Source organism: Hibiscus syriacus, unplaced genomic scaffold (assembly GCF_006381635.1).
Source record: "Hibiscus syriacus cultivar Baekdansim isolate YM2019G1 unplaced genomic scaffold, ASM638163v2 tig00110065_pilon, whole genome shotgun sequence".
Taxonomy (NCBI): domain Eukaryota; kingdom Viridiplantae; phylum Streptophyta; class Magnoliopsida; order Malvales; family Malvaceae; genus Hibiscus; species Hibiscus syriacus.
Window position 1 is genome coordinate 961,236 of NW_024062585.1, and position 72,089 is coordinate 1,033,324.

The 72,089-nt window shown below is 33.9% G+C and overlaps 1 protein-coding gene and 1 pseudogene across 2 annotated transcripts; one reads left to right on the plus strand and one right to left on the minus strand.

The window, feature by feature from the left end:
* The first annotated feature begins 30,676 nt into the window (after positions 1–30,676).
* LOC120214504 (ACT domain-containing protein ACR10-like) lies at positions 30,677–33,606 on the plus strand. Of its 2 annotated transcripts, XM_039212390.1 has the most exons (6): positions 30,683–31,050; positions 31,146–31,367; positions 31,521–31,626; positions 31,927–32,263; positions 32,643–32,927; positions 33,205–33,601. In XM_039212390.1, the coding sequence occupies exons 1-6, from the start codon at positions 30,897–30,899 to the stop codon at positions 33,340–33,342; spliced, it is 1,242 nt and encodes a 413-aa protein (XP_039068321.1). In that variant the 5' UTR covers positions 30,683–30,896; the 3' UTR covers positions 33,343–33,601. The 2 variants fall into 2 exon arrangements, with proteins under 2 accessions (XP_039068322.1, XP_039068321.1); XM_039212391.1 differs by lacking the exon at positions 31,146–31,367 and having other exon boundaries at positions 30,677–31,050; positions 33,205–33,606.
* A 16,279-nt stretch (positions 33,607–49,885) lies between these two features.
* On the minus strand, positions 49,886–54,346 carry LOC120214557 (annotated as a pseudogene).
* Between the last annotated feature and the right edge of the window lie 17,743 nt (positions 54,347–72,089).

Sequence of the window (72,089 nt, forward strand, 5' to 3'; positions counted from 1 at the left end):
ATCTCTCGAATGAGTTGAAAGCGCCTAAGAATATGTTTGGATCGTTGATGAGATATGGTTTTCTTTGCTTGTGCAATGGCTCCATTATTGTTACAATAGAGTTCTATAGCATCTGATATGCTGGGAACAACCCCTAATTCTGATATGAACTTCTTGATCCAAACAACCTCTTTTGCTACTTCACTGGCTGCAATGTATTCAACCTCTGTTGTAGAATCAGCTACTGTCACTTTCTTCAAATTTTTCCAGCTCCCAACACCTCTATTAAGATAAAACACAAAACCCGATTGCGATCGTGAGTCATCCTTATCAGTTTGGAAACTATCATCAGTATAAGATTTTATACTAAGCTCTTCCTCCCCTCCATATACAAGAAATTTATCCTTAGTTCTTTTTAAGTACTTAAGGATATTTTTAATCGAAACCCAGTGATTTTCACTAGGGTTTGCTTGACACCGACTCATCATGCTTAGAGTAAACGATATATCTGGTCGAGTACATATCATGGCATATATTATAGAAACAATAGCCAAATCATATCAAATCTTATTCATCTGTTCTCTTTCTAGTGGAGTTGAAGGACACATTTCTTTAGAAAGAGAAATGCCATGTATCATAGGCAAAAATCCTTTCTTGGATTCTTCCATACTGAAGCTTTTCAGCACTTTGTCTATATATGTACTTTAACTCAGACCAAGAAGTCGTCTTGATCTATCTATATAGATCTTAACTCCTAAGATATACACTGCTTCACCAAAATCTTTCATAGAAAAACAACTACTTAACCAAGTGTTAACAGACTGTAAAGTAGGTATATCATTTTCAATGATGAGTATGTCGTCTACATACAATATTAGGAAAGAAACAATGCTCCTACTAGCCTTCTTATAAACACAAGGCTCATCTTCATTTTTGATAAAACCAAACTCTTTGATTGAATCATTGAAGCAAAGATTCCAGTTTCGAGAAGCTTGCTTTAGTCCATAAATAGACCTCTGCAGCTTACAAACCTTTCCAGTATTTCCTGGAAAGACAAAACCTTCTGGTTGTGTGATATACACATCCTCTTTAAGTTTTCCATTAAGGAAGGTGGTTTTGACGTCCATTTTTCAGATTTCATAATCATGGAATGCAGCTATTGCGAGCAAGATCCAGATGGACTTAAACATAGCTACAGAGGAGAATGTTTCATCATAGTCTACACCATGAACTTGTCGAAAACCTTTAGCGACTAGTCATCCTTTGTATGTTTGTACATTACCATCTATGTCATTTTTCTTCTTGACAACCCATTTACACCCTATAGGTTTGACCCCTTCAGGTGGTTCACCCAAAGTCCATACTTGGTTTACTGACATGTAATCCATCTCAGATCTCATGGCTTCAAGCCATTTCTCAGAGTCTGGGCTAAACACTGCCTCTTGATAAGTCCTGGGCTTATCTTAATCCATAAGAAGAACATCTACATGTGTCGTAATGAGAAATCCTAATCTCTCAGGTGCACGATGTTCTCTTGTGGATCTACGCAGTGGTTGTGTTTCTAAATTTGTTGAATTCTCCTCAATAACTTGTGAAACATGCTCAACTTCAAGTTCATTTATCTGTTGCTCTTGAACTTCTCAAAGTTCAATATTTCTGTCATTCCCTTTCTTTGATAGAAATTCTCTTTCGAGAAAAACTTTTGTTCGAGCAATAAATACTTTGTTCTCTTTAGGGTTGAAGAAATAATATCCCTTAGTTTTTTTAGGATATCCAACAAATATACACTTATGAGATTTAGGTTCGAGCTTTGTAGACATCTGATGTTTTACATAAGCTTCATAACCCTAAATCTTCATAAAAGACATATTGGGACGTTTCCCAATCCATATCTCGTATGGTGTCTTTTGAACCGATTTAGATGGAACACAATTTAGTGTGAAAGCGGTTGTTTCAAGTGCATGTCCCAAAAAAAAGTCGAAAGATCACTATGACTCATCATCGATCGAACCATATCTAACAGTGTTCAATTCCTTCTTTCAGAAACTCCATTCTACTGTGGTGTACCAGGTGGTGTAAGCTGTGAGATAATCCCACATTCTTTTAGGAGTTCATCAAACTCTATGCTTAACTATTCTCCACCTCGATCTGATCGAAGTGGCTTAATGCTCTTGCCTAGTTGATTTTGTACTTCATTTTTAAATTCCTTAAACTTTTGAAGGGCTTCAGATTTATGGCGCATAAGATAAATATACCCATACCGACTGAAGTCATCAGTAAAGTAATGAAGTAATGGAATCCACCTCTGGCTTGTGTATTCATTGGTCCACATACATCACTATGTATCAACCCCAATAAATCACTTGCTCGCTCACTTTTACTATTAAAAGAAGCTTTAGTCATTTTTCCCAACAAGCAAGATTCGCATACATCATATTGTTCAAAAACAAATGAATCTAAGAATTCATCTTTATGGAGTTTTGATATGCGTTTCTCACTTATATGGCCTAAACAACAATGCCAAAGATAAGTTTGATTCGAGTCATTTGTTTTCGATCTCTTAGTTTTTATGTTATAAATTGTGTTTTCTTGATCCAAAAATATAGAGACCATTAACCAATTATGCCGAACCATAAAAATACTATTGAGATAAAAAGAACAACAATTATTCTTAATAATAATCTCAAAACCAATCTTGTCCAAACAAGAAATAGAAATAATGTTCTTAGTCAAACTAGGCACATAATAACAATCCTCTAAATTTAAATCAAGTCCACTAGGCAAAGATAAAACATATGTCCCTATAGATAATGCAGCAACTCTTGCTCCATTTCCCACTCGTAGGTTCACGTCTCCTTTAGCCAGATTTCTTCTCTTTTACAGTCCCTGTACAGAAGTACAAATATGAGAACTATAACCGGTATCTAATACCCAATAAGTAGATGTTGACAAATTAACATCAATAACATAAATACCTGAAACAAACGTTCCGTTTGCTTTTGCCTTCTTGACCTCTTCAAGGTAAACAAGACAGTTTCTCTTCCAGTGTCCGGTCTTATCGCAATCGAACATTTTCCTTCTTTACGAACTCCTCCTTTGGGTTTCAATGTATTTTTCCCTTTTGGTTTGGTCTTACCATTGCCCTTAGACTTTTCCACTACCTTTTTCTTTCACTTTCCTTTGTCCATGTGGACCATCAGAATGGGCTTAGGTCTAACCTTTTTCATGTTACTTTCAGCAGTTTATAACATGCCAAGTAACTGTGGCAAAGTCTTGTTAATTTCATTCATGTTGAAATTAAGGACAAATTGGCTAAAGCTATTTGGCAACTATTGCAGGATAACATCGGTAGCCAATTCATCTTTGAGAGGAAATTCCAGCTTTTCCAACGTTTGGATGTAGCCCATCATCTTGATAACATGAGCTCCTACAGGAGTTCCCTATGCCATTTTGTATTGAAATAAAGCTTTAGAGGTCTCATATCTCTCTTGACATGCTTGCCCTTCATATATTTCTTTGAGATTTTGAATCATCTCATATGCAACCATGTCCTCATGTTGCTTCTGAAGCTCAGGAGTCATGGTGGCAAGCATTAGACATCCAATATCTAACATATCATCCATATGTTTCTTGAATTTGTCTTTGTCAGCTTTTGAAGCATTAGCTGCCGGTTTATCAGGAACATGTTCCTTAATTACATATTCCTTCCTTTCCTGTTTAAGAATAATTCTCAAATTACATAACCAATCAAGGAAGTTTATGCCATTAAGTTTATCATTCTCAAGGAGTGATCACAGTGTTGTTTTCCATTAAATCAACAACAATGGAAATATTAAAGTAAGTAAATTTACCGAATTAAAATTTATACAAAGTACTTTATTTACAAATTACTCCCACTATTTTATTCAAAATTAAAAACCCTCTTTATTTTAATTTCGGAAAAATTCAACGAAAATTTTTCTAGTAAGTGAGGATCCATAATACATCAATTTCCTAAATCAGCTTTGGCTTTTCTTTTAGGATAATGATTATTTAGGTAAGTAACACTTGACTAGTTACATGTCATGTAACTCCTCATTTTGGTGAACAACTTTTGTTTAAGTCATCTCATGACTTATCCAAATATTTAACCTCTAGGTTTCTAATCCTATTAGAATAACCTAGCTAAGTTTTTACCAATATTTCAACCAGTGAATATCACTTGCTTATTCTTCGCGTTTAACCAAAATAGATTTATGTGTCAATGCTTTGGCAAAGCCCACACAATATCAGTCAAAGGTTTAACGAGGGTAAATATTGGACGGTTAAGTTAACTTAGACTATAAAGAGGGATTTGCGTAATTATCTCATCATTGTTCGTTTTAATATTAGGCCCATATTAATCTCATCAATATTTATTCTTATTTTATCATTTGATGCATTGCATACATAACAAATATAGCAATAAATAAGATGCAATGGTTATAACCCAAAATAATGACTAAGGTGGCCCATCTCAAGCCAATGGGAGAACCAAGAACCATAAAGCCTAAGACTGCTCTTTAGGCATCTTATCGCCATTCTTATGCTCCTTGTAAATCTTCATAGGTTTACAATTTTAAAAGAAACTCGTTTTACATACGAGGGAGTAAGATGGAAAGAGAAATACAAAAGAGATATAGAAAGGCACGGCTCGCAGACCGTATTTCAAATTAAACCATTATAAAGTGAACAAGGGCTATAACCATGCATGTCAAACACCATGCAAAACAAACATATCATATATATATACACGTTCTTACGCCTTTGTTCAAAAAATTTAATATTGGCCTACAATTTGTACTTCTGATGAGGGTCAAGGGGCGAAGGTTTGATAACAATTATCAGTAGAATCGTGCTTTTGGGATTTTCAATCCCGAAGGTTTTCTTCATCGAAACAACCATTGTTCCCCTTCCAAACGCGATCTGCTATCGCACTCCCACAAATCATCCAACAACAAATCGATTGAAAAACATATTAAAAAATTAACATATTAATCGTTGCGTTTATCGATTCGAACAATGATATCAACATATTTACCGAAATCGATAAAACTAGAACATGCATCTCATACATATTGCATCAAGCAAAAAATTTAACCCAAATCCAAATCGTACAAGTGGCTCTGATGCCACTATTGGGATTGTCGATGCACCCTATAGCGCAGCGGAAACAAAACTCGACGGTCTCACCAGTGATCCAAGTACAAAATCTAAAATCGGGAGGAAGAGATGCAAATACTTAGAGCGGGTTCCTTGAAAAACAGCAAGGACAACAGTGAATAATGGTAGTGTAGATCGGTTTGAATCGTAAGCCTCCATGAAATCACGTCTCGGCCTCTACTCAGTTCACCCGATTGAGAGCAATTTTGTTTTCCCCCAAAACCATTTTGAGAGAAAATGACTGAAGGTTTTTGTGTGTTTTTCTAAAAAACAACTGCTAGACCTAACACACACTTTTATAGCTAAGTTACCCTAATCATATTAGGGTTTTATTATTTCAAACTAATTAAATCTATATTTAATAATCCTTTTATACCCATGTTACCCTAATCATATTTGGGATTATATTATTTCAAATTAATTAAATCTATATTTAATTAATTAAAATTAAATATTCGGGATGATTAAAACATATATTTAATTAACTCTAGATATATATTTTAGTTACGTACAACAAATTGTACATCTTTGTTCGTTTCAATCCTAGGGTGTGACCCTGTAGGTTCTTGTAACGTTAGCAGTAATTATTAGAAACATTCTAATATTACATACAATGAGTGACATCTAGCAATATATCATTGTCACCTAAGTTACAAGAAAATATGATTCGACATATCATCTTGGTGATTTAGTCTTTTATGTATTACATCATTGTGTCCTTTATATCTATAATAGGCAAAAGTCTTGGAATAGTCACACTTGTATAGCCCATCTATTGTTTCTTGATACCTAGAGTAGAATTTAATTAACGAATAGTTTATGATATCTCATATCAACTTATTCGAGCATGGCCATGTGTTTATAGTCTTACTCAATCAAGTGGCCTGTGATATATTTCCTATTATGTAGGAAGGACAAATCATATCTTAATCATACACACGCACTACATATATTGAGATATATTCAATAACAGTCTTTATAGTGCAACCAGTTACGGAGCTTGTTTAGCTGCATCAAAACATAAAACAATATATGTTGGGATAGTATTGATCTCAAGTCTGAGGATTATACATATAGTCATCACCATGAGCAATGTTATGACTGTCACATAATAATCCAAGACATATGCTCATGGTGGGTCAATCCAATACATTGTTCTCTAATAATATAATCATGTGTCAATTCTGACATCTCTATGTCAATGACAACTCGTTGTCATCAATCAATAACATGTTAGTCTTAAGCGTATTATTATTTTCCATGCCCATAATAATACTTGACTATGGATCTTTTACTAATAACAATTATGTCATTATATGAACTTTATTATCTTGTAGTTTATGTTAAACACATATATATAACTGAAAATAATAGCGGTAATGCCTTTATTCAATAAAATCGGTAAATAAAAGTATTATTATAATCATCATATGATTAGTCTTTTGGCATACTCTAACAATCTCCCTCTAGCACTAAGACCAATAACTCACATATCTAATACCGAGTGACTCAGTGTGACGATCATGCCTCTCCTGTGTAAGAGGCTTCATCAAGGGATCAACAATGTTGTCATCCGTGTGTACCCTACATATTTCCACATCTCCTCGATCAATGATCTCTCGAATGAGTTGAAAGCGCCTAAGAATATGTTTGGATCGTTGATGAGATATGGTTTTCTTTGCTTGTGCAATGGCTCCATTATTGTTACAATGGAGTTCTATAGCATCTGATATGCTGGGAACAACCCCTAATTCTGATATGAACTTCTTGATCCAAACAACCTCTTTTGCTGCTTCACTGGCTCTAATGTATTCAGCCTCTGTTGTAGAATCAGCTACTGTCTCTTGCTTCAAATTTTTCCAGCTCCCAGCACCTCTATTAAGACAAAACACAAAACCTGATTATGATAGTGAGTCATCCTTGTCAGATTGGAAGCTGACATCAGTATAACCTTTTATACTAAGCTCTTCCTCCCCTCCATATACAAGAAATTTATCCTTAGTTCTTCTTAAGTACTTAAGGATATTTTTAACCGCAAGCCAATGATTTTCACCAGGGTTTGCTTGACACCGACTCGTCATGCTTAGAGCATACTATACATCTGGTCGAGTACATATCATGGCATACATTATAGAACCAATAGTCGAAGCATATCAAATCTTATTCATCTGTTCTCTTTCTCGTGGAGTTGAAGGAAACATTTCTTTAGAAAGAGAAATGGCATGTCTCATAGGCAAAAATCCTTTCTTGGATTCTTCTATAGTGAAGCTTTTCAGCACTTTGTCTATATATGTACTTTGACTCAGACCAAGAAGTCATCTTGATCTATCTCTATAGATCTTAACTCCTAAGATATACACTGCTTCACCGAAATCTTTCATAGAAAAATAACTACTTAACCAAGTGTTAACAGACTGTAAAGTAGGTATATCATTTTCACTGATGAGTATGTCGTCTACATACATGATTAGGAAAGAAATAATGCTCCTACTATCCTTCTTATAAACACAAGGCTAGTAGGAGATTTAGTACTTCATTTTTAAATTCTTTAAACTTTTCAAGGGCTTCAGATTTATGGCGCATAAGATAAATATACCTATACTGACTGAAGTCATCAGTAAAGTAATGAAGTAATGGAATCCACCTCTGGCTTGTGTATTCATTGGTCCACATACATCAGTATGTTACAATCCCAATAAATCACTTGCTCGCTCACCTTTACTATTAAAAGGAGATTTAGTAATTTTTCCCAACAAGCAAGATTTGCATACATCATATTGTTCAAAAACAAATGAATCTAAGAATCCATATTTATGGAGTTTTGATATGTGTTTCTCACTTATATGGCCTAAACAACAATGCCAAAGATAAGTTTGATTCGAGTCATTTGTTTTTGATCTCTTAGTATTTATGTTATAAATGGTGTTTTCTTGATCCAAAAATATAGAGACCATTAACCAATTGTGCCGAACCATAAAAAATACTATTGAGATAAAAAGAACAACAATTATTCTTAATAATAATCTCAAAACCAATCTTGCCCAAACAAAAAATAGAAAAAAGTTCTTAGTCAAACTAGGCACATAATAACAATCCTCTAAATTTAAATCAAGTCCTCTAGGCAAAGATAAAACATATGTCCCGATAGATAATGCAACAACTCTTGCTCTATTTTACACTCGTAGGTCCACGTGTCCTTTAGCCATATTCCTTCTCTTTTGCAGTCCCTGTACAGAAGTACAAATATGAGAACCATAAACTGTATCTAATACCCAAGAAGTAGATGTTGACAAATTAACATCAATAACATAAATACCTGAAACAAACATTCCGTTTGCTTTTTCCTTCTTGACCTCTTCAAGGTAAACAGGACAGTTTCTCTTCCAGTGTCCGGTCTTATCGCAATGGAAACATTTTCCTTCTTTGCAAACTCCCCCTTTGGGTTTCAATGCATTTTTCCCTTTTGGTTTGGTCTTACCATTGCCCATAGACTTTGCCACTACCTTTTTCTTTCCCTTTCCTTTGTCCTTGTGGACCATCAGAATGGGCTTAGGTCCAACCTTTTTCATGTTACTTTTAGCAGTTTGTAACATGCCAAGTAACTGTGGCAAAGTCTTGTTAATTTCATTCATGTTGAAATTAAGGACAAATTAGCTAAATCTATTTGGCAACGATTGCAGGATAACATCGGTAGCCAATTCATCTTTGAAAGGAAATCCCAGCTTTTCCAACGTTTGGATGTAGCCCATCATCTTGATAACATGAGCTCCTACAGGAGTTCCCTATGCCATTTTTTTTATTGAAATAAAGCTTTAGAGGTCTCATATTTCTCTTGACATTCTTGCCCTTCATATATTTCTTTGAGATTTTGAATCATCTCATATGCAACCATGTCCTCATGTTGCTCCTGAAGCTCATGAGTCATGGTGGCAAGCATTAGACATCCAATATCTAATATATCATCCATATGTTTCTTGAATTTGTCTTTGTCAGCTTTTGAAGCATTATTTGTCGGTTCATCAGGAACAGGTTCCTCAATTACATATTCCTTCCTTTCATGTTTGAGAACAATTCTCAAATTACGTAACCAGTCAAAGAAGTTTATGCCATTAAGTTTATCCTTCTCAAGGAGTGATCGCAGCGTTGTTTGCCATTAAATCTACAACAATGGAAATATTAAAGTAAGTAAATTTACTGAATTAAAATTTATAAAAAGGGCTTTATTTACAAATTACTCCCACTCTTTTATTCAAAATTAAAAACCCTCTTTATTTTAATTTCAAAAAAATTCAACGAAATTTTTTCTAGTAGGTGAGGATCCATAATACATCAATTTCCTAAATCAACTTTGGCTTTTCTTTTAGCATAATGATTATTTAGGTAAGTAACACTTGACTAGTTACATGTCATGTAACTCCTCATTTTGGTGAACAACTTTTGTTTAAGTCATCTCATGAGTTATCCAAATATTTAACCTCTAGGTTTCTAATTCTATTAGAATAACCTAGCTAAGTTATTACTAATACTTCAACCAGTGAATATCACTTGCTTATTCTTCGCATTTAACCAAGATAGATTTATGTGCCAATGCTTTGGCAAAGCCCACACAATATCGATCAAAGGTTTAACGAGGGTAAATATTGGACGGTTAAGTTAACTTAGACTATAAATAGGGATTTGCGTAATTATCTCATCATTGTTCATTTTAATATTAGGCCCATATTGATCTCATCAATATTTATTCTTATTTTATCATTTGATGCATTGTATACATAACAAATATAGCAATAAATAAGTTGTAATGGTTATAGCCCAAAATAATGACAAAGGTGTCCCATCCCAAGCTAATTGGAGAACCAAGAACCCTAAAGCCGAAGACTACTCTTTAGGCATCTTCTCGCCATTCTTCTGCTCCTTGTAAATCTTCATAGGTTTACAATTTTAAAAGAAACTCGTTTTACATACGAGGGAGTAAGATGGAAAGAGAAATATAAAAGAGATATAGAAAGGCATGGCTCGCAGACCGTATTTCAAATTAAACCATTATAAAGTGAACAAGGGCTATAACCATGCATGTCAAACACCGTGCAAAACAAACATATCATATATATATATACACGTTCTTACGCCTTTGTTCAGAAAATTTAATATTGGCCTTCAATTTGTACTGCTGATGAGGGTCAACGGGCGAAGGTTTGATAACAATTATCAGCAGAATCGTGCTTTTGGGATTTTCAATCTCGAAGGTTTTCTGCATCGGAACAACCATTGTTCCACTTCTAAACGCGATCTGCTATCGCACTCCCAAAGATCATCCAGCAACAAATCGATTGAAAAACACATTAACAAATTAACATATTAATCGTTGTGGTTATCGATTCGAATAATGATATCAACATATTTATCGAAATCGATAAAACTAGAACATGCATCTCATACATATTGCATCAAGAAAAAATTTAACGCAAATCCAAATCGTACAAGTGGCTCTGATGCCACTGTTTGGATCATCGACGCACCCCATGGCATAGCGAAAACAAAACTCGACGGTCTCACCAGAGATCCAAGTACAAAATCTGAAATCAGGAGGAAGAGATGCAAATACTTACAGTGGGTTCCTTGAAAAACAGCAAGGACAATAGTGAATACTAGTAGTGTAGATCTGTTCGAATCGTAAGACTCCACAAAATCACATCTCGGCCTCTACTCAGTTCACCCGATTGAGAGCAATTTTATTTTCCCCCAAAACCGTTTTGAGAAAAAATGGCTGAAGGTTTTTGTATGTTTTTCTAAAAAAACGTCTGCTAGACCTAACATACCCTTTTATAGCTAAGTTACCCTAATCATATTAGGGTTTTATAATTTCAAATTAATTAAATCTATATTTAATTAATTAGAATTTAATAATCCTTTTATATCCATATTACCCTAATCATATTAGGGATTTTATTATTTCAAATTAATTAAATCTATATTTAATTAATTGAAATTAAATATTCGGGATTATTAAAACATATATTTAATTAACTCTAGATATATATTTTAGTAACGTACAACAAATTGTACATCTTTGCTCGTTTCAATCCTAGGGTGTGACCCTGTAAGTTCTTGTAACGTTAGCAGTAGTTATTAGAAATATTCTAATATTACATACAATGAGTGACATCTAGCAATATATCATTGTCACCTAAGTTACAAGAAAATATGATTCGACATATCTTCTTGGTGATTAAGTCTTTTATGTATTACATCCTTATGTCCTTTATATCTAGAATAGGCAAAAGTTTTAGAATAGTCACACTTGTATAGCCCATCTATTATTTCTTGATACCTAGAGTAGACTTTAATTAACGAATAGTTTATGATATCTCATATCAACTTATTCGAGCATGGCCATGCGTTTCTAGTCTTACTCAATCAAGTGGTCTGTGATATATTTCCTATTATGTAGGAAAGACAAATCCAATCTTAATCATACACACCCTCTACATATATTGAGATATATTCAATAACAGTCTTTATAGAGAAACCAGTTACAGAGCTTGTTTAGCTGCATCAAAACATACAACAATATATGTTGGGATAGTATTGATCTAAAGTCTGAGGATCATACATATAGTCATCACCATGGGCAATGTTATGACTGTCACATAATAATCCAAGACATATGCTCATGGTGGGTCAATCCAATACATTGTTCTCTAACAATATAATCATGTATCAATTCTGACATCTCTACGTCAATGACAACTCGTTGTCATCAATCAATAACATGTTAGCCTTAAGCGTATTATTATTGTCCCTGCCCATAATAATACTTGACTAGGGATCTTTTAATAATAATAATTATGTCATTATATGAACTTTATTATCTTCCAGTTTATGTTAAACACATATCTATAACTGAAAATAATAGCGGAAATGCCTTTATTCAATAAAATCGGTAAATAAAAGTATTATTATAATCATAATATGATTGGTCTTTGTGCATACTCTAACACCGATACCCTATAGTGGGTATCGATACCTCTTCAAAGGGAAATTTAAAATAGACTTTTCTTTTAGCTTAAAAAATTAAGGATTGAATTATAATAATTGGAATATATGATTATGTAGATACTGAGCACAAAAAAGTTTCTGAACGACCGAACGGTTAGAATTGAGCAATAAGAGAAATTAAGCCATAGGAGTAATAGATAGAAAGTGAGGCTCGGGTGAGTGCATCTTATAGGTTTAATTCAATATAAATAAGACTTGTGATAAGTCTATTTCCTACGTTTGTTTTCATGATTTACTAGTTATGAACATGCATAAGTTATTATCATTCTAGACCTATGCATGAGTTATACATGTTTATATGATTCAATATATGCTATTTGATTCCTGTGAATAACATATGTTATATGATATGAGATAGATGTTTAGACATGCATGTGGTATGTGATAGAAGGAAGAAATATATGATTATAAGAGAAATTATATGAATTTATGAATATATGTAACATAATGATAGTGCCCATGGTATGTGACATGAGAACTATAAGTATTGTTGGCATGCCAAGAGTCTAGGGTTACCTATGTCCTTCGGGACATAGGGACAGTTACCTATGTTCTTCAAAACATATGGATAGTTCCTTCGGGACATAGATTTCATATGCCACTTAGTGTATTTTATACAAGCTATAGTGACAGCATATGTGTGCACAACCTCAAAGCACTCATATACCTTGAGTTCTCAATAATGTACATGGGCTTATAAAGGACATAAAGAGTATGTGCAAGATTGTATCTTAATAAGGTATTATCATTCACATTGATTCATGTTTGGTATGATTAATTTATGATATGATGAGCATAATTACATTTGGATAGTAGATTCCATGTTCAAATTTATAGAAATTCGTTATTATATGTTTATGCCTGACTAAGTTTATGACTTAGCGTGTAAGTGGTTTACACGTAGGTACAGGAAAACAGGAAGATCAGCTTTACAAACAGTAGAGCAGCATATCTCCGCGTGATGATCAGATCAGATGTACCTTACATAGTATGTTTGTTTATGTCATAAATGTCTTTGCATGCAAATAGAGTCGTATAATATACACGCTCTGATCAATTTTGTAATGTTTTGAACTTAATGATGTAAATATAACTTTTGTGTTAATAAAAATTTAAATTTACTACAGTTTTTATAAATGTACATGCTTTGAAAAGTCAATGTAACACCTCGGATTCGTATTCGGGTCAGGTACAGGTTGGGGGTGTTACACTCCTAGACAATCAATAACTTAAGTGAAAAAGCCCTAAATATGGTTTTTTACAGAGTTATCACACCCCCAAACTTAAGCTATTGCTTGTCCTCAAGCAATGGATAGTATTAAGCAAAATAAAAATACCATGGCAAGTTTAGAAGCAGAATAGTTATATGGGATAAAATTTCAGCCCTCGGAACATTTGGCTTCAACATGCTAGACTAGTTTGAGAAATCAAGTATTGTCCCCTAGGGCAAGATCCTTTGTGTGCGTGTGTGCGTGTGATTGTATCAAGTTCATGCTTAACAGATCTATTTTTTTAAGCAGACTCTCTTTTTTTGCCACGATATTTACAAGTTTTACTCCCATATTATTTTCTTTTCTTTCATTAACACTGCTACGAGGGGAGTCAGCCCATCCTACCTACCATCCCACATTCTAGGTGAAAGGGAGCATACCTTCCACTGCTGAGCTAGTCAGGTAGAGTCATCCAAGGACTACTTTCATTCACTCATATATCGTGACTACCATTTATTTAAATGTAGTTTCCAGGCAATGTCGTGGCATATCGGAGTGTCCCTCTATAGATATACCGAAGCATTTACTCGTAATTTTTTTTTATCATTTTCATTTTTTCATTCATTTTTTTAACATGTGGGGTTTTCATCATTTAAGGACATTATCGAAGTTTTATGCCAAGACATGCAAGAGTTCTCCTATAAAAAATTTCTAAGTTCCTTAAACATGGAAAACATACAATCGTGTATCCAAAGGTTTCAAAGAAGCAATTCATAGAGTTGGTTATATTATCCTCAATAGTCATGTACTTTCAATTCTAGCCATAAAGAGTTCATCATCATCGGGCATCATTAATTTATTCAAAAAACTATCTCGAACACTTACTAATGTCATGGCATATTCATTCTACTAATACTATCATGCAATGACTTGGGAACCCTACCTCCCCCAAACTTGAGAGATGCATTGTCCTCAATGCTAAATAAAAACTAAGATAAAACTAGACTACATGCTATGCAATGCAATGTACTTTGACTATTTATGGTGGTGGTGCTATGGATGTTGTGCGATGCAGGCGCTTACACAATGGGGGTAGGGATAGAGTGTTCAGAATTTGATGGTGGTGCAGTAAGGGGTCCTAAGGTCTTCCAGGATCGAGGTGAATTAAGGTTCCTCACGTTCAGACACATTCTTCAAACGGCATCGACTCCTGTATAAAGGGAATTACTGTGGTATTTCTGATTGTGTTGCAACGTGTGGCTTCGTGAGCTGCGGCGGTGCTGTCAGAGTTGGTAGTTAGGGCTCAATCTCTTATCAATCGATTGTAGGCACTGTATGGATTGGGTCAACATCTCCTGGCTCATCCTCATTATTTAGTTGTTGAGCATATGTTGATGTCGTGGCATTCATAGATGTTCATAAAAGTGTATCAGTAAAGACTGAAAGATCAAGAGCTACATGTGGAAGGAGCTCCATGAAGATTGTTGCCACATCCTTATTCCATTGCTTGATATAGCCAGAGAAGGTCATCAGGTTACTGGTCAGATTTGCCACTTGGTCTTGGGTCTACTTGGCCAAAAGTGTTGTAATTTGCTGTGGCATTTTTGCAGATGGTTGGACATCATCAGTAATGTCAATATTTGTGCCAACACTAATTGAGTATTCTTTCTAAGTGGGTCCAGCTATTGTAGGGGCTTTACCCTTGTCTATATGTTTGGGAGTCTATTCTTTCCGAAAGATCTTAAATTGTTATGGCATTTTTGTCGCGTTCGATCGGAGCACCAGTGTAGACCATAATGCTCAATACATATAACAGTTCCACCTTCAAAATATTTTTCTATGGCATTTCATTTTTTTCACATCTGAATCGTAGGACCTTTGTAGTAGTCCTCTATTCTTCAAAGTGCTCTCTGCATGAAGCTGAATGGTAGTGGAATGAGATCTCTTTTCGCTCCTTTTTGCTATGAAAACTTGTAATCATTTGGGCAACAAATTATTTGAAGAGGTCGGGGTCATCCATATGACAGTAGCCATCATCGTGTATGACCTTGTTCTTTCCTAGGCTATTCAAGTAAGGAAACAAAACAACACTAACGAGAAAATTGACAATGTCAGCATACCACAAAATTACCGTTGCAAATAATAATTTCTCATTAGGAAAATTTTTCTTAATCTCCATTTCATTCCTTAATTCTTTTATAATTTCTAATCTAGACAGATAGACAGTTACTTGGAGTTTAAGATGAGTAAATTCAATAGAATCCAAATGTTCAAATTTTATACCTGGTTTAGCTATGGGTAAGCTAGAGTGACTCATCTCCTTTGGAATATCCTCGAGCTCTTCTTTGTCTTCTTCATTAAGCTTCAAGTGATTATCAGTGCATAAAAATTTGTTGTGGCAAAATTCTATAGTTTTCTTTTAGTCATCAACTCCTATTGATGGGGCTTTTCTTTTGCCATAAGAAAAATTTTCTAGTCTTTATTGGCCTCACTCTTCGAACCCTCATCCTTGTTTTCCAGAGAATACGAATCTTCTTTCACCTTTAGATCTTCGTGCACAATCTCATGATTGGGCTCTCCGAGTGTCTCCCCCTCAAACTTATCATCTTTGTAGATTTTAGTGCCACTCCCTAAGGTGAATGTACCATAATTCTCTATGTCTTGAGCCTTAGTGACTTCAGTATAATTAGGTAGGCTGCCATGTGCACAAGAATTTAATGTTGTGGCAATTTGGCCAACCTGACCCTCCAAGGCCCTCAAAGACGAGTTATGGCTTTGAAGCAAAACTTCTTGGCTTTTTATAGAGGTCGCATGGTCATGAAGCATGGTCTTCGTGGTTGTTATAAAATCTTGCATTGTGGCCTCCAAAGAACTTGTGTTAGATGACGATGACACTCCCTTGTTAGAATTATGCCATGGCATATTCGTTTGAAAACCTTAGGAGTCATTGAAATTTTACTGCCTAGAGAGCTGACTATCATTGTTGGTTCCTTGATCTCCCCAATAGAAGTTTGGAGGCTAACAACATCCAGGATTGTAGGTATTAGAATAGGGGTTGTTATTGCCTCGATTGTAGTTCTCTACATAGTTTATGGACTCCTGCTTGGTCGGACATTCACTCTCATTGTGATTGCCATGCATAATAGACATATTGAGTTGGTTACCTTCACTTCTTTCACCTCAATTAATTGTTGCAAATTCTTCAACATATTGGTGATGGCAGAAAGTTTGATGGACATGGAATCCGTAGTATCCAACTCAAATGTACCAGGCGCTTTTCGCCCGGCTCTAAGCCTTGAAGATGAAAATTGATAATCATTGTTGGCAATCCTATCCAGAGTGTCGAATGCCTCTATAGGTTATTTATCAAGCAATGTCCCATTTGTCAATGTATCTAGCATCATCCTCGTGGGTGCATTGACTCCATTATAGAACATCACAACTTGAGTCTAGTCGCGGAATCCATGATTGGTGCACTTGCGAAGCAAACTTTTGTATCGGTCCCAACACTCGTACATAGACTCTTTATCGCCTTGGTGAAAAGATACTATGACATTCCTAAGATGGTTGTTCATATTCGGTGGATTATGCCATAGCAAAATTGTTTTACATAAGTCTACCCATGACCTTATCGAGCCAGAAGGTACTCCATTAAGCCATGCCCTGGCAGATCTTTCAAAGAATATGGAAATAACTTCAATTTCAACATATCTTCATGCACACCTTGTTGTCTAAAGGAGTCACAGACTTCCAAAAATGCTCGAACATGTTGCCTTGCATCCTCATGAGGAGCACCACCAAACTGTCCAATCAAGTCCAACATATCGAACATAACCGGTTTGAGCTCGAAGTGGGCTGCTTGAATCTTGGGTGCCACAATTCTAGGATTTAGGTCATCCATGATAGGGTTTAAATGATCTGAATAGTACGAGGCCTAGCTACATTCCTAACATTAGGAATTGCCTCGGCATTCTGATCTTCATTTTGACCAATTCCTTGATTTTCGATTTGATACATGTTTGCTTGAGCACGTTGAGTACGTAAAATAAAAACCTAAAAAAGAAAAGGAAAATAACAAGTAAAACTATACAAAAAAATTAACAAGTAAAATAAAAGTGCTATGACAAAGCTAATTAGCTTTCAATTGTAAATCCCCTGTAACAGCGCCAAAAAATTGTCCGCGAATTGTGGCTACTATATATGGTCGCGAAAATATGTGCTAGTATACACAATCGAACAAGTAATACAGTGATAAGTGAGTATCGTATCCATAGGGATTAGAGGAAATTTTTAAGTTCAATCACGGCAATTTACTATTTCACCTAAGTATAGTTAGTAATATCATTTACAAATGAGAATGTCGTGGAAAGTTGAAATGGATGTTGGTGGGAATGTAATGATGGTGTAATGGAATATGGTAGCAAATGGAAATGTCTTGGAAAAATTAAATTGATTTTAGTGAATCAAATGAAAACGTAAAGGCAAAACAAAATGTAAATACTGGACTTGAATAAAATGACTTGACAATCCTCACACAACAAGCTACTATGGGAATGAATTATATGAGTCACTTAGGAAACCTAAGTCTACTGCTTATGATGGTCTTACTTCTATGCCTTATTTTCCCGACAGAGTTTACTAATGGTGCCCTATGCTATCTCTAGTCAAGGGACTCGACAGGTCTAGGATGCCATGGCAAAACCTATTGGCGTTAGCAAGTGCAGGGATCCTATTGGTTCAAATAACATAATATGTCACGGTAATACCACTTAGCGGCAACACTAACATCTAACCTCTCGAACGAACACTACTCCTTTTAGTCGATTGAAATCCTAGCCTTATGTCTAAGGTTTGATTAGGCCTAGTTACTATCTAGAACCCCTTACTTATATAGATCCTCCCTAGTTTCTCTCGAACACTAAGGATATGCTACTTAGTCATTCTCTCGAACACTAAGCAATCTCCTAAGGAATGGCTACTCTCATAGCTCATACAACATTAAGGCATTAAACATCATAAGCATAAAAAAATATCAGCATACAAAAACAACCATCCATTAAAATAAAAACTTAAATATTCATAAGGAACTCCCACCAAATAAGACTAGTTCATGGTGGGGTTCGAATATTCCAAGCAACAAGGCAAGAAATTAATCCATTTCATGCAACCCAAATGAGATAAATGAAAGCAAACAATAAAGGGATGGAGGAAAAACCTTCGATGCGCGATGTCGGAGCTCCCCTCGGCCACCACGAACTACCTTAGCTCGCTAGCTCCTCTTGGAAGCCTAGCTCGCCACTTCCTCAAGCTTGCTATTGGAGGAATGCCATAGTAAATATGATTGGCGGAAAAAAGAGATACCTTTTTCTCTCTGAATATATAGGTCAAGGCGGCGTGTGTAAAGTCCCTTTCTCATTATGGCTTCATCTCCTTTTTATAGGGGAGAATAAACCTAGGAATTTGTGTTAAAATTCCTAGGATACCCCAAACATGTCTTCTTCACATGAGAGAATGAACAGTTGTGGCAGTGGTCCCTCCAGGTAACCGGGCGTGGACCAGACATGAGCAACCTACAATAGGACGTGGTCCCCTCCAGGCAGCTGGGCGTGCCAGATGGCATATGTCTCCTCTCGGGTGACTGGTGGTAGAGGGCACATGAAGAAAAGGACAACTGGCTTTGAAAATATCTTCTTTCGTCTTGTTCGCTTTTGAAATGCCAACCGATTCGGCATTTGCATTCTGCTCACCAGTCTCATCATGTCACGACACTTCCTTTTTTTTCTTATCCTTGCTCTCAAATCCTGCGCATCACTAAATAAGCACCTTTCCCATAATGCAACATTGTTTACAAAATAAAATGTTGCGACAAACATATTTCCAAAACATGCAACCATATGCTCTTAAATGCATCTATATGGGCTCCTAGACATTCAATAGTGAAAAGGCCCTAAATATGGTCTTTTTACGGAGTTATCAGGTATTCAACCTCTTGCCTAGCTAAATCTTGACTTAGAATCTCAGACTTCACAATAGAGCCATTAAAATAAATTTTCACATTCTTTCACAAAAATTATTTTACCCAAGATAAATACATACCCACTAAAAGAATATTAACGATGCATTGTCAAATACACAATCAAAATATCATTTTAAGATTTTAGGATATTTTTCGATAATCACTAAGTCACTAAAAATTTTAGATGCTTAAGATTTCTTTCAATATCCAATATTGAATTGTGTGTATATATAGATGCCAGATCAAGTATAAAAACTCTAAAAAATATTTAGCATTCAAACGTTATTTTCATTTACTCTTTATCAAGTTTATACCAAGAGAGTTATTCCAATAGTCATCTTAATACTAAATATTTTCTATATAAAAAGACTTATACTCAAATAATGCCTTTTTCAGTAGTTTTAATAATATTTAACACTAGAATTTTACACATATGATCAAAGATTTCCAAATTAATAGGATTAAAATTTTCTTAGTTTCATGAATTTTAAAGAAAAATTCTCATACATATAAATTATAAACTTATATGCTTTACAAAATAATATATGAAATCAATGATTTGTTTTAGACACCCCTACATTTTATAACTTTTATAAGGTAGATAACTATTTCTATTCATCCCCACATTTTCTACCCTCAAAGTGTCAATCATATAAGACATGCAAATAATTTTTTCTACAGTCTTACTGAAGTAAACTAGAGTTTTTTTAAATATAAAATCATGTTCTCTCTACATGTATGTATTTTTCAAAGTCTCAACATACTAATTTGTATGAATGCTTTTAAATTATGAAATCCCTTAAAAGCATTAGTCATTTATGATCTCATATTTTTTAAAACGAAATTTTAATCTTTCCTAATTCTTCAAAATATGAATCAATAATTAAGAACATTATGGATAGACAATCTCTTATCCTTAATTACTTATTCATACATATTAGTCAAATATTGACATTATACAGATTATCGACAATTCAACTACTATGACCAAAAGTCTTATCTCAATAAGATTATCAAATTTTACTTTTAACTTATTCTTTAAGTTAAAAAGTGTGTATACTTGTCATAGTATGTTATGAATTGAAATAGTGAGTATAAAAGCTATTGGGATTTGCGGAAGCTCGAATTGACAACCGAAAAAGTTAAAAGGAGGTGAATTGGCAATAAATTGAATAGGGAGTAAGGAGAGCAAAAGAAAGAGAAAAATTGGCACAAGGATTTCTATTGGTTCAACTTCTCAACTAAGTCTACCTCCACTACCTAAGCTCCTCACTTATGATTTTCTAACAAATTCACTAATTTGTTCTTTCTTTTTCAAGGATAAATAGATAACCTTTACACTCCCTATCTTTTCACTTGGCTAAGATATAACCAATTCCCTTTTACAATGAGGTAAAAAGAAGTAAACAAATAAACCTCTCAAAGGTAGGGTGTTTACAAGAATTTAGCTCACAAGAATAAAATATTTACAAGAGAATTGGAATAAAGAGTGAAAAGCTCTTCTCTTGTGTTTAATTGCTTGGATAGGTGTTCTAACCCTTCTTCAAGTGTCTTGAACTTGTATTTATATGTTTGAATGAAGTTGTGGCCGTTTATAGTCGTTGGGGATGATTTATAGCCATTTGGGGATGAAATCTATGTAAAATAAAACTACCCAAAATAGAGGGCATCAGTACTCCTAAAGGGAGTATCGGTACTACCTTTGTTTATATTTAAATCAACTAGTCGTTGGGCCCTGATGGTATCGATATTATGCCTATGGTATCAATACTACTATGTAAAATAGTATCGGTACCCCTTTGGGTATCGGTACCATTTTTGCATTTTGGAAATTGAGCAATGTTGGTAGTATCGATACTACCCAGTGAGTATCGATACTTCCCTTACCTTTGATATTGGTACCATATGAATAGTATCGGTATTGTTCAAGTGGTATCGATACTGTAAGAACAATATCGGTACTTTTTGTCCAGAAAACATTTTGTGCTCAATTCCACTTTTAAAGACTTTGAATTATTTTTGAAAACTTTGAATAAATTTAATTCATGTCCAAATACATTTTGCCTTAAATTTTTATATCAAAATATAGTTAAACAATCTCCCCCTTTTTGATATAAGAAAACATTTGAAAAATTGTTTTTGGGCAAAACTCCCCCTTAATAAAATATTTAATGAAAAAGATACCAATTGTTGGAAATATATGAAAATGTTATGCTCCCCTTTTTCATTAAGAAATTGAATTTTCAAACCATACTTCTCCCCCTTTTTGTTAGATCAAAAATAATTCAATTTTAAAGTTAAAAAATAACTTTGGAGAGTAAGTGGTAATTTACATTAAAAACCATTTGAAAAATCAAAGCCCCCTCAAAAAGTGCATTCCAAACAAAAATTTGACTTTAAAAGCTTGACACTTAAACAAAATTGAATTTCAAGAAAGATTAACAAACATGTTAGTAACACATGAAATTCAATATATTCAAGTCTAAAATACTTTATGCAATACCAAATGTTGAAATTAAGTGCATATGCATAAAGTCTTCCAAAAATGTTATGCATTTGAAAAATGGATAGAAATATATCATTTGCATTTTAAATCATATGCATAATCATTTAAATTTAGGTCAAAAATTAAAATTTATAAAATCAAAGTATTTGAAAAAAAATTGATATCAATTGTTAGAGAGATATCATTTGCATTTAAAACCAATTTTGACCAAAATTCATTATGATGAAGTGAAAAATATGAAAGATCATTAAAAATTTAAAATGTTCATCATAACATTTTTTTAACATACATGATATGAAAAACAAAACATAATCATTTAAAATACAAATTCATGCATGCATAAACTTAAATGAGCAACCAAATAATCCAGAATAAAAACATTAAGCTTAGAGGTTACTCATTCCTTTTTGAAGTGTGGCTAGAGCATTTGAATATCATCACTTTCATCATCATTGCTCCCACACACCTACAAGGGACATTTATCTGGATTTTGGTATCCAAATTGCTTTGGATCCTTGGACGTTAGTTTCAATGCCCCTTGTTCCCTTAGGAACCCATACTTGTCTAATATTAAATTTTTTTTCTTTATAGGACAAGCATGTTTCATATGACCATGAAAATGACAATGTGAGCATTTTGTCATTTTTAGACATAATGAGTTGTTTTTAGAAATTAATTCCTTTTCTTTTGTTAAGCTCTCAAGCTTAACTTTCAAATCAAAATTTTTGTTTTTCTAAATCATTGATTTTGATTTTTGAATTTTCTAAATCATTTTTCAAAATTTCATTTTGATTTTCAAAATCATTTTTTGCTTTCAAAACCAAATCATTTTCAACTTTGAGTTTTAAAATCAATTTCTTATATTTAGAATTCATGGTCTCAAATTCCAAATGCAACTCATTATAAGCATCTTGTAACTCATCAAAAGAATGTGAATTTAAATCATTTGAGTTAGAAGATACCATTGAATCTCCTTCGATGGCCATGAGGCATAGGTTGGCTACTTCATCTTCACCATTGGAGTCATCTTCATCACTCCAAGTTGCCACAAATGCCTTTTTCTTGGATGATCCTTTCTTCTTTAGGCGATGACATTCATACTTGACATGCCCCGTTCTTTGACAATTGAAGCACAAACTCTTCTTCTTGATCGATTCATACTTCATATCCTTGGAGGTCATGAATCTCTTGAACTTTTTGAAGAGCTTGGCCATCTATTCTTCTTCATCATCGTCTTCATACTCCAATACCTAAGCTCCTCACTTAGGATTTTCTAACAAATTCACTAATTTGTTCTTTCTTTTTCAAAGATAAAGAGATAACCTTTACACTCCATATTTTTTCACTTGGCTAAGATAGAACCAATCCCCTTTTACAAGGAGGTAAAAAGAAGTAAACAAATAAATCTCTCAAAGGTAGGGTGTTTACAAGAATTTAGCTCCCAAGAATAAAATATTTACAAGAGAATTAGAATAAAGAGTGAAAAGCTCTTCTCTTGTGTTTGATTGCTTGGATAGGTGTTCTAACAATTCTTCAAGTGTCTTGAACTTGTATTTATATGTTGGAATGAAGTTGTGGTCATTTCTAGCCGTTGGGGATGTTTCTAGCCGTTTGAGGATGAAATCTCTGCAAAATAAAACTATGCAAAACATAGGTAATGGTACTCCTAAAGAGAGTATCGGTACTACCTTTGTTTATATTTAAATCAACTACTCGTTACTAGTCGTTGGGCTCTGATGGTATCAATATTATGCCTATGGTATCGATACTACTATGTAAAGTAGTATTGGTACCCCTTTGGGTATCGGTACCATTTTTGCATTCTGAAAATTGAGCAATGATGGTAGCATCGATACTACCCAGTGAGTATCGATACTTCCCTCACCTTTGGTATCGGTACTATATGAACAGTATTGGTACTGTTCAAGTGGTATCGATACTGTAAGAACATTATCGGTACTTTTTGTCCAGAAAAACATTTTGTTCTCAATTCCACTTTTAAGGACTTTGAACTATTTTTTAAAAACTTTGAATAAATTTAATTCAAGTCCAAAAACATTTTGACTTAAATTGTTATATTAAAATATAGTTCAACAGAAGCGAACAATGCACCAGGTAGGTGTTCAGAAAAAGAGATGTGGTGTATTAGGCACTATTAAATACCAAGTCTTTTTTGAAACCAAACCTAGACATGCATTCTGTTAGGATTTTGATAAACCTCAAATGAATAACTGAATAATTTACCAAGATGGGGTGATTTGAGTTTTTGATTTTAGGGAGTAAGGAGTATAAGGATGAAACAATTTGCACAAGGATTTATAGTGGTTCAACTTCTCAACCAAGTCTACATCCACTACCTAACCTCCTCACTTAGGATTTTCTAACAAATTCACTAATTTGTTCTTTCTTTTTACAGGACAAAGAGATAACCTTTACAACTCCCTAGCTTTTCAAAGGCTAAGCTAGAACCAATCCCCTTTACAAAAGAATAAAATATGTAAACAAGAAAACCTCTTAAAGGAATGTGTTTAGAAAAATTAAGCTCACTAAAACACTAATATTTACAAGAGAAAGGAAAATAAGAATGAAAAGCTCTTCTCTTGTGTTTGATTGCTTGGATAGGTGTTCTCTCTTTCTTCAAGTGTCCTCAACTTGTTTTTATATGTTGGAATGAGTTTATGGTTGTTTCTAGCCGTTGGGGTTTGGGGATTAATTTTCTACAAAATAAAGTTGCCCAGAACAAGGAGTATTGATACTCTCTTAATGAGTATAGTACTACCGTTACAGAAGGGGTTTCGAAACCTATAAAGGGGGTCTTGAAACCTTTATGGAATATTTGGCTACTCTTTTAGGGGTCTCAAAACCAGGCCCAAAAACTTCTTAAAAAGTATTTTAAAACCTTTATAAAATTCATAAACACTTTTAAATTTATTTTTGACATTTTGAACATTAAAACTTATTTTTACAAACTTACAATTCTTGAATCGAATAAAATATTAACTTTACAAAAAATTTCAATTTATTCCTTTGTTATATCAAAATCATTTAATTACATTTATCATGATGTCAATATTGGTATGTGTCATGCTTGGAAAGGGTTGGCTAAGTAAAATTTCAAATGAGGTTTTGGTTTGGTTAGTTTCCTTGTTGATTACGTAGAAATCCATTGGAAAGATTAAGTTATTTACCTTAACCAACACATTCTCAAGAAATCTTTTAAGATAAATGATGGACCAATCAGCGAACTAGATTGTAACACTTGTATCATTCAAAGGCTCAACGCTAAGTAAGTTGTAAATAAAAAGCGGTGCAACATTTATAGAAGCATTGAGATCGCACATAACATGCTTTATTGCCACCTTACCAATTTTACAAGGTATTAAAAACATACCTTGATCCTTTAACTTAGGCGGAAGCTTACGTTTAATAATAGCTTAAATGTTTTCACCTAAGTTTGTCTTTTCATTGTCTATAAGCCTCCTTTTGTTTGTGCAGAGTTCCTTCAAGAATCTGACATACTCGAAACTTTTCGGATCACCTCAAGGAGAGATATGTTTATCTCCACTTTTCAAAAAAATTAATAATTTCTTTCTCCTCGACTTTTTTATCGCTTCTAACCAACCTCGACTAGTTTGTGAGATGATTGACACAACAGTGTAGTGAGATGGCGTGGGATTAGTTTGTGATTCATCCTCTTTCTTTTTCTGAGATCTTGCGACAGCTTTCTCTGGGACTTTAGGTGCGACAATAGTGCCACTTCGAAGGGTCATGGCACTAATATTTTCTTGTGGGTTTGGATCAGTTTGTGACAGTAGTTTTCCCTAGGAATCCTATCGACTCATCTTGTGCTAGTTGGCTCATTTGTTTGTCAAGCTCTTGAAAGTGACCTTTAATCTTGATTTCACATTTCTCCTGGGATATCGCCAAACATTTTACAATCATCTCCAGTTATGATTTCTAGGATTGATACTGCTGAGGTGGAGGTGGTCTCGGTTAATATGTTTGATTCAATATTAGGTTTGATCTATAGTTGAGATTCGGATGATCTCTCCACCTCGGATTATAGGTATTGGCGTAAGGGTTATAAGGTCTCTAGGGAGATCTTAGAAGATTTCCTAATGCATTTACTTATGCGGTAACATCTTCTTGTAACATCAGACAACAATCAACAAGATGGTCCGACATTGTGCATATTCCACATAATTTATCATAGATGTTTTGCCTATAATGAGAGATTGAACCACATCAGTTAACTTATTGATTTTATCCTCTAAAGAAAGTGTACTCATCTCGTGAACCCATCAAGTGGTTTCACTAGAAGGGCTAAACTATTGAGAGTTAATGGCCATAGTAGAAATTAAATTTATGGCCGCATTTGGAGTCATGTTCACAAGATCCCCTCCACTAGTTGTGTCAATCATCTTCATTTCCAAAGGAGGCAATCCTTCATGAAGTACTGAAGAAGAATATGTTCGGTTAAATTGTGTCGTGGACAACTAGCAAAAAGTTTCTTGAATCGTTCCCTATAGTCGTATAACGACTCTCAATCCTTTTGTTGGATTCCTAAGATGTTTCTTCTTAATTTACTCGCCTTTGTTACAGAGAAAAACCTGCATTTGTAACTTGTTATCGATAGGAAAACTTTTTTTGTTTCTAATTATAACATTTTGTCTTTGACTTTTAACCTGTCACCCTTTTAACCAATTGCTTTGTTTATTAACCTTATGTTAACCGCCTCATAGAATAACTTCTTCTACCTATAAACAATTCTAACTTTGTACATATAAATTACGAAATTATTAATTTTTAAATAAATAATTTAATTTTAAATATAAATAATAATATTTGATTTAATTAATTTCTCAATTTTTATAAAGTACGAGAAATAAATTCTTAAAGTGGAGAGAAAATTCAAGATTAAACATGATACCTTATAACTAAATTAAAAAAATAGGGTTAACTACACGATTGATCACTTATGTTTGTGTTTTATCCATTTTTTCTCACTAAATTCAAAAAATTAAGATATGATCACTCTCATTTTCATTTAATTAAGACATGATCACGACGGGTTAACTTTTGTTAACAATTAAAAAATTATATGTGACTTAATATTTTAGTATAATCACACATTTAATACATACTATTTACATATTCTCTTAATTTAGTCATACTTTTAATAATCACACATTTGGTCCCTATTATTTACATATTCTCCCAATTAACTTAAGTTCATAATATTTTTATATTAACTTATTAAATATATTTTATTATTAACTTAATTTAAAATATTTTATTTTATTTTAATTTTAATATATATATTATTTTATCAAAACTTTTATTTTAATTTATTAAAAGTAAGACTATATTGAGAGAATATGTAAATAATAGGATCAAATGTGTGATTGTACCAAAATTTAACGACAGTTAACTCGTTGTGCCCATATCTCAATTAAATAAAAACAAAAATGATTACATATTATGTTTTTTGAAATTAATGAAAAAAATGAACAAAATACAAACACAAATGATCGATCATGTAGTTAATCCAAAATATTAATACAAATAAAAACAGTATAAATATTAAATAATTAGTCAAAATGTTAAATAAAAAAATCTCAACAAAACACACATAAGAAAATTTAAACAGAAAAGCTTTGAGTTTCGGGATTTTAATGTAAAAAATTGAATATATTGGACCAAATGTTGAGTGACACATGGGATGATGCGAACAACAAGTGTTTCCCGAGACATCGGTTAGAGGGCAGGGACAGTACAAAGTCACGTGAGTCATGGGGACCACACAAAAGCAAAAGAGGAAAACGCCACGTGGTGGCGGCTGATTTCCCGTTCACACACATGACTTGCCATCAGGCAACTGCGACAGAGTAAATTGAGAAATTCTTCTCATATTAAAATTAAGAGAAAATTAATAATATGTATTCAGAACTTTTGTTGAGTGGCGTTTAAAAAACAGTTAAAAAACGACTTGATCTAATAAATAAGTGATCGATTAAAATTTAGATCAATTATGTTATATTATTTAATCGAAAATATTATTAAGTACAATAATATATTAAGTAGCACATATATAATGTAATAGGTAGCGTTTATATTGACTTATTTTCTAATTAAACATGTATATTTAAACCGGTAATATTGTAAATTTACCTATTACATTATAATTATCGATTTTGATGTTTTTGGGATTGATACAATTTTAAATGTATCGACACTTTATGCGTGCACCTCGTTGTGCTTTCATTTTGGGAAAAAAGTATCGACACATATTTAAAGAGTATCGATACATAATGTAAACCTATTTGTTAATTAACCAGTATATTTTTACCTGTTGCATTGTAAATTTACCTATTTCTGGGTTTTTATTCTTTGAGAAACTGATAACATGGTGAGTTTCCCAATATTATTATTTTGTTATTGCAAAGTTTTTGTTATTTTCTTACTAGGTTTTGCTTAAAATATTCAATCTTTTGTATTAAAAGATGAAAATTCAGAAATAAAAATGATCACACAAGCACATTTTTTTACTACTGGTTTTGTCATTTCGAGATCGATTTTATCATATATTTACTTGTTATATTGTTATGGATCGATACATTTTTATAAAGTATCGACACTTTATTGACGCTATAACTTATTTTCTTTTAAATTCCAAAAGTGTCGATACTTATAATAAAGTATCGATACTTTCAACATATCCGATAGTTCTTTATCGATTTTGTCATTTCAAGATCGATTTTGTCATATTTTTACTTGTTATATTGTTATAGATCGATACATTTTTATAAAGTATCGACACTTTATTAGCGCTATAACTTCTCTTTTAAATTCCAAAAGTGTCGATACTTATAATAAAGTATCGACACTATCAACATATCCGGTAGTGTTTTACATATTTTGTCATTTATAGACCGGTTTTGTCATTTTTTTACCTGTTATATTGTTATGGATCGATACAGTTTTATAAAGTATCGACACTTTCAATATATCCGATAGCGCTTTACATGTTTTGTCATTTATAGACCGGTTTTGTCATTTTTTTTACCTGTTATATTGTTATGGATCGATACATTTTTATAAAGTATCGACACTTTCAATATATTCGGTAGCGTTTTACCTGTTTTGTCATTTATAGACCGGTTTTGTCATTTTTTTTACCTGTTATATTGTTATGGATCGATACATTTTTATAAAGTATCGACACTTTCAATATATCCGGTAGCGCTTTACCTGTTTTGTCATTTATAGACCGATTTTGTCATTTTTTACCTGTTATATTGTTATGGATCGATACATTTTTATAAAGTATCGATACTTTCAATATATCCGGTAGCGCTTTACTTGCTTTGTCATTTATAGACCGGTTTTGTCATTTTTTTACCTGTTATATTGTTATAGATTAATACATTTTTATAAAGTATCGACACAAACCGACAAGCTAAGTTTGTCGGTTGCCAAATTTTTTAATATTTCTTCATGATTTTCACCTATTACATTATTATTACTCGATATTTCCGGTAACGCTAAACCAAATTTATCAAATATCTTTTAATATATCCGGTAACGCCATATATTAGCCGTATATTAATCCGCCTTTCGACAATCCATGTATTCACATATGAATATTATTTTATAATTACTTTAACTTAATAAAAAATAACTCTTTAAGGCTTCATTTTGTTCAATAAATCATACAGTTTAATATATGTATATACATGTTTGATTTTGGTTGTGATTATTATATTATACATGGAATTATATAAATAATTATTATAAAAAATATTTTTCGTGAAAATTATTAAAACAAATTAATTATCTTAATAATTTGAGTTAAATAAAATTTAAATTTAATTATATGTTTTTCAATCTTTGTATTATATTTTGATTTAATTATTTTCTAATATATTTAAATGTAATTATTTAAATTCTAATTTGAAGTAAACTTAAATTCTTAATGTCATTTTCTAAAGTGGGATTAAATTGTTATTTTGATTCATTTTTTTAGCGTTTTGACTCCAACATTTTTTTATTTTAAGATTAAAAAGGTCCTTAAAATATTTAAACTTGAATTTGAGTAAACCAGAATTTCCTAAAAGTATAATATTAAAAAAATATTTTCAAACTTTGATTAAATAATCATTTTAGTTTTTATTTTTTTTAGGATTTGCCTCCAACGTTAAATTTAATGATAAACGACTCATAATATTGGATTAAATAATCATTTTAAATTTTTTTTTAGAATATTTTGACATTAAATTTCATTTTAAGATAAAAATTCCTATTTTAAAATGTTAGTTATTCATCTACTAATAATTTTCATGGATACATATGCTCTTTTATCTCAAAATAAAATATTAAAGATCGTAATATTAAAAAAATTAAATTAACTATTTCTTTAGGTTGTGGTCTCGATTCCAGGACTTTGTATAGTTTTGGTGGTGAGTCTTCTAACATAAATTTTATGTATATATAGACTTAAACTCGAAACTTTAATTAAATAATATAAAACTATTTATCACTTGAACATTAAATTAACCATTTAATCAAATGTTATTTTGCCTCAAATGATTATATCATTTGCAGCTTAACTAAGGTTGAGGGAGGAGTTGTTGCAGCACAAAGTTGTCGAGATTTTGGAAACCTTGGTGGCCAAGCAAAAACTAAATGAAAATAGACAGGTAAACAACAACTACAAGTGAATCTCAAGGCAAACCAGTAACCTTCTTTCTTTTTTTCTCTCTCCCCCTCTGCTTTGCTTTCTGATTCTCTCTGCCTTTTATGTTTTATTCTCCGTCTCCATAACACTACTGCTCAACAACTCATTCAAATTTAAAAACAGAAACACCCCCTCCCAAGGGAATCAAACCCACAAATCTTCACTGTTTATTCCCATTCTTTCTTCAAGCTTTGAAGAACAAAAGATATGGGTTTTCTGCATGACGACGTAGTGATTATTAGGCAGGCAGATAAAGAAGGAGAGCCGAGTGTTATCACTGTAAACTGCCCTGATAAAACCGGTTTGGGCTGTGATTTATGCCGCATCTTGCTCTTTTTCGGTCTCAACATTGTCAGAGGAGGTTATTCCTCAACTTCTCTTACTTGTTTCTAAAATCCCAGATTGCATGTATTTGTTTAAATAATCTTTGGTTTTATGAATTTTTTGGTTGTGAAGATGTATCCACGGATGGGAAATGGTGTTTTATAGTGTTTTGGGTGGTTTGCAAGCCAACAACAAGATGGGAATTGGTGAAGAAAAGACTAGTTGGGGCTTGCCCTTCTTGTTCTTCAGCTTCTGGGATTTCTTATTACCGTTCGGAGTTGCAGTCTCCAAGGCCTCCTCCTGATGTCTTTCTCCTCAAGCTTTTCTGTTACGATCGAAAAGGCCTTTTGCATGGTAAAGTTTTCTTCTTTCTTGTTCATCTTTTCAGGCTTTCAAGTCCCATAAAATTTTGGTCTTCATTTGGTCAATTTTCTTGATACTTTGAGAACTAATTTGTGGTTTAAAATGTGTTAGTGATCAATCTTTTGATGGTTTTTCGCTTGGCAGATGTGACACAAGTTCTGTGTAGTCTTGAACTCAATATAAAGAAAGTTAAGGTATCAACAACTCCAGATGGCACAGTGATGGACCTTTTCTTTATTACAGATACCAGGTTTGTTCCTTGCTTTGCAATCTTTAGAAATTAGCTGTATGTTTCGTGTAGGTGTTTGTTCTCCGTTCATCGTGCATATTTGCTTCGTTAGCTCGAATCCGTTCGGATTCTTTCGAGTGACTACGAATGTATCTTGAATTAGAACAAGCATGTGCATATAAGTAGAGGTGTATTGTCTTCTAACTACATGTGCATATGCCTAAAGGATTAATGGATTCGGAGTTGAATTATGTAGACAAGAATATACATCTACCCTGAGTTCGAACAACTCTTTGTCAATATCATGGTTTTCTTTTCCAGGGAGCTATTGCATACAAAAATTAGGCAGGAGGAGACTTATAAGGCATTGGAAGATGTTACTCAGGATGCTATAATCAGCTTTAATGTCGAAAAGGTTGGACCTGAAATTACTGCATGTTCTCAAGCATCTCCATTTCTCCCGCCTGCAATAACTGAGGATATTTTCAACATAGAGACGTCTAATGATCTCCCAAGCGTATCACTTACTTCCAACAATGTTTGTGTCACGATGGACAACTCGCTCAGTCCTGCTCACACGCTTGTTCAGATTGTTTGTCAAGATCATAAAGGTCTTCTATATGATATAATGAGAACTCTGAAGGATTACAACATTCAGGTAGATAGACTAATTACTATATAATAGATCAATCTTTTACTGGACTTTTTATCTATCAGAATTTATGTTAAGGGCACTCTAGGTTGAATTACTTACAGTTTAATAGGTTTTTACCTTCGGTCAATTTTATGTTGATGTGCTTTAGTTGTGTGTGTTGCTAAGTACCTTGTCACTATGAATTGATAAAACCGCTCTTGCTATGCTTTTATTCTAAGTTTTCAGTATTACGATGTGTATCTGTTGATCATAACTTGCGTGAAATCGTATCCAAATCGCAAAAGCTATGCTTTGTTTGTTTAATATTTGTTTGGTAAGGGAAGCATTCTTAGCCAGAAACTAGTTCCGCCACGTTAATGCGTCAGTTTCATAATGTGACTAGATTTCATATGGACGCTTCTATATAAAACAAGGAAAGAAGTGTGAGATTGACTTGTTTATAATGCAAGCCGACGGGAAGAAGATAGTTGATCCAAGCAAGCAAAGTGCATTGTCCTCGCGTCTGAAGATGGAACTGCAGCAACCACTCAGAGTAGCTGTAGTGAGCCGGGGTCCTGATACCGAGCTTCTAGTTGCAAACCCTGTAGAGTTATCGAGCAAGGGCCGGCCTCTTGTTTTTTATGACATTACCCTTGCTCTAAAGATGCTTAACACCTGCATATTCTCGGTACTTCCTCAGCTTTCTGTATTTCTTTCCCATGTAAATAATTGCATTTGTGAACTTAACGCTGCACTAGAGTTTATATCATGTGGATGCATGTTTTCCACATCTTTTCTGCAATAACATGCATGTGAGCGTTTCTCGATCACTCCTCTTCGCCGTCCGTCCGTCTAAACAGAAAATCCAATGCATCACTTTTGTTATATCCGGAGTCCATTATTGTTTCTCTGTTTTTCTTGTGCAAGTTGCATATGTAACCTTTTTGAGTTCACATATTTTTCAGGCTGAGATTGCTAGACACATGATCGGAGACCGAGAGTGGGAAGTTTACAGAGTTCTTCTAGATGAAGGGGACAGTTTATCCATTCCAAGGCGAAAAGTTGAGGAAGAAGTTTGGAAGCGGTTGATGGGTTGGGAATAACTATGATCACAACTCATCCCCTTCCCGTGTAGCCATTGCTCGGCTGCTGTACAGTATACTTCTTCCCGCCGTGGTGCGGAGTCGATGTAAATTATGGATCTTCTTAGGCTAACCTTGTGATATAGGAAAGCTCTTATGTCAACATATTCTTGAAAGCTAAAAGTTGTACCATAGAGGTAGATATTATGCAAATCTTGTGTAAAGTATCTTTGATCGACGATAACTACTGTTTTAACATTATGGCTCATGTCCAAATCCGGGGAAATGATCATGTGCAGTTTTGTTATTATTACGCGTTTTATCGATTTTGTTAACAAAATCTTTAAAATACTATCGGTTTTGTTATTTTTTCAATTCGTTTTGTTATTATTGGAAATGTTAAAAATATTAATATTTTAAGTAAAAATAATAAAATTTTAAATAATTTTTTACTAATTTTTTTATTTAAATAATAATAAAATCGATAGCAGTTTTTTTAGTTGTATTTTAAACGTGTTATACCGTAAAACATCTCTCAAATCTGGTAGTTAAAGTTGTACACGAATTTAGAATGTCGCATCGGAAACAGCTATGATTTGATCTTCACACTTATCTGCTTCGATCACTTCCATTGTACTGGAGATTGTGGTGCTTGCATGTGAATAAATTTGCACCAGATTTTTTTATCGGAGCAAATAATAGAACGTATGGTGTCCAGATTTAGGGGTGGATTTAAAAATTTATTATGGTAGGGTTAATTTTTTTTTCTATAAATATAAGTTTTTTTTATTGAGAATAAATTGATAATATTTTTTTATTTATTTTTTTTAAAGGATTGACTACTTCAAATATCAGTCACCTTTAAGCTTAGATTCGAAAATGTCACTGACGTTTTAATTTTATCAATTTTATCACTGACATTTATGTTTTACTGTAATTATATCACCATGTCGTTAATGACTTAACAATATGATGACATGGCATCTCCGTCGTGACGTCGTGGCTCCATCCCCAAAATAACGTCATTTTAACGCAACTGTTTTGATGCTTAAAAAACTCAAAACAACGTCGTTTTGTTAAAATCATTTGAAGATAAATTGCTTTTCATGGGATTTGAAACTATATCATTCAAAATTAAATATTAAACACCCAACTACCAAGCTAAATTAATAAAGTAATATATTATTAACAAATTTAATATATATATATATATATATATATATGTGCGCGTGTTAAATTGTAGTTGTATACTTCTTCTCCACTCTCTTCATCTCCAGCGTTTTCACTACACTTACTGTAAGCTACCATAAGCACGGTTTCAATCTTAGGGTCACAACTAAAACCATCTTTCAAAGCTCGAATAACAGTTGCAAAGATATATGGACTGAGTTTTATGCCTTCCATTTGCATTGCAAGAACAATTCCAAAGCTTGAGCCACCAAGCAATGAAGTCCAAGAAACCATATTTCTTTCCCCTAAATGATCAAAAACTCTCCTACCATCTTTAACATTCTATGTCCTCATATACATATCTAAAAGATAAGTCTCTAGTCCCTACACGGACATCCTCAAATAACTCAAGTTTCAAACGTTGGCAATGAACTTGTTTTCTAGCTATCACATTAAACAAGCATCGTCATACCTTTAAAACACATGATAAAGTGGATCCATCAACTAGCAAACCAAAACTATGAATACCCAAAAAGAGATTTAGAGCTTCCTTGTTGTTGCTATTGCGAGAGTAGTCGAAGAGTAAACCATTATAATGGGAAATGTATGGGTGAAGACTTTTGCCAAATTAACATGTGAGGATGCTAACTATGGAAGAAATGTAGAAGAACTACAGAAGAAATATGTAAACTTTGTATATTATTGATACATGAATTACATAGCATAAACAACTATTTAAAGACTCACGAGAGGTAGTCTAGCTACTGCAGAATCTATTACAACTTATTAACTAACTACACACTTAACCACTTAACCTCTTGCATTTAACCACCTAACCAGATATAGTTTAACATTCACCCTGCTTCTTACAAACTTCTTTAAGTTCAAAAACACACAACTTGCTTCTGAACAACTCGAACTTGGTCAAAGGAAGTGGTTTTGTTAAAATATCTACAACTTGGTTGTTAGTTGGTACATAGTTGACTTGAACTTTATGTGTTGCAACCTTTTCTCGCACAAAGTGTAAGTCTAGCTCGATATGTTTGCTTTTTGCATGCAAAATAGGGTTTGCAGCCATAGCAACTGTGCTGGTGTTATCACACCAAACCTTAGGCTCTTCAGGCAATGCAATCTTCATTTCATGTAATACAACCTTTATCCATACAACCTCAGAAATGGCATAAGCAAGACTCTTGTACTCGACTTCTGTAGTGGATCTAGATACTACACGCAATTTTTCCAAACTCCATGCCAGCAAATAATTTCCATTGTAAAAACAGTACCCATATATTGATCTTTTTTCATCAGCATCTCCATCCCAATCAGAATTCGAGAAAGCGTTAAGCACCATCAGTCTTTGTACTTGAGCTGAAAACCAAAGTCCAGTCTCTAGCGTCCTCGTAAATACCTTAAAATTCGCTTAAAAGTAAGCCAATGTACCTTGGTGGGCTCTTGCAAGAATTGTGCAGCCTTGTTAACTATAAACGAGATGTCTGGTCTAGTATGACAAATGTAATGTAGTGTCCCAACTACACTTTGATATTGTTTTGGATTGCTTGGCACTTCCCCATCACTCTTACTAAGCTTGTTTGTCATTACCATGGGAGTAGAAGACGAATTGACATCAAGCATTTGATTCTTTTGCAGCAACTCAATGATAAATTTCTTTTGATTGAGAAACAAACCACTATTTGATCTATGCACCTCTATGTCAAGAAAGTACTTAAGCTATCCAAGATCTTTTAAGGAGAACTTTTCATGCAATGCCTGAATTATTTGTTCAATTTCTAACTAAGAACTCCCTTTGATGAGAATATCATCCACATAAACAACCATGTATACCACTTCACTTTCCCCTTGGCAAATAAACAACGAAAAATCTGCCCTTGAAGACTTGAACCCCAAGCTAAGGAAGAATTCTCGCAACTTAAGAAACCAATTCCTTGGAGCTTGCCTCAACCCATACAATGCCTTTTTTAACTTGCATACCACGATAACTCCATCAGTGGAGTGCTCTTAAAAACCAGGAATCTGTTGCATGTAGACATCCTCACTTAAGTCACCTTTTAGGAAGACGTTATTCACATCCACCAGCCTTACATGCCATTGACATGAAACAACTAATGAGATCAATACATTTACTGTAAAGAACCGAACCACAAGACTAAAAGTATCCATAAAATCATATCCTGGTATCTGGGAATACCTCTTGGCAACCAGTCTAGCTTTCAATCTTTCTATTGATTCATCATCATTTTTCTTCACCTTAAAAAGCCATTTACAACCAATGATTTTTCTCCCCACTGGCAGCTTCACAATATCCCATGTGTTATTACTGAGAAGAGCATTGTATTAAGCCATAACAACCACCCTACAGTCATCATCTTTGAGATAAACTTGAATGTCTCAAGGCACATATTTTCATTGAATGGAAAAAAACTTTTGGCTTAAAACTCCCATGCTTTCTTTGTAACACCCATATTCTATATACAGTTACGTATACGTATACGAATAGGAATGTCACATTATTTATAATATGGTATACTCATTTTGAAAATCCTTTATAATTTTGTTGCAAACATAATTTCACATAATTAACATCATAAATATAGATTCATTAAAATATAATACAAAATATTTTTGTTATATGTGATTACATGCCAAACAGGTTCCAAAAAGGGTCATTAAAGTCCTAATGTTATTGACGAGTCAACCTTAGTAGATGATGTATGCGGTTACAGCTTCACTCCTTACTTGATGATTATCTTCTGTTACCTACACGTGGAAATACACATGATAAGTATATCTTAGTGAGTCAGGATATAATAAATAACCTTTGGTGTTCAAGCATATTTCATTTCCCCTTTTTCAAAAGCATATGCCATGATTCTTTCTTTTAGTTTGTAACCTCCGTTTATGTTTATCATACATTATTATGCATTTTAAACTCTAATATCTTTTCTGTTGATAATGCACCCATATGCATTTCAATTATAGTATACTTTTATGTTGATAATGTACCCATATATATTTCAATCATAGTATACTTTTCTGTTGATAATGTACCCATATACATTTCAACTATAGCATACTTTTCTGTTGATAATGCACCCATATGCATTTCAACTATAGTATATTTTTCTGTTGATAATGCACCCATATGTATTTCAACTATGGCATCCTTTAATGCCAATAATGCACCCATATGCATTATTCTTTTATCCTGACAATGTACCCATATACATTTCATCTATGGCGTCCTTTCATGCCAATAATGCACCCATATGCATTATTCTTTTACATTCATTTTAGAGCAGTTCCTACTCTAAAACCTCATTCACAATATCAATTTCATATATTCCAAGATACATAATAATTTCTGTAAAATATACATTAACATATAAATATTACATACAATAAATGTACTCACCTGGCTCGCCTTGCTTAGATATCCAAAATAAGAAGATAATTATTCTGGAACTTGGCCCTTACCTTTCGACTTACTTGACTCAAGAGCTGGTTTGCGATCTATTCTATATTCATTAAAGACATGCATAATATCAATTGTTAGTATGTTTCCTAACAATTATAACTTAACATTAATCAAAATATTTATTATTAACCTCCTACAACATTATCAGCCCCAACTTAACATTTCTGGCCCTCTTGTATCAATACTCATGCTTATGGTATCGATACTACCCTATTAGGGTCTCGATACCCCCTTCATGTATCGATAACAAAATTAGCTTCGATGTTTACTGGTATCGATACCCTTACCATATGTATGGATACCACTATACTATGGTATCGATACCCCTATATGGTATCGATACCAATATTAGGTTCGATGTTACCCGGTATCGATACCCTTACCATTAGCCTAATTTTTGTCTATGGTATCGGTACCCCTTCATTAGGTACCGATACCCCTGCCCATATTTTCCAGTTTTTAACCCGAAATGGACCTAACTTTGGCCAATTTTCCTTTCATTTTCCCTTAACAATACTATATAATATTTCTCAACTTAACCCTACTTCATTTCCTTCATTTAGACTCTTAAAACATCTAATATGCCTCAAAAGCATTTGATTCTAAGAATCACACCACAATTTCTAATTTGTTATTTCACTCAACCAATGCTTCTAATCTTTCATTTACCTTAATGATAAGTTAATTTTACCAACAAACCTCAACAAACCTTAATATATTAACTTCTCATGATAAAACCCATTTTCTAAAATCTCCTTTATTTCCTTTATCTCCTTGTTTTAATCCTATCTAAAACTTCATTAATCATCCATCATATACAAGGATTTGATAACTAACAAAGATTGAAGGAATAAATTCTGAATTTGGAAACTTACCTTTAGCTAGGGTTGAAAGCTTTTTCACGTGAAAGAGGGAGAAGAAGAAAGTGTTTAACTTTCCCTTTCTCATCTTCTCTTTATTTCTCTAGTATATATATATATATATCTACCCTAATAAATGAATTTAAAATTCATTTATCTCCAAATACCCATAAATGCCCTTTTAAATATTTTCTCACTACAATTTAGTCTAGCCTACTATTCCCACTCATTCTCATCTTTATCAATTAATCAATTTAGTCCTCCATATTTTTAATTCCTTTCAATTTAATTACTTTCCTATTATTTGGGGTATTACATGCTTCGAGTAATCATAGCATAAGTATTGCTCATTCTTGTATCCTGAGCACTTTCTTGATTCTGATTTTGCTCACCAGGTACATATTATTTAAGAACATGAAAAACACCACTAGAAGGTTCAGGACCAGAAGAAATAGAAGCACTACCAGATACATTATCTATTTATTCTACAGACTGCACATCTAATTCATTGCTTATAGTTGCAGGTTGCTCATCATTAATTGCTTCTAGACTATGATCATTATTAGAACTTGATCTTTGAACAGGTCTGCCATGCTCTTGTTGACTGGAAATAAGTGGTATGGCTCTCGATCGAAACACCCCATTAGCATCTCTACTGCAGGATAATGCTTTGTGAGCAAAGGGAAATATATTCTCATTAAACACCACACTTCATGATACATAAATCCTTCCATTCTCATCCATGCACTGATATCCATGATACATTGGAGAATAGCCCAGGAAAATGCATGCCTTGGAGGGAAAGTCCATCTTATGCGTATTAAACACCCTGAGATGAGGAAAACACTGATAACCAAATATTTTGAAAAAGCTATAAGCATGAGGCTTGTCATAAAACTTTTGATAAGGAGAAATATTACCAAGTATTTTGGAGGGCATCCTGTTAATAAGATAGACTGTACTGAGAACTGCATGAGACCAGTACATTAAGGGCATTGATGCTTATGCCAGTAGTGCTAGAGTAGTTTCTACTATATAACTGTGCTTTCTTTCCACTACCCTATTTTGTTGTGAGGTATGAGGGCATGACTTCCTGAGCTTAACACCAAGTCGATGTGAGATAGCCTCCATGAATCGAAACTCTCCTCCAATATCTGTTTGTAATGCTAGAATGGTTGAATTAAATTGATTTGAAACTAGAGCAGCAAACATTTCAAAGGAAACAAAAACTTCACTTTTATTCCTTAACAGATATACCCAAGTATTTCTTGAATACAAATCCACAAAACTCACAAAATATCTAAAACTACTAGAAACAATAGGGGAATGACCCCATACATAAACTTCTACTAGCTCAAATGGTTGTTTATACACTGTTTGTGACATAGAAAATGGCAAAACTCGGCTTTTTCCCACATGACAAGCTGCACATACTTCAGTTTTATATATATTTGGTCATTTATTGAGTGTTGTCATCACCACCTCAGTAGGAGGATTTCCTAGCTTTTTATGCCACAACCAATACTCACAGGTATCTTTAATGACAGTCCTATGAATTGTTGTTGTTTCTTGCAAAACTTGGCAGTCAAAGCTATATAATCCTTCATCAAAACTTCCTTCCATCAGCACGACTCTTGTGCTTTCATACTTAACATAGCAAACATTTGCATGAAACTCGAAATAAACCGAATTATCTTTAGTAAACTTTGAAACTGACTGTAACATCCTCAATACTAGGTTAGTGACCAATTTGTAAAACTTCAGAAATTATTAGCTAAATTAGATAAATCGAATAGTTCAATGACTTATATTGAAAATTTTTTATAGGACAAAATATCAAAGAATTATGAATGAAAGGGAAAAATGGTCATTTGATCATTTAATGAATTATAAATGTGTGATAGGGAGGAGATATATACACGTGGGAAATGAAGGACTAAAGGAAAGTTTTCTAGAGAATTCTCTTCTTCTTATTCTTCTTCAGCCATGAACCTTAAGAGCAAAGGCGAGTTTTCTTATTAATTGATTATTTGTTGAATTCAAGAGTGGGTTATGATCCTTAGATGATACTTAAGCTTAAGGAAAGCTTAAGTTAACTTCAAATCAAAAGATGAAGGGGTTAGGAGAGATTAAAGATAAGGAGTTTTTAAATGAAATCTTAGTAAAGAGTCGATGAGTGGAAGTTGAAACTAAATTTGACTTGTCATTAGTTGAATTAAGAGATATGAAGTAATAGAATTGGAATTCGAACGTGTTGAAAATTTGGTATGATTCTTGATTTCCATATAGAAGATAAAATTTTGAAGATAAAGATGTGTTAGATGAGTACAAATGAGTTTAAGTATATGTATTTGAGTTAAGAGTATGAAAGGGATTAAGACATGAAGTATTTAAGCTGAAATGAGTAAATTTTCGGGTTTAAATGTGAAACTTTGGGCTTGAGTATCGGTACTACTTCATCTAGTACCGATACTTCAAGAGAAAAAGAGTGAATTATGGTATGAGGGTATAGATACTGGTTGAACAATATCGATACCATAAGCCTGATTCAACTAAGATATTCATGGTATCGATACCCGTAATGGTAGTATCGACACCGAAGGTACCGATACCATAAGAAATGCATCGATACCACTATTGAAACAAGGATTCCATAATGCAAATTGGGTATCGATACCCAGGCTTGGTATCGATACCACAGATAGGGAAGTATCAATACCCTATGAGGGTACCGATACTACTTAAAAGAAAAAAATAGAATTTAAAATTTTCTTTTAGCATAAGAAATTAAGGATCGAATTATAATACTTGGAATGTATGATTGTATAGATACCGAGCACAAGCAAGTTTCAGAACGTCAGGAAAGTTAGAATCGATCAAGATGAGAAATAAAGTCATAGAAGTAATTGATATCAAGTAAGGCCAAGGTGAGTGCATACTATAGGTGTAGTCCAATGGAAATAAGACTTGTGATAAGTCTATTTCCTATATTAGTTTTCATGGTACAGTAGTTATGAACAAGCATATGTTATAATCAATATATATATATATGTATGTATGTATGAGTTATATATATGTTTATATGATTTGATATATGCTATATGATTCATGTGAATATACTTGAATAACATATGTTATATGATATGAGATTGATGGTTACACATATATGTGATATGTGATAAAAGAGAAGAAATATGTGATCATAAGAGAAATGATATGAATACATGAATATATAAAGCATAATGATAGTGCCCATGTTATGTGATATGAGAGCTATAGGTATAGTTGGTATGCCAAGAGTCGAGGGTTATCGATGTCCTTCGGGATATAGATTTCACATGCCACTCAGTGGATTCTTATACAAGCTGTGGTGACAGCATATGTGTGCACAACCTCAAAGTACTCACATACCTTAAGTTCTCAGTAATGTACATGGGCTTATAAAAGATATAAAGAGTAAGTACATGATTGTATATTAATATGTTGTTATTGTTTACACTGATTCGTATATGGCACTCTTGATTTATAATATGATAAGCATAATTGTATTGGATAGTTAGATTGCATGTTCATATTTATAGGAAATTCATTATTATATGTTTATGCCTCACTAAGTCTATGACTTAGCGTGTAAGTATTTTACACGTAGATATTGAGAAGCAAGATGAACAAACTTAGGATTAACAGAACAACATACATCCACTCGAAGATCAGATCAAAAGTAAATTCACAATATGTATTTTGTTGTATTAAAAGTGTTGGCATGTAGGAAAGTGTAATTTACATATGCTCTGATAAGTTTTATAATATTTTGGGTCGTGCTTATGTAAAATATTAATTTTATGTTAATGAAAGTTTAAATTTTCTATAATTTTTATAAAGATACATGTTTTAAATAGTTAATGTGACACCTCATATTCGTATCCGGGTTGGGGTTGTTACATTTAATGGTATCAGAGCTATGATTTTGTCGATTCTAGGCATAAACCGAAGTCTAGAGTGCCTGTAAATGTGTACATGCCAATATAATAGTAAGAACTTCTGATGTGACAAGAGTAATAAGTATGTTGTTATGCTAATAGAGATATTTGGTTATATCTTATTAGATGTCCAGACAAGATAGCTCCCGAAGTGAAGCGGGAGATGATAGATTAGATGAGAGTAGTAATTCACCTGCCCTGGCCAGGCAAGATGAAGAGCGGACACCTTCTGGAGTGCCTGTATAAGATCAAGACATCTTCTTTGGGATGTTGGATGCTATTTTGAAGCGTTTCCAACCTCTTGCCTCTTCAACTCAGAGAATGAATGTAGCAAAGGAGTTGAAGGTATTAGGAGCTCTTGAGTTCAAAGGTGAAGCCGAGGAAGGTCCTGTTGCTGCGGATCTTTGGGTCAATGATGTAAAGATCATGTTAGAGGGACTCCAATGTTCTGATGTGGAGAAGTTAGACGGTGCTCCGTGGGCAAGCGAGAATATGGTGGACAAATGTCACTTTGAGGATGACCAGTGATCAGATGACATGGTCTCTGTTTCTTGAAAAGTTTAAACACAAGTAAATAGGAGATCAGTTCATTAAGCAAATGAAGCAAGAGTTCTTGAACCTGAAGTAAATAAACCGCATTTTGTATGAGTATGAGTGTGAGTTTAACAAGTTGAGTCATTTTACGGCTGAGTTGATTCCAACAGAGAAAGACGTATGTGAACGGTCTGTTGAGGGCTTATGCCCAAGACTAAATGAGATGTTGATTGTGTTGAATCTGTCCTCGTTTCAAGAGGTAGTAAAATATGATAAAGCTCTAGAGAGAGCTCAGAATAAACGGTATGGGGAGCAAAGAGCCCAATCGTCTAAAATAATTGGGGCCTCATCAAGTTCTGTACCACCCAATAGAGGTAGAGATTTTGGTTTTCGGTATCAGGCGAGGTCAGAATCGGTGGCATCCTCCGCTAGAGGATTAAATCAGATGAGAGCTAGACAGACTCCATCAGTAGGGTTTGGTGATGGGAGATCATAGTAGAGACAGTGTCAGATTTGTGGAAGATATCACAGTGGAATATGTAGAGTAAAATCCAGAGCTTGTTTCTGATATGGGGAAACAAGATATTTCATGAAAGATTGTTAATTAGGGACATGAGCACCTGTATAGTCAGAACGATCTGCTTCGATTTCTCAGAGAGAAAGAGGTAGAGGAAGAGACAGAAGTCAACCAGAGTCCTCTACTCAACAAGAAGTACGCTACACTGCTAGAGTGTATAATCTCAAGACCAATGAAGATTGTGATGATCCAGAAATAATTGCATGTACTTTTCTACTGTATGATAAATGTGTTATTGTATTGATTGATACGAGGTCTACATATTCTTATATTAGTAGTGAATTGGTGAGAGAATTGAGAATTCAATTAGAAGATACTAGTAATGAGGTGATAATGACTAATTTTTTAGGGCTCAGTGCTCGGGTAAATAAAGTGTGTCGAGGGTATCCATACGGATTTAGAGAATTGAATTCCCTGATAATATGATGGAATTACCCTTTGACGAATTCAAAGTGATACTAGGAATGGACTGGTTATATCGCTATCATGCGAATATCGATTGTAGACTGAAGAGGGTAACGCTAATCAGTTCAGATGGATTGGAAGTGATAGTGTTCAGTGAAATATGGAATCCATTGGCAAACATTATCTCGGTGATGTCAGCAAAGAAACTATTACTATAGGGATGTCAAGGTTTCATGGTTAATGTATTGGATACTATAACCAAGGAGAAAGGGTTAGAAGAAATCCCTATAGTCAGAGAGTTTCTTGATGTTTTTCCAGCAGAATTGTCGGGGTTACCTCCGGACAGAGAAGTGGAATTTCATATCGAGATAATGCCTGGAACTGCGCCCATTGCAATGACACCATATAGGATGGCTCCAAAAGAGTTGTAAGAGTTAAAGATTCAGTTACAGGAATTGTTTGACAAATGATTCATTAGACCAAGTGTTTTGCCCTAGGGAGCTACAATATTGTTCGTTAAAAGGAATGATGAGTCAATGCGTCTCTACATCGACTATAGGTAGCTCAATAAAGTAACTATCAAGAATAAATATCATCTTTCTAGAATTGATGATTTGTTTGATCAGTTGAAAGGAGCTTCAGTTTTCTCTAAGATTGATTTGCGAGCTGGATATCATCAGTTAAAGGTTTAGGAGAAAGATATTCCAAAGACCGCATTTAGAATAAGGTATGATCATTATGAGTTTATTGTGATGTCTTTTAGAGTTACAAATACACCAGCTACCTTTATGGACCTAATGAATAGAATATTTCCACCTTATTTGGACCAATTTGTAGTTTTGTTCATCGATGACATATTGGTGTATTTAAAAATGAATGAAGATCATAGTGCACACTTGAGAATAGTTTTACATACTCTATGAGACAATAAGTTGTACGCCAAATTATCAAAATGTGAGTTCTGGTTGAGTGAGGTAATATTTCTTGAACATGTAATTTCTGTTGAATGAATTCGTGTTGATCCTCAGAAGATAAAAATCCATTCTTAAATAGGAGGTTTCAAAGAATGTATCTGAAATTCGAAGTTTTCTGGGACTTGCAGGTTATTATCGAAGGTTCGTTAAGAAATTTTCGATGATAGCTTTACATTTAACTAAGTTAATGAGGAAAGGTGTGGCATTTAATTGGACTTCTAAATGTAAAGAAAGTTATGATATGTTGAAAAAGATATTGACAGAAGCTTCAGTATTAGTTTACCCGAGTTTGGAAAGAACTACGTGTTTTATAGTGACGTGTCCCATAACAGTTTGGGATGTATGTTGATGCAAGAGGGCAAAGTGGTGGCTTATGTGTCGAGACAATTGAAACTGCATGAGAAGAACTATCCAACACATGATCTAGAATTGGCTACAATAGTGTTTGATCTTAAGATTTGGTGTCACTACTTATATGGTGAATGTTGCTATTTATACACTGATCACAAAAGCTTGAAGTATTTAATGACCAAGAAAGAGTTGAATTTAAGACAAATGAGATGGGTGGAATTTCTAAAAGATTATGATGTGGTAATCGATTTTCATCATGGTAAAGTAAACGTGGTGGTGGATGCTTTAAGTCGAAAGACGTTTGCAGCCTTACGATCTTTAGATGCCAAGTTATCATTGGATGGTGATGGCACAATATGTGCGGAATTGACTCTTAAGCTATCGCGGCTAGATAGAATCAAGGAATTGCAAGTCAAAGATGAAAACTATTTGAAGAGGTTACAACAAGTAAAGAATGGAGAACTCAATAATTATAAGATTAAAGCCGATGGGAATCTGTACTATCGAATAAGATTAGTGATTCCTGATGATGATGAGTTAAAGAATGATTTGTTAACAGAAGCTCACTGTGGTCCATTGATGTTGTACCTGGGTGGAAACAAGATGTGTATGGACCTCAAGAGTCGTTACTGGTGACTAGGAATGAAAACAAATATTACAGAGTTTGTGTCTAAGTGCTTAACTTGTCAGCAAGTTAAAGCTGAGCATCAAGTTCCATCAGGACTATTGCAACCAATGTCTATTCCTCAATGGAAGTGGGAAAACATGACTATGGATTTTGTGTCGGGGTTGCCTTTGACTCCTAACAAAATAGATTCAATTTGGGTGATAGTGGATAGATTAACAAAATCAGCTCATTTCATTCCAATAAGAACTGATTTCTCCATGGAAAAGTATGCTTAATTATACATCAGGGAAATTATCAGATTGCATGGTGTACTGATTTCAATTGTTTTGGATCGAGATCCTAGATTCACATCAAGGTTTTGAAAGTCTTTGCAAGGAGCGTTGAGAACTCGATTAAATTTTAGTATAGCGTTTCATCCTCAAACCGATGGACAATCCGAGCGGACTATCTAAATTCTGGAAGATATGTTGAGAGCCTGTGTAATTGAGTTCAAAGGATCGTGGGAAAAATACTTGCCACCTGCTGGATTTGCCTACAACAATAAATACCAGTCAAGTATCAAAATGGCTCCATATAAAGCTCTATATGGGAGAAAGTGTCGTACACCCTTGAACTGGTATGTGTTAAAAGACCGAAAAGTTCTTGGTCCTGAGTTAATCTAAGAAGTGGAAGAGAAAGTTTAAGTGATTCAAAATAATCTGAAATCGACTGCTGATAGACAGAAATCATATGCGGATCTGAAGAGAAAAGAAATTGAGTTTCAAGTCGGAGATAAAGTCTTTTTAAAAGTGTCTCCATGGAAGAAGGTGTTGAGATTTGGACGAAAATGAAAGCTTAGTCCTCAGTTTATTAGGCCCTATGAGATCGTTCAGAGAGTAAGACCAGTGGCATATCAATTGGCTTTGCCACCGGAAATTGAGAAAATTCATAATATTTTCCACGTTTTAATGCTTCGAAGATATAGATTTGATTCCTCCCATATTGTAACACCAGAGGAGATAGAGGTTCAGCCTGACCTGACTTATGGGGAAGAATCGGTTCAAATATTAGTTCACGAGATGAAACAGATAAGTAACAAGACTATTCCATTGGTCAAAGTATTGTGGAGGAATCACAAGATAGAGGAAGCAACGTTGGAGCATGAAGAGGACATGAAAAATTAGTACCCCCATATCTTTGTGCAATAAAAATTCGAGGATGAATTTTTTTTAAGGGGGAGATTTGTAACATCCTCAATACCAGATTAGTGACCAAATTGTAAAACTTCAGAAATTATTGGCCAAAGTAGATAAATTGAATAGTTCGAGGAATTTTATTGAAAATTTTGTATAGGACTAAATATCAAATAATTATAATTGGAAGGGAAAAATGGTCATTTGATCATTTAATGAATTAGAAATGTGTGATAGGGAGGAGATATATACACGTGGGAAATGAAGGAATAAAGGAAAGCTTTCTAGAGAACTCTCTTCTTCTTATTCTTCTTCAGCCATGAACCTTAAGAGCAAAGGTGAGTTTTCTTGTTTATTGATTATTTGTTGAATTTAAGAGTGGGTTATTATCCATAGATGATACTTAAGCTTAAGTCAACTTTAAATCAAAAGATGAAGGGGTTAGGAGAGATTAAAGATAAGGAGTTTTTAAATGAAATCTTAGTAAAGAGTTGATAAGTGAAAGTTGAAACTAAATTTGACTTGTCATTAGTTGAATTAAGAGATATGAAGAAATAGAATTAGAATTTGAACTTCTTGAAAATTTGGTATGATTCTTGATTTCCATATAAAAGATAGAATTTTGAAGATAAAGATGTGTTAGATGAGTACAAATGAGCTTAAGTATATGTATTTGAGTTAAGAGTATGAAAAGGATTAAGACATGAAGTATTTGGCTAAAATGAGTAAATTTTCGGGTTTAAATGTGAAAATCTGGGCTTGAGTATCGGTACTACTTCATCCAGTACCGATACTTCAAGAGAAAAAGAGTGAATTATGGTATGGGTATTGATACTGGTTGAACAATATCGATACCATAAGCCTGATTCAACCTAGCTATTCATGGGGTTTCGATACTTGGGATGGTAGTATCGATACCATAAGGAAGGCATCGACACCACTATTGAAACAAAGATTCTAGAATGCAAATTGGGTTTCGATACCCAGGCTTGGTATCGATACCACAGATAGGGAAATATCGATACTCTATAGGGGGTACAAATACTACTTAAAAGGAAAAATAGAATTTAAATTCTTCTTTTAGCATAAGAAATTAAGGATCAAATTGTAATACTTGGAATGTATGATTGTGTAGATATCGAGCACAAGCAAGTTTCAGAATGACCAAAAAGTTAGAATCGATCAAGAAGATACTACTAGAAAAACCCCCTTTAATGACGCGCATTGCGCGTTATCTGCGTCATCTATGGGTGCAGATGACACACAAATGCACGTCATTGAAGCCACTGTAATAAATCTCAAATAACACACAATTGTGTGTCATAAATCTATGACGCGCATTGCGCGTCATTGAAGCCCCCGTCATAAATGAAGATGTCACACATTTGTGTGTCATAAATTTATGACACGTATTTACGACTTACATTGCGTGTTATTAATGCACACATCATTAAAAAAGATAACACACATTCGTGTGTCGTGATTGTATGTCGTAAATTATATATATATATATATATATATATGTAGATTGACAAATAATCAAACTAAATCACATTTAATGACTCATAATACTAAATATATATATCATATTATATATAAGCAACCATTTACATACAATATATTAACATTAAGTTATCAAAAATATTGTAATCATATGTCGATACAAAATATCACGGCATAATAAAGTTTGGCACATAAGATACCCATTCTTTGCAAATATCATCAATGTCATCATCCGTGTATTCTTCCTTCCCATCGCCAACCTAAGTAAAAAATATGAAATAAGTATAGAATTTATACTTATTTAAAGTGAAGTATATAACTATCAAAGAGTACTAAAATGTCCAATTTTACATATGCATTCTTTGAAGCATATGTAAAAATAAATTTTACACATTTAATTAGTAAAACTTCCCATATAAATTATATACATTATCACGGAACGAATTCACAGTTTTCAGTATTGCTAACAATACTTGCATTAATTTGTTTAGAATAACATCCTACTTCAAGTCCATATGATAGTTGCATTAATTCTTGCAATTTTAATGCCTTTACCCCTTTTTCTCTAATCTTATTAGCATGATAAATGGTTCTAGTCATGTTTGAAATTTGATCAAATGTTATATGGCTGATTTCAATCCAAATAGCAAATAAGGTTAGAGAAAAAGGTGGAGGGGCATTAAAATTGCAAGAATTAAGTATTTGATCAATGGAGCTTCAGTAATAATGTGTATTTGATCAATGGAGCTTTAATTCAATGCCAAATAAATGGATAAAAGAATAATCCAATAGCAAAATTTGGTACAATTTGGATTGAAATCAGCCAGATAACATTTGATCAAATTTCAAACATGACTATAACCATTTATCATTCTAATAAGGTTAGAGCAAAAGGGGGAGGGGCATTAAAATTGCAATCATATCGGAGGACCTTCCGAATCACTTAAAAGTGTGTCCCATATATGAAGGTTATCCGTAAAATTGAATTCTTGCGTCAATAGCAGAGTAATCCACCTAAATGCATAAAATTGGGGGTTGACCTATGATATTTATTCACAGAAGTTAACATTAGACTGAAATAATTGCCACACCAAGAAATGACAAGGGAGGAAGGGGACTGGAATTATAGAGGATCCGAGGCTTACGAGGGTAAATGAGACACTTGCACTTACAAGGTATTCATATTCGACTTATAAGAAAAAACATAATATGGCTCAGTCATAGTCTAATCAAAAGCTCGAGCCACTGAGCCAGTTGAATTCAAGTATCCTAATGCTAGACTCAAATAGCTTGCAAGCCTAACCAAGCTTTTCTAATTCAATATTATACTATTCTAATGAATATTGAAAAATCTAAATTCTAACTCGAACATAAGTATAAATAACCGAGCTTGAAGTCAAAGCATCGGATTAAACTTATCTTTTGCTAGATAAACAAGATTAATTGAGCAAATTTAAGCAAATCAATTTTTATTTTGAATCAAACTTTAAACATGAAACTTTATTAAGCTCAAGCCAAATTTCGAGGTTTGGAGTTTCAAGTAGAGCTCTCGAGCTTTTACGGTTCAAATTGGTTTAATTGTCCCCCTAGGTGGGGTTGTTGTAATAGGTAAGCATGACCAAGATAGAGAAGATGACAAGAAATGTATGAAAAGATAAAATCTAAACAATACAACAAGATGTTTGGATTTTGCAATGATATCTTACTTTAATTGTGATCTCTAGATGACGCCAAAGCTCTTCATCATGTTCTTTCAAAATTGTGACAACCGGGTAATTATGGTACAAATTCCAAAATTGTTGTTGTCAAGTTACTTGCAGAAATGATCACGGAATCCACTCAGCAACTCAATAAAATAAAAGAATGAGTCAGCTTCAGCAGCGGCCTGCAAGTGTTCAATACGAAAATGTATGTATCAGTTTTGGAGCATATAAAAATTTATGGCTTGTATGCATCAGTTTGTTACTCAAGACTCAAATATGATGTCATGTCACACGCGAATATGTATCTGCAATGGGTGTGTTAAATTTTAAAAAAAATCAAGTAGTATTTGGATACACCTTGTAGGGTGATATCTCCTAAGTTCAAACCCATGTCTCTATATGCGTTAAGTATAGGTGTTTCAAAAAGAATAAAGAGTTTAAGCAAGTGTCAACTAAGTAAATGAAAATTTTATTCATCATGTTGCTTGAGACAAGAGAAAGTGGGAGTTGGTGGCAATAGTATTGCAGATAGAAATGGGCAAAGACAGGTTTGACAAGAACACCAAACGATAAACAAAATGTAAATCTCAAAGCTAAGAAAAGGGGAAGGTTCCAGAAGAAGAAAACACTTTTTTGGTTGCACCAACAAGTTTTACGTGAAGAAAAACATTAAAACAAATAATACAGACTAGATAGGAAAGACAATGAGATCTTTACCATTATTTCTTCATCTGGATCATTTCTGAATACATAAAATAGAGGTGCCAAGATTTCATTCATCCCTTAAACATATCTTGTACCTGGATTTAACTTGGCAAATACAATTAATATGTCCTTCAATATATCCTGAATGAGCAAGGTATAAGTCATAAATGGCTTTGTTTCTCATATCAAAACTTGAGTCCAAAGGGTTAAACAACAAAACCAAAAGAAAGAAAATGCATACCCGGTTAGACTTTGCAAGCCGCGAGTTTCCAGAAAAGAAGTTCATGTCTGGATGAGTGCGTTTCACATCTCGATCAATCTGTTCTATAATTTTCGAGTCCTTGAAATACCACCACCCCAAAAAAAGTCACTTAATATTTATCTAGAACTTAAAAGGAGGACATTTCAAAAAATTTTGGCTAATCAACAACATGACTAACATCACAAGAAAACTAAGTAAACAAATGGGGAAAAACCTCTTCCTAAATGCTTGCAAAATCAGGAAAACTTTAAGGACTATAGAATAAAATAAATGACAAATTCAATTTATAATTGAAAAATCAGAACTCTCCGTCACTACTTTCATGTATAAACTGGTACACAAATGCAGTTGTAAACTAGTAATGCTCAGTTCATGTTCTTAGTATTGACCAAAAACTAGTATGTGTAGCATGAATTGTTTTCCCCTCGTCCAACTTCTTGGATTTCTTACTATAATATTGCTATATAACACTGAAAATTATAAATACCAAATATCAGGATCTAATAATAACAGAGATAATATATGGGATAGATATTTTAATGCTAACAGCAGCACAATTGTGCAAGAAACTATTCAATCTTTTAATTATAATTCAATAGATTTTACATCAAAGTGTAATACCCCTTCAATGTTTTTTCATTTCTATCCATATAGTTGTTATCATTCTTTCTTTCTTCTATCCTTAACGTCAACTAAGCACTAGAAGTTAGGCTCCAATAAAAACAAATGAATTAAATTAATGGGAGGAAGCTCAACTTAGCATTCACAGTCTTTATTTAAAGCATTTAACATAAAATAAAACAACACAGATGCAGTACAATTCCAATAACTGATTTTCAAATAAGCCTAACAATATACCTGAAAGAATTGATTCCATATGTTTCTTTCTCCAAGGCTTAAAGGATGCTCTCCATGAGTTACATGTGTTCTTGAAAGCATACCACTGCTTTCAGATTCTGAATGATCATTGTCACGAACCGTAGACTTCTCCAACTTCCTTTCCATTTCTGTCTGACTAGCCACATAACATTCAAAAACCTAAAACTCTCACAGAAATAGAGAAAGAGATCGAACACACAAGATAACCTTAAAAATACTGTTAAAATTTTACCATGCCAGTAAACAAAGGAACTTATAATATCATACTTGCCCATAGTGTATGAAATCATTATAATGTATTTATTAATACACTATTTGGTTAAAGTATCTAGACAATCTTGATACTATAGTCAAACTATAGTTAAAACTGAAATTTAGCCCTTGTATAATATAATTGTGTAATTCAATCTTTATATGGTATAAACAAGCAAAATATATAACAATGTTCGTATAAAATCATCTAAATGTTGACATGAACTTCTAAAAGTTAACAAAGCATATGAGTCGAAAATTGACACAACAACTATTTTATAATAGAAGAAATCCAGTTGCTGCTTAAGTTAATCTACAAGTCTGTATTTTCATATTTCAGAAACCCATCTTAGCATATAGACAACTTTCCATCAATGTCAAAATCAATTTTACCCATACTAGAGAATTGTTTTTCGTCTTTTTCAATAAATAAGATTGTTAATTTAATCTTTATATGCTGTAAACAAGTTTTATTGATAACAGTGTTCATGAAAAATTGTTTAAATGTTGACATGAACTTCTAAAATCTGACCAAGTATATAAATTCAAATTTCACAATGCATGTGTTCGTTAATAGGCAAACTTATTTTGCAGCTTTAGTTCCATCTACAGGTACGTATTGTCAGATTTCAGAAATCTGTGTCAACATTTAGACATTTCTCCAGTAACCATTATTGATTTTACTTGCCTGTGATGAAATCAAATATGAGATTAAATTACATGGTTTTATAACCAAATTGCAGTTGTGGCCTATAGGGATTCATCTATTACACGATTTTAACACGCAAAAAGAAAAGGAAACACTTACAGGATTCATCAATAGCTCTTCTTTAAACTGTTTGTACTCGGACCTTTTCTTAGCTAATTCATACGACCACTGCACATGATCTGGTGGTAGATACCCTAATAATAACTGCCAGAGCAACCAAATAACCCTACCTCAGCATTAATCCAAAAAGAAAAGCAAAGCAACTTTCAATGCATGGAAATTGACGATTCATTCGATTCAGAGACTAAAAATATAGGAATCTCAACAAATTTCAAAATTTCTCAACGACCAAATAGAAAAGATAGAGACACCACCTTCCACACTGTAGACCTGATTCTCGCACCTTCAAGAATTCCCTACGACGCAATCTGCCTCAGTTCCCGCAAATTTACTACCTTCTTTGACAATTGACACGAATAATATGGGAATTAGAAAGAAAGAAAGAAGAAAAATAGTAAAAAATGGAGAAACAATTAAAAACCTCGGTTAAAAGCTGAGCCTGGAGAGAGATATCATCCGGAGAACCGCCAGAAGAACTAGCGTTTTGGTCATTATCATTTCTATTATCGTCACTATTTTTATCAAATCGATCTCTGGATTCAGATTTAGGGGAAGTAGTAGTGGACTGAGGACTCAAGGCCGTAGCGGGAGGAGGCACGAGAACCGGAGGCTAAACAATTGGCTCAGAGACGGCATTGAAGGAGATAGTGGAAGAAGGAGAGTGACGGTGGATACGGTCGTTGCCGCCGTTGAGAGTTGTGGACCACAACGAACTGTTGAGCCAATCGGGTATTCCATCCTTCCCCATTTCAAGGTTAGAACCGAGACTTGTTCTTCACAGAATTGGAGAAATAATTTTAATACTTATTTTGAAAAGTTTGAATTCGATCAAATCGATGAATGTTTGAGGGACTGATTTAGGAGTCGAAGGATTCGATTTATTATTTATTTGGGTAAACTAGAACGGGTTTATTTTTTTATTTATTTTAGGCTAAAATATATAGTTCCCGAATTAAAAGACGACTTTTAGAGATGACATACAATGAAAAGTGTACTCCGTGTGTTTGCTAAATTTTTTGGATTATAACTATTAAATATGACACACGTTATTGTAAGTCATAAATTGTTCAGATTTTAAGAAACGTGACATTTTTTTATGACACACATTTTTTGCAACTCATAAATTAGTGTGTGTGTTATTGTTCGTGTGTCATTAAAGGTATATTTTCTTGTAGTGAGAGAAATCAAGTCATAGAAGTAATTGATATCAAATGAGGCCAAGGTGAGTGCATACTATAGGTGTAGTCTAATGAAAATAAGACTTGTGATAAGTCTATTTCCTATATTAGTTTTCTTGGTACAGTAGTTATGTACAAGCATATGTTATAATCACTAAATATACATATATATATATGCATGAGTTATATATGTGTTTATATGATTTGATATATGTTATATGATTCATGTGAATATATTTGAATAACATATGTTATATGATATAAGATTGATGGTTACACATATATGTGATATGGGATAGAAGAGAAGAAATATGTGATCATAAGAGAAATGATATGAATACATGAATATATGAAACATAATGATAGTGCCTATGTTATGTGATATGAGAGCTATAGGTATAGTTGGCATGCCAAGAGTCAAATGTTACCGATGTCCTTCGGGACATATGGATAGGTCCTTCGGGACATAGATTTCTTATGCCACTCAGTGGATTCTTATACGAGCTGTGGTGACAGCATATGTGTGCACAACCTCAAAGTATTTGCATACCTTAAGTTCTCAGTAATGTACATGGGCTTATAAAAGATATAAAGAGTAAGTACATGATTGTATATTAACATCTTGTTATTGTTTACACTGATTTGTTTATAGCACTCTTGATTTATAATATGATAAGCATAATTGTATTGGATAGTTAGATTGCATGTTCATATTTATAGGAAATTCATTATTATATGTTTATGCCTCACTAAGTCTATGACTTAGTGTGTAAGTATTTTACACGTAGGTATTGAGAAGCAAGACAATCAAACTTAGGATCAGCAGAACAATATACATCCACTCGAAGATGAGATCAGAAGTAAATTCACAGTATGTATTTTGTTGTATTAAAAGTGTTGGCATGTAGGAAAATGTAATTTACATATGCTCTGATTAGTTTTGTAATATTTTGGGTCGTACTTATGTAAATTATTAATTTTATGTTAATGAAAGTTTAAATTTTCTATAGTTTTTATAAAGGTACATGTTTTAAATAGTTAATGTGACACCTCATATTCGTATCTGGGTCGGGTACGGGTGTTACACTGACAAAAGATTCTTATTTATTTTTGGAACATATAATGTCTGATCAAGTAAAAGATCTCTTGAAAAAGTTTGAAAAACATTTCGACCAATATGAGTAATTGAAATAGTGGAGCCATCTCATAATTGAACCTTACCACTGCCAGTGTAAGTTGTATGCTTAAGATAGTAGAAGAAGTATCGATCACGTGATGCACGGCTCCTGAATCAGGAAACCATTTTGCATAGCCCAAAGGACCATCATCCATTTAAGCATTGACCTTTATATTGCCACCTGGCTCCATGTCAGACGAGCCTTCATCTTCTGCACTTATACTTACAAAAGAAGTGTAATAACAGTCAACAACATGAGGAAAGCATTAACAAAAATTGGCCTGCACTTTAGAAGTTAAAGAATTTTGTTGAGCAGTTACACCCTTAAAATTCTGGTCAAACCTATGCCAGCACCTATCAACAAGGTGACCTATCTTGCCACAGAGTTGACACTGCTGCTTGGGTCTCCCATTGTATTTGTTACCAGTAGTATTGTCAGATTTAGAAACCCTATATTTCTTGTAGTGTTGACCATCAGATATCTTATTTGTACCATAACGTGTGAAATTTGCCCCTACTGGAAACCATGATGAATCATCAAGACTTGACTCAACATCAATAAGAACCGATACCACGTTCTCCAGGGTAAACAGTTCTCTGCTCACAGTGATAGCAACAAAAGTTGGCTCATATTCAACAGGTAGACTAGTCAGAATGGTAGCTATATGGTCAATATCCGAAATAGGACTACCACATATGGCTAAAAGATCACATATTTCTTTAATAGTCATGGTGTAATCTCTCATAGACTGAGAGCCTTTCTTTATTGACCTAATATGACAATACAAGGCCATAATTTTTGTAGTAGAAAGCTTAGAGTATAACCTGGTAATAGCATTTCAGATTGCTGTTGTGGATTCAACGCCAACCAACTGGGCTAGAATGTTGGTACTGACAATTGAAAGAAGCCAAGAATCCAAAGAGCCATCTTGCTTGACATAACGCAAATAAGTTGGGTTGATAGTCTGCTCACCAGCATTATTAAGAACCAACTTCACCGGAACCACCATGGATTCATCAAGAAATCCTTCAAGTCCAAGCCCTTGATCGTGAAAATCACTTGGTGTTTCCATAAAAGATAGTTTGAAACTGTTAAACACACGTTGACTCTTTTATTAGCAAAAGTATACGAGCTAGCATCTGTAAACTGCTCATCCTTAGCTATTTCTGACATCGACGAATTGAACCATGGTCAAACTAGAAGGATCAAGGAAACTGGAACCAAAGAAGCAAGAAAGAAGAAAGAAGAAAAAAAGAAACACACAGCGAAACCGTTTCAAGACCTGATGTCGAATGATACCATGTTAACTATGGAAGAAATGTAGAAGAACTACAGAAGAAATGTGTAAACTTTGTATATTATTGATACATGAATTACATAGCATAAACAACTATTTAAAGAATCATGAGAGGTAGTCTAGCTACTGCAGAATCTGTTACAACTGATTAACTAACTACACACTTAACCACTTAACCTCTTGCATTTAACCACCTAACAGATATAGTTTAACAGAGGAGTCTACATTAAGGTAGCATATTCGACGTAAAGTTTCGAGCTTTGAAGGTTCAAATTCAATGAATTGGCTTGGAAAATAAAGAGATATTTATGGAATGAATTGTTGGAAATTTTGATAAATTTTTTTACTTGATTTCTCATGATTGCTCTCAAAGAGACGCTCAAAGTCTTGCTATTTTGTTTGATAGTTGGCAATGAAGAATATTTGTGGCAGTAACTTTGTTGAAAACGATGGAGAAGAATAGAGTGGAGAAGAAGTATACAACTGGAATTTAACATATATATATTATATTTGTTAAAAATATATTAGATTATTAAGTTAGCCTGGTGTTAAGGTGTTTAGTATTTATTTTCAAAGGATATAGGTTCAAATCTCGTGGAAAGTAATTTTTCATCAAATAATTATAACAAAACGACGTTATGTTGGGGAGGGAGCCTCGTCAGTAAGTGGAGATGTTATGTCATCATGTCATTAACCCATTAAGGGCGGATGATATGATTACAATGAAAAATAAGCGTCAGTGATAAAATTAACAAAATTGAAACGCCATTAATATTTTCAAAATCCAAACTTAAAGATAAATGATATTTAAAGTAATTAATATTTTTAAAAGTATATATTTTTCTATATTAATCAATAATTAAAAATAAAATTGAAGGGGTAAAGGCTCTCCTTGCCCTCCCCGGTTCCCCATTGCCCAGATTTCAACTTAAATGAAGATGTCTTTTCTGATGTTCAGTTTTAGTTTGTTCTTTTCCATTGACAGAAAAGCATGTTTAACTATAGATGAGGGATGTAGTAATAGATATAATATCTGAGTTTTGATGGCATCAAAGCATGTATTATCAAACAACTTGAAAGCTGATGTTCAACTTTTTTTTCACAGACAGACAAGATAATAATCCTGTTTTGCTTCATTATTACAGCTTCCAATGTTTATGACTAGGTTGATTAATGAGTAGTGTTTTAGAGTTTGAACTCGATTCAGGTTAATTTGATTTAAATTCAAGTTTAATTCGAGATTTTAACGAGTCGAGTTAAGTAAAGTTCAATTTGACTCAATAAGTTCGCGAGAACTCATTAGTATTTTTTTAATAAATTTTTACTTGTTATCTTAAAAAATTATTTTATTAAAAAAATTGTTAATTTAATAATAGATGATAAATGATTAATATATTTATTTATTTTAATAAAATACCAAATTATTAATTAATTATTATTATTTTTCTACACCCAAAAATTAAACCATAGTTTTTTTTGTTACCCTCCAGTTCTAAGACTTAGTCCTGACTAATCTTGATCGGCTTGTGTCGCACACTTAGTTTTAGTCTCCCAGCGGAGATCTTCTACATACACAAGGGCTCGAACTTGAGACCTTGCTTAAGCGATATCAAGTTGATTACCACTTGAACTAACCCTGTTAGTATTAAACCCTAATTATTATTTTATTGTATTTGTGGATTTTTATTTTGAAGTTTAGACTTGAATTTGTTTCATACACTCTTTTGATAATTTTTTTTGGTTAAATTTATCAGTTTATGTTTATATAAGTTTTATATAGTATTAGTGGATTTTACCTATAATTAAAGAATAAAATAATTATTTTGGTGAGCTTAACAAGGAACGAGGCGAGTAATGAGCTTAAAGAGCACGAGTCGAGCAATAAGTTTTTTTAACGAGAATGAATCGAGAAAAATTTTAACGAGCAATGAGTCGATTCGAGTAAAAAAAATTAACGAGCATGATTCGAGCACTACCTAACTCACAATCGACTCGCTCAATAAACACCTATATTTATGACCAAAATCACTGTCCGTAGATTAGAGCTTTTCCTTGGGGGCTCAGTAACTTTTGGGCCCATATCGGTTCGTGAACAGTTTGTCTGTGGGTAATATTGATCCTGAGCCTATAAGGAATTTTTTTTCATTTTTAACAAATTTTAAATATAACCTTAATCCTATCTAGAAAGGAAGGTAATGAAATTCTAGGAAAATGAAGGGCGATGCTCCTAATTGATCTAGAATCATTGGTTGTTTAATGAATTGAGCAACTCGAATTAGATCAAAACTCAATAAAAGATTGATTCGATACTCTAACGAGTTAAGTCGAGCACAATCCAACTCGACTGGATAAATTCACGAATAGCTCATTAATTTCTTTTATATAATCTTTTAGAAGTTATCTTAAAAAATTATTCCATTAAGAAAAATTACTCTGTACTAATTTACTAATAGATAACAAAAAGGGTAAACTGTATGATTGATCACTTTCATTTAAGTTTTGTACATTTTTTCTTACTGAATTAAAGAAAAATAATATTTGATCACTTTTTTTATTTAATTAAAATTTGATCACTAAAATTAACTGCCTTATACTTTTAACGGATGGATTAATTGACACAATAAATATATAAAATTAAAAAGATAAATTACATAAATAATCACTAATATTTGATTTTTTATTTTCCGTCTCACAACATCCAAGCAGAAGCTATTCCCATGCTCTCCAAGGTTCTGCCGCCTTCTCTTTTGGTTTGGAGCCAAATTCCTTCGCAAATTCCAAGTGCCATTGCTCTAAATTCTGCTTCTGCACTACTTCGAGACACCACCGACTGTTTTTTTACTTCTCCAAGTAACCAGATTTCCCCAAACAAATGAACAATAACCAATTGTGGATCTTTTATCCGTTAATTCACTTGCCCAGCTTGAATCCAGAAAAATTCTTACTGTTCTATCATCACTCTTTCTAAAAATTAATCCATGTCCTGGTGTCATTTTTAAGTATCTTAGAATTCTATTCACAGCCTCTAAATGTTCTTCTCTTGGTTTATTCATATATTGACTCACTATACTGACAGGGAACACAATATTAGGTATAGTAAGTGATAAATAAATTAGTTTACCAACTAGCCTTTGATACTGTTCTTTGTTCACAGGACTTCCCAATTCTTTTCTCCTTAGCTTCAGATTTGCTTCCATGGGTGTTTCAGCTGGCTTACATCCCTTTATTCCAGTTTCTGATAGTAGATCAAGGATATATTTCCTTTGGTTGATCATTATTCCTTCTTTTGACCTTGCAACCTCCATGCCTAAAAAATACCGTAAAGTTCCCAAGTCTTTGGTTTCGAACTCCTTCGCCAGTAGCTTTTTCAATCTTTCTATCTCCATACAATCATCACCTGTTAGAATGATATCATCCACATAGACAATCAAAATTGCCTTTTTATTGTTTGAAGATGTTTTGAAAAATAAAGTGTGATCTGATTGACATTGCTTGTAACCATCCTGAATAATCACCTTTGTAAATCTGTAAAACCAGGCTCTTGGAGATTGATTAAGTCCATACAAGGACTTTAGTAATCTACAAGCTTTTCCTGTATTACTCTTCACACCCGGTGGAATTCGCATATATACTTTCTCCTCCAAGTTTCCATTTAGAAATGTGTTTTTGATGTCTAACTGATGAAGCACCCAATTCTCATTAACTGCTAATGACAATAACACTCTCACAGTGTTTAGTTTTGCTACCGGAGCAAACGTTTCATGATAATCAACTCCAAAAGATTGAGTGAATCCTTTCACCACTAATCTCGCCTTATATCTTTCAATGCTACCATCATCTTTGTATTTTACCGTGCATACCCATTTGCAGCCGACTAGTTTTTTATCTTTCGGAAGATCAACTATAATCCAAGTATTGTTGTTTTCCAGTGCTTTTAATTCCTTTTATACTGCCTTTTTCCACTTGGGATCTTTCAATGCTTCTTCCACCGTTTCTGGAATAGTAATGTTATCTACACTTGTTGTAAAGTTCTTAAAATAAGGCGTTAGCTTTCTATATGCAACAAATCTCTCAATTGGATAATTTTTGCATTTTCTTACTCATTTCCTTTGAGAAATCGGCAAGTCATTATAATCAATTAAAGCATTTAATTCAGTGGAAGAACTCCGATTACCTTCTTCGTTCTCCAAAGGATTTTCGTTCGGTTCCGGTTCATGACAGTGTCCATGCTGTGTGGGAGACTCGGGATTAGGTTCAGGGATTGATTTAGAAATTAGTTTTTGCCATCTCTTGTAAATCTGCAACTCGGATTGAGGTATTTGAGGCAAAGTGATATGTTGATCATGCCGAGGTAAATGTGTTTCGGTGGACTGGTTTGGCAAGGATACGTTTTCTGGGTTCGGTAGTGTTGTTTGGTCTGGTTGTAGTGATTTTGTAGGCTTATTCGACTGGTTTAACTGGTTTGACGGTACTGGTTAATAAAAAAGAGCTGGCTGCAAATCAAGTGACAATTGTTGTGAGTCAATAAACTGATATTCATTATATGACTCCCCCTGAATAGCAATTTTAAGGAAAAATGTATTTTTTCAAAGAAAGTAACGTCTATAGTAATAAAGAATTTCTTTGTATAAGGATAATAACACCGAAAGCCCTTTTGAGTCGATGAATAACCCAGAAACACACACCAAAATGCTCGAGAATCTAATTTGGACATGAAAGGAACATTGTTATGAACGAACACAATACAACCAAAAACTCTAAGGGGTAACAATGAAGTCGTCGGTTAAAAATTGGGAAAAAACTGAAGAAAAACATCTCTCAGACACTTAAATTGTAACAGTTTACTAGGAAGATGGTTAATCAAATAAGTGGCAGTTAAAAGGGCTTTCCCCCAAAAATAGTTAGGTACATTTGTGGAAAAAAGTAGAGATCGAGTAACCTCAAGAAGATGCCTATTTTTTTGGCTCAGCAGTCTCATTTTGTTGAGGAGAATTGACACACGAAGTAAGATGAATAATATTGGTTTCTTGAAAGAAAGAACCCAAAACATTGGCAAAATACTCACTACCATTGTAAGAATGAAATATTTGGATTGAACGCTAAAATTGGGTTTCAACCATCTTATGGAACAATTTAAATATTTCACAAGCTTCAGATTTGGTTTTCATGAGAAAGGTCCAGGTAGTACGAGTGTGATCATCAATAAATGAAATAAACCACCGAAACCCATGTAAAGATGCGACCCGAGATGGTCCCCAAATATCACTATGGATCATGGTAAATGGTTTGGACGATTTATATGGAGAAGGTAGATAAACACTCCTAGTTTGTTTAACAAGTGGATAAATATCACAAGAAAAAGATTTTGGACTCTTATTGACAAACAAATGTGGAAACAATTTTGCAAGATAAAAGAAACTGGGATGTCCTAAACGAAAATGCAATAACATAACATCGGTTGAAGGTTCAAGTAAAGGAAATTGTTGTATAACATGGTAGGAAGTAGATGGGTGGGAAAATAAAGTTGCTGGAAGTAGGTAAAGACCTCCACAAAGCCTAGCACTGCCAATCACTTTCCCCGAGCTAGAATCATGAAATTCACAAAAATCAGAGTTAAATTTTGTGATACAGCATAAATCGGTAGACAACTTGCTAATGGAGATAAGATTACAAGTGAGATTGGGAACATAAAGAACATGAGATAACAAAATGTCCTGATTTATTCGAATAGACCCATGATCGGCAACATCGGATAGAGAACCATCAGCTGTTCGAATATGAGAGATAGACGAGTCGGCATGAAAAGTGCGAAAGAGCCGAAGATCACCTATCATATGATCACTTGCACCAGAATCCACAACCCAAGTAGTAGTGGTGGATGTATTAGCCAAAGTAGCAGAAAGAATTCTACCTACAGGTACTGATTGGGAATGAGTGTTTAACTGACTAAAAAACTATTGCAACTCTTCCATTTGTTTTTCAGTAAACGAACTTCCTTGTAAATCAGTATTCACAACACAATTTTCTTGAGTATCACGTTGTTGATTCTGTTTTGAAGACTTCCCATCAGTAGGCTTACCATGTAATTTCCAACAAGAATCACGCAGATGGCCAACCTTCTTACAAGAGTCACTCCAAGGTTTCCCCTTCTTTGGCCGAGTAGTAGTTTGAGAGTGAGGGATATAATTGTCACCATTCAATCAGTGACAGGTGATAGAGGCTGATGAAACATCAGAATGGGGTGAATTAATAAGGAATTCCGAAGTGACCTCTGATGAAGAAGTGGTGGAATTCATGATCGACGGCTAGATTTAGGGTAAAAAAGAAAAATAATCGGCTAGATTTAGGTGAAGGATCGATTACCTAGCTGATACCATGTTGATAAATAGTAAACAACATAGTGGAGAAGAAAAGGAACTCTTTTTTATTATATATTGTGAATGGTGAAAATACATCTTTTTATAGGAAAAGTTAAGAGTAAGTTTTCTATTAGAAGTAAACTACTTAGTAGTTATCCTTATCTATCTAACTTTCTGAGAATTAGTGTTATATTAAAATACTAACTTATCTATTGCATAACCGACACTATATTGCTAGTGCATTGGGTGTACCTCTGTCTATGGACTCTTTGACTGCCTCTAAGTCAAGGCTGGAGTATACAAAGGTTTGCATTGAAATTGGGGTGAGGGATTTGATCCCTAAATTTATTGATGATAAGCTATAAGATGGGATACTTGCATCGATTTGTGTTGTGTCCCTTGGATGCCTCCTTGCTTCCTGAGATGCAATGCATTTGGGCATAGTGAGAAAGTATGTTCAGAGGTGCTTAAGCCTCAACCAGCTGTGGTACAGGTTTGGAGGAAGAAAGGGGAGGATAAGTGCCCTGAAGTTGATGTAGTTGGTGGAATCGAGGCATTGTAGGAACCTAACCAACCTACTGGAGAAGGGTTGCAGAGTTGGCTAAGTTCCCAAGTAGAGGAGTTGGTTGAGGATTTGGTGGAAGAAGTTAAGGCCATTAGTGAGGTTCCAGTTGAAGGGACTGTTAGTTTGCCTGCTGCAGTGGACTTTCCTGCTCTGCAAGCTTCCTCTCAGAAAAAGAAAGCTAAAGGGAAAGGTAAAGATAAAAAGAAGCTTGTTGGTTCTTCCAATCACTTTAAGGTTTTAGTGGCAGCTGCTGGTTTAGAAGGTTTTAGGAAGCCCCGAGTTACTTCCATGGGTATTGTTGCCCTATTAAATGAAATGAAAAACAAAAAGAAAGACTTCTTAGACAAATGTATGGGAGTTGCTGTGGGAGCTATTAGGGGGGAGGCTAATCCTTCTCAATGATTGCATGCTTTTAGAATGTAAGAGGGTTTAATAACCCCTTGAAGTAAGTGCAAGTGTATTCAAGACTTGGCAAGCTTAATATGGATGTTATTTGCCTTATGGAGACATGGGTGAGGATTGTCAATATGAGTAGATTGATTTACTATTTTTCTTTGGATTGGGATTGCTACTTTAACCATGAGTATTCTGACAATGGTAGATTATGGATTTTTTTTTTTGAGGAAATGACTTGATTTTGCAGTTTTGAAAGTTTTCGACCAATCTTTGTCTATAGTTGGTGAGATTAGTGGCCATAAATGTGTTATAACAGATGTTTATGGTAGTAACAATGGAGTTGATAGACAACATCTCTGGAGGCAATTGGATGAGGTAGAAAGCATGGTTGGGGTGTCCTCTTGGTTAATAGGAGGTGACTTCAACATCATTGCTAATACTGAAGAAAGCTCTGATTTTGAGAGGCTAGGTCTTTATGACACTGTTGACATGGAAGCATTCAGAAACTGTTTGTCATCTTTGGTGCTTATTGACCATCTTTTTGTGGGGTCCCTATTCACATGGTCAAATAGGCAAGAAGGGAATTACTTAGCTTGTAAGCTAGACAGGGTTCTAATAAACTCTCGATGGCTTGAAGACTTCCCAAACTCTTTTGTTGAATTCAAAGCTCAAGGGGTTTCGGATCATTGCCCTACTTTGATTTCCTTTTTTAAGGAAAATCATGCTGACAGACCCAAGCCTTTTAAGTTTCTAACTATTGGGCTAATCATGGGGATTTCAAGAGTATTGTCAAGGAGTCTTGGCAACTTGAAGTGACTGGCTCTCCTATGTACTGCCTATTTACTAATCTATAAAGGTTTTAGTTGAGGTTAAAGGTTCAACAGAAGTCATTTTGAAGACATTTCTAGTAGGGTTAAGGTCAAGAGAGACCAGCTTGAACAAGTGCAGCTTGTAAACCTTTCACAAGCTTGCTGTTGCATAGATGATGAGAAGATTATCCAAAATGAGCTTCAAGACCTTAAGGTGGTTGAAGCTTCTTTTTACAAGCAGAAAGCCAAAGTTCATTGGATGAAGGAGGGTGATAGAAACTCTAAATTCTTTCACTCTTATATGATGAGGAAAACAAAGAAGAATATTGTTAGATTGCTTTATGCTGAGAATGGCTCCCGACTGGAAACATTTGAGGCTATGTTTACTGAGATGGTGAGGTTTTATACAGAGTTACTTGGTGTTGAGGATATTAAGGTTAAAAGCTGTGATGTAGATCTTCTCAAGGGCTTACTGGGGTATAATCTACCTTGTGATGTTGCTGCTTCCCTAGTGAAGGAGGTTTCTAATGATGAAATAAAAGCTTCTCTGTTCAGACAAGGGAATGAGAAGAGCCCAGGGTCTGATGGGTATTCTGTATGTTTTATCAAGGTGGCCTGGGATATTATACAAGAGGATTTTTTAGCTGCCATTAGAGACTTTTTCCAATCTGGTTCCCTACTGTTTTCTTTCAATGCTACAGCTATTGCCTTGGTGTCTAAGACTCCCAACACAGGTATGGTTAGGGATTTTCGCCCTATCTCTTGATGCTCGGTTGTCTATAAAACCATCACTAGTATTATTATAAATCAGTTAGCTTGCTATTTTCCAGACATGATTCTACCAAATCAATCTGTTTTCATTAAGGGGCATAGTATAGTAAATAATACTCTATTAATATAGGAGATTGTTAGGGGTTATACACACATATCACTTTCCCCTAGGTGTGCCCTTAAAATTGATTTAAGGAAGGCTTTTGACTCTGTATGTTACGATTTTTTTATGAAAGTTCTTGCTTTCTTGGGGCTTCTTGAGATGTTTAGGGGTTGGATTATTTCTTGTGTCACTGGTGCAAGGTATTCTGTGGCATTCAATGGGACTTTAGTGGGCTATTTTAAAGGGATGAGGAGAATTAGACAAGGTGATCCACTGTCCCTTTATCTCTTTGTTCTTGTTATGAATGTGTTGTTACATTTGTTAAATATTGCTGCTAGGGATGGTTTAATTCGGTTCCACCCCAAATACAAATGTGTTTCTCTTACTCACCTTAGCTTTACTGATGATTTGCTCATTTTTTGCTATGGTACTAAGGACTCAATATTGGGTGTTGTTGGGGTTCTAGGGCTTTTTTATAAGATGTCTGGATTACAACTAAATGCTGGAAAATCTGAGCTATATGCTTGTGGAGTGCATGATGATATCTTAAGCAGAGTGCAGGTAGTTACTGGTTTTAAGCTGGGAAAGTTTCCTGTTAGGTACCTTGGTGTGCCATTAGTCACCATGAAATTAACTATCAAAGACTGTCTCCCTTTGATTGATAAGATCAGAAGTAAACTGAGTATGTGGTCTAAACTAAGGTTGAGCTATGGTGGCAGACTGCAACTCGTTCAATATGTCTTATTTAGTTTATACAATTATTGGTGCAGACAACAAATTTTGCCTAATGAGGTCATTAGGTAGGTAGATCAGCTCTGTATGAGATTCTTCTGGAAGGGTGATGATACACCTGCTAGGGGGACAAGAATTAGCTGGCAGCAAATGTGCTGGTTGAAGTCTGAAGGTGGCTTGGGTTTAAAGAGTTTAGGTTGTTGGAACAAGAATTATTGTTACTTCCTATTAATCAGAAACATTTTAGCAAACGTTGGGTCCCTCTGGGTGGCTTGGTTCAAAGAATATGCCCCGAAGGGTACTGCTTTTTGGGAGGGTGGCTATAAACCTCAGCTTATTTGGATTCTGAGGAGACTGCTTAAGCTCAGGAATGAAGCTGTTGATTTATTTGGCAATGTGATGGACTGGAATATGGTCAAAAGCAGTTGGGTATGGGAGAAATTGAGAGATAATAAGGAGAAGGTAAGGTGGGAACATCTAATCTGGTTCCCTCTACATATCCCAAGAATGTCAATTGTTGCTTGGATGGCTGTTTTAAATAGGCTTCCAACCAAGGACAGACTCATTCATATGGAAATGGAGTTGGGAGGACACAATGAACTTTACAGAGATGGGTTAGAAAGTAGAGACCACCTATTCAATAAATGTGTTTTTATATGAGGGATCTGAAGTAAGGTCCTGCAGGTTTGTAGAATTCCCTACAGGGTACTGTGTTGGAGTTATGCCTTGGCTTGGGCAGCAACCAACTTCAAGGGGAAGTCTTTGCTAGTTTGTATCTTAAAGCTAGCTTGGATAAGTCTTTTGTACTTTTTCTGGGAAGAACGCAATCTTAGGCATTTTATAGGCTGCTCTCGGGTTATAGATGAAATTTTCGAAGGTATTAGGAGGACTGTTAGTGCAAAGTTGCATGGTTGTAGTATAAACAAAACTGATAGGGTTAACCTTTAGCTTTGTCTAGATTGGAATATTGGTTAACTTTCTGGTTGCTGCTGAATGTTGTGGTCTATCTGGTCTTTCATCTGCAGATGTTTGTGAAGGGCATAAGGGATGGCTGATTCATGGGGAGTTTGCTTTCTTATTTTGTAGTTTGTTGTTTTTGCATCGTTCCTTGGTTGTCTTAGTTGAGTTGCTTTGTAATGGTTTGTAACATAGGTTACTAGTTGGGGTTGGTGTTTATTGGTGTTATCTGGTAGCTTTGTATCTTTTGTAACAGGTAACTTCTCTTTTTTTGGGTAATAAAAATCAAATTATCCAAAAAAATATAAATAAAGTTTCATTTTTTTTTATATTTTTTTTAACATTTCTAAGTAATAATTCTAAAACATATTTTTAAAATATATAAATCCATAATTTATTTTTAAATTATAAAATAATTTTTTTAAAATTATAAATTTATGAATTTTTAATTCATTAACTAATTATATAAATAATTTTTTATTTGTTTATGGTTAATTTTGTAAAATTTATAATTCATATTTTTCAAGATCCAACAATTTCAATTATCAGAAAAGTCAATTTTTTTGTTAAGCAATGTGATTAAATAATTTAATTTTTTAATAAATTTAAATATAATTTAAAAATATATTTATAATTTTTTAAAAAATTATGAAATTTAATATAATTTAAAAATAAAAATATAATTGTAATGGATTGAGGGAAGCATAAGAATTCTACTTTAGCGATCAAACAGTTAAATCTTAAGTAGGTAGCATACGATTATGATCATTCATGTACATGTCGTTAAGTATCATCTCTTTAACGTGCTTGTGTTTATGAGACTCACAATGTTGTTGTAGATTATATATTATACTGTTGGGATTTGTAAATTCAGCGTTCATATGTTTTTGTTGATAGATTATTAGCTTAAGCCATTCGTGGAGCACCATCACAGAAAGACTTTCAACATCTTTTCTAGAGTATTATATTGTAGCTTTAGATGATATGTGTATTCATAGAACCTTACTTATGTTTTTTGGTTATCAAACTTTGAGTTGTATTATTTGATTTAAACTATGCATCATAGAGCTTCGGTTTATAAAAGTGTTTTATAACTGGCATATATGTCTATTTTAGTAATATTCAGTATGTTTTTAAATATAAATGAATCAGGTTTTTGAAAACCAAGGGTCACCTCGGTATCCCAATGTGGAACTTTAGGCTTAATCGGGTTTAGGGTGTTATATTTAGTGGTGTCACAAAGTCAGATTAAGTCGGTACGAGGACCTAGTGGATGGTTATAGTAAGGTGTTAGTGAATATATGCTCTTAGAATCCTGATGGTGATTCCTTTCTCTATCTGTGCTGTAGAAATTTGAGATGGATGATAGTTCTGAGTGTAGTCTCCAAGATAAGATGAAGAGTTGTGCCTCTTATTCAGATAACGTCAGTAATGAATTCTTACCTAGGACATAGGATCATGAGATCCCATTAGGCGCGAGAGTCGTAGAGGTAACCTTATTTAAAGGTTTAACTTCAACTTTTAGGGAGATAGTGGATGTTATTCCTAGAGCACAGACTATTTAGCTGACTATTAAAAGTACTTAAGCACCAATAGAGTCCCCATTGGAGAAATTGAGGAGGTATAAGACAGTCGATTTCTATTGTTTAAATGATAAATTTTGATTTTGACCAATCAATGGTTGTGGGAGACCAAGAGGACTTTGAGGAAACTTCATCTTACCCTAAAGAGTAAGGTAGAGTACATCCCGACTTTCTCACGGGTGGTACTATCGATTGGTGGGAGACTGTAGATATGGATCTATAACTAGAGGAGCCTACGTGGGATCAGTTCCCGAGTGAGTGTAAAGGTAAGTTTATTAGTGAGGCGCACATAGATGTGTTGAGAATATGGTTCTTTTAGCTAGTTCAAGAAGATCGCTCAATGTAAGAGTACGAGAGAGGTTTTTTCGGTTGAGCCATTATGCTCTAGAGATGGTTGCGACCGATTCCTTGAGGTGCAAGAGGTTCCTTGAGGGACTTTATATTGATATCCATGCTCAGTTAGTGACAGACCCACCTAGAGTGTTTTTAGAGTTGACACGGTAAGCTAAGGCTATGGAAAGGGTGCAAATCATGAGAATGAGCTTGTTAAGAGAGACTGAAACTTCGATCATGAGAACCTTAGTACCAGTATAATTATATCAGCTAGTGTTATAAAGGATAACAGATTTTTGTGAACACAGAAGAGTAACATCAGCTAAGTCACTCTAACTAAGTCAAATGTACGGTCTCGTAGGAGATCGTCAGTTCCACTATCATTGGCGAGATTTAGAAGCTCTGATATAGTATTAAGATATTTAAGTATGAACATTATGGCAAGAAGTGTCTAGGGAGGTGCTTTAGACTCTCTAGGAAATGCTATAGATTCAGATATTTGGAACATATAATGAGGGATTGTCCTAGTTCGTATTACGATGCCTCAACTTAATATAAGGGAGCGATCACATTAACTTAGCATGGCAGAGAGTTTACACATAGAAGTGTTAGTAGTATGCTCAGACAAGAGAGTAGATAACTAGTCATAAGTTTGCGCATTCCTTCATAGCGCCAAGCGAACTATGTAGGAAAAATATTCATGTAGAGGATCCCTATGTAAGGATCCAAGTGCCTAGTTAGTGGGCCTTAGTGGAATATACAAGGTTTACCTTAGATATTCTTCGAGGGCTTGGGTTAGGTTCGATAGCCTACCTAAGGGAAATTGTTAGCACAAGAGTTGCTTTGACCTCAGGGTTGCGGGTCTAGAGATGTGAGATTAGATGATTGTTCCTTGTTGAGTTGAAGGTCAACTCTAAGAAAATAATTAACCACAGAATCATTCACCCTTGTGTGTTCCCTAGGGAAACATCCTTATGGATTGTCAAGTTGGATATAAGACTATAATGACATTTCTACATCGTTAGTTGAGGGCTCGTGTGACTGATCCCATAGAGATTTTGTAATCCCAAGTTTAGCCTTAGAGGTAGAGATCTTCATGAGAATGTTAAGAATACCCAAGTTACTTCAGCCAGTATGACGATCATCTTGGTTACTAGAAATATTAGGATATATCTAAGTTAGTGATGAGAAAACTTCGGATGATAACTAGGAACATATGCTCCAAGTACTCGGGAGTAGTAAGCTACTCGAGTGTACATATCAAATACAATAGTTTCAAGTCTCACCTTAAGTACTAAGAGTACTACAAAGTAAGATAGAAAGGTGTAAGTCTCAACGTGCAGTGAACCATCCAACTACACCTTGATGCCTTCTTATATGCACAATAAGTGATTTAGATATGTGAACCAAGCCTCATCCTTGATGTCTTCGTGTTGGTATATCAAGTAATTTAAGTGTCGATTGACTAGAGTTAGTCATCATCGAATAGCACAGTGGTGGTAAACTATAATAGGTATAAAATGTAGAGTAGTAGAATACTTAAGTTAGAGTGCGGTTGGAGAAATATCTGCTATGTGATGCGTGCTCTATAGGAGAGCTATATGTTGCTAGTTTCGTTAATTAGCTATGATTGCCTTAGATGTACAATCCAGTGAGTAGCATATTTATAAACTAAAAGAAAAATAAGAAACAATCGATTAGCATGGATAAGTATTGAATCAGAGTTACGCAGTAGAAACATTAGATCGATGTTTAGGAGGTCAAGAATCACCATCATAGCATCATTAGATGACATCAAGACAGTGTATGACAATTATCCGTAGGATCTTGATATGTTGTATGATGAGTTACCTATGTTCAGTAAAAAAAAGACTATAGAGTGGTGCAATATGTTAACTCAATTTACTAGAGTTAGCTAGCGAAGGGTTTAGTGTTTGCATAAACTTGTGGAAAAGTATTTTTTTTCTTCTTATAAAGCATTTTGAGTATTTAATGTTAGACAAAAATAATGAGATTCTTTGGCCTTGTGCCTCTCGAAGATTATTGCTTACGGATCGACACAAGTTGAGTCCCTTGGAGAAATTATAGATCGATTTTGTGAGTTTTCGAGTTACATGTCATGTTGCAAGGACTTATTCCCTGAGGATCAAAATTGATAAGAGTTTAGGTACTACGAGGATTCTAAGTGTTTGAACTAAAGGTAGGTCGTTATTTGATCCAATTAAATTTT

Excerpts from the sequence above, each read along its gene's own strand:
- LOC120214504 (XM_039212390.1), top strand. The coding sequence starts at position 30,897 with ATGGGTTTTCTGCATGACGACGTAGTGATTATTAGGCAGGCAGATAAA. Across the intron at positions 31,051-31,145 it reads TCTCAACATTGTCAGAGGAG|ATGTATCCACGGATGGGAAA; the intron begins GTTATTCCTCAA and ends TTGGTTGTGAAG. Across the intron at positions 32,928-33,204 it reads TTAACACCTGCATATTCTCG|GCTGAGATTGCTAGACACAT; the intron begins GTACTTCCTCAG and ends CATATTTTTCAG.